We start from the raw sequence: 72,089 nt of genomic DNA, 5'->3' as shown, positions 1-72,089 counted from the left end.
TGAATAGGCTAAAAGATCTCTTTAGCAATTTGAGCTTAGCACATGTATCTAAATAAAGAGCCCATGGCGTAATCTCTCAGCACTTTGTGGCAATTGCCTAAACGGCCTCATACCCGTCAGGTGTCCTTCATATTGTTACGGGGAGTATTTAAACAACAGTAACCGGCTAGCACTTGGTTAGTGAGGGCTGCACAGGGCACAAAGGTTTTAGGAGGTCTTTCAGTCCGACAGGAGAGAGTCTGACCCATCCCCACTACAACGTCTTTTTTTTGTATTCGCCACTGTTCGTGACAATATTTTGCGCGTGTACAGATAATAAAGGTGCCCAGCTCTTCTTTTGTAGTGAACTCTGCTGGCTGGTCGCGGACTCAGGACCCCAGATTGCAGCAAACATACGACATCCCCCAAGTGCAAAAGATCGTCCAACGTTATTATCTGCGAGGTAGGCTACCACCACCCACAGCCCCCATGCCATTCTCCTGCAGTTCCGAGCAAGTAAGGAATAAAAACGGTACTTTCGTCAACCCCCTTCTAGATACCGTTACCGAGAAACACATAGACAAGAGGTCACGTGCAGACTCAGAGCAAGCCAGCTGTCCATCTACTGAAGTAAAAAAAAACAAGGATCTCCATCTAATGCTGCGAAGGTGTTTATACAGCGACGCTAGAAACAATAGCAAGAACGAGTACCCAATGCGACGTAGGTTGAAATAACCCATGTGGTAATGTTCAAATGTACTGTACCTCACTATGAGCCTAGGACATTTTGACAGCGTGCCACTTGGCTTGCGCCCCTAGTTCGTTCACCTACATAAACTGAAGCAGAACGAATATAAATTCGCCACGCCTCATATCTACGCTGCCATTAAGGAGTCCTCACTGTGCGTGTCCTTCCTATAGCACTGTCGCAACACAAATCATTTGGTAGGCGGGTTCTTCTTCTACGCACGAAATTGTGGTTACGTCACTCCCCCCTCCGTATGCTACAGTCAAGCTGCCGTCGCCGCGGCAGCTTGCGCATCAGTAATGTTGACCGCGTAATGTATGCGCGGAACGCTATGTGCTTCGCATTGCATCATGATCAATTATTTTATTCAGATGCTGTTTTTGGCTGGTTCTTTCTTGAAACCTATGCTGTTCTGTATGTTGTTATGCATAATTTCAAAGAATTATGCGCAGTTCGCTTCATTTTGCTGAGTGGTGGTAGTCTCTTCCCTATGGTGTTATGAAATATTATATTTGGGTGTGTGAGTCATAGATGATAGTTTGCTGTCGACGTTTCCCCACGAAGGAATCCCGGGATCCAAGCGATAGACAGAACCGCTGTAAAAATGTTGGCAGTCACTTTATCATACTCCAAAGACGAGGAAGGCAAAAGCCAGTGCGCTCACGAGACATTCATTGCATTACTCGACATTTGCAATGCGCTGTTACTTTCTATTAGATGTTTTCTCCCACCAATGGTAGGGATTCGAGTGTCTTTATTAATTCCACCTTAATGAGCACTGCCTTATATAACAATGTCATAATTAACTCCGCCCTAATTATATCGAAAGGTCGTGGGTCTGACTCCCAAAAGAAGATCCTCCGTTAGAGTGCTCTAATTAACTATATCCTTATTAACGGTGCCTTCATTGAATTCGCCTTATTAACACCAAAGGTGCTGGGCTTGACACACGACCTTCACGTTGCCAATTCGATCTTCACGGGTCAACATATGACCGGCTCACCCATATCTTCAAGCAGGGTCGTGTGTTCGAGCGCCTTGAATTTTGGTGTTAAATCACCGGACAACCAATTTACCGACCGAAGCTCTATCTAAGGTTTTGACCTTAAAATATAGTCTTGCTGACGTTTTAGTGGCACAAGCATCAAGCGACAATGCTGTTTCTAGCGCAGCATTTCCGGTTCATCTGAGATCACCGGGGACGTAGTTGAAAACAAATAGGAAAATAAATTGAGAAAGAATGCACAAGATTCATGGGTTTCATTATGGATATGATATCAAAGCATAAGTTTAGTTACAATTAAGCTGTGTTATTGAAGTGTGAGGAATAATACGAATTACAAATCACTGATTATCGCGCCCAAAAACACAGAATCGTAGACCTTGGAGACCCATCACGTGAGCACGACTTTGGCTAAATACCTGGAAACCCGGAAGTAGAAAGCAGAAGTAAGGACGTCACTAATGATTTACCACACAAGAAAGCAGCATGATATTGCCGCGTCACTATTTGGGGTAACTGCACCCTTATGACGACGAAGACGACGACCGTGTCACTCGAGAGTACGCGCACGATAAAAAAAGAAAAAAGTGTTATTTTGTGCTCACCTCCATCCTGCACGTCCTTCTCGAGTACAACGCAGTACTGCTACTTGCCGCAATAAAACGTCTGTGCTTTGTGACCTGCCACACTGGTGGAGGTGCTGGGTAGTATCGCGTCATGATCGGTACTCCTTCTAGCAGCCCTGCATCCAGCCCCACAAGACACCCACACGTCGAGACGCCCGTACACAACACGAGCCACCACCACCACAGTTTGAGCCAAGAATTGTGTCTCTAACAAGGATCAAATCTGTCATCGGCCGCCCCAACTCCAGAAATGGCAGTTTGAAGCAGCCCAAAACAGGTTACAGCCCAAACCTTCGGGTTGCCGACCCTTTCACGGCGACGTGCACGAATATGCGGAAGTGTGGCTTGAGCAGTATGAACAGGAAGCTACACCTACTCACTGGCGCTCCGACTAGAATCTTCTCAACCTCTATTTCGCCTTTGAAGTCAGTGCAAGGACCTGGTTTCAAAAGCTCTCAGGAAGTTAGATGACGTGGAACGAGTTTTCCCGTCGGTTACTCGATACATGCGGGAACACAAATCGACATGAAAACGCACAACACCTGCTTGACTCACGTATCAATCAGCCACTTGAAGGTGTCACCATTTGTCGAATATATAGCGCGTTTGTTTCGCGGCGCAGATCCCAACACGTCCGAGGCAAAGAAGCTGAGACATCTCATGCGGGCTGTCAAAGAACACTTGTTCACTGGCCTTGTGCACTATCGGCCGACAACCGTGGACAAGATCATTAAGGAGACCCCGGAAGTCTAGCGGGCGCTACAGCAACGGTACCACCAGTATGATCGCTTGGTCGCTGGGGCACTGAATAGAGCCGCAGCACTCGCCACGGCCGATGAGACCTGCTTACGCCAGCTGATCCGACAGATTGCGCACAAGGAAATTGCAAACGGGTATGCTAAGCACGCACCATAAGAACATGCCCCGCCGCCGCAGGAGTTCACGGTGGCCTCTGTTGCCGAAGTGGTGCGCCAGGAACTCCAATAGGCATTTGTCTCTACCGAGCCATGTCTCGAGATGTCATACTAGGCAAACGGCTACCGCAACACAAACGCGGTTCGTCGTCCATCACTTTTTGAGGTGCCATACCTGCCGAACGTATACACCTATTCAGACGCTGTTTGTCGTCCATTGTCTTTCATACCAGCACCACAGTACCGCCAACGGCCTCCCGTCGCAGCCTGGGACTAATGCGAACCTGTAAGGCGACCCCAGATACATAACACCGATATCTGGCGCGCTGCAGATCGGCGACCACTGTGTTGTAGTTGTGAAGAGCGAGGATACATTTATTATTTTAGCCCCCATCGCCCAGCTGGCTACGAGGGAAATCCACATTCCGGTACACGCCGCTTGGTTGATGAAAGCCATGCCTCTTTCGACGGAAGACGGCAAGTAGGCCCTTCTAAATACGGCCGAACAGCCAAACTTTTCCTGACGTTGCCAGAGTTCAGTATGCCAGTCCATGGCGGAGAAACTGAAAGCAGCGACCTCAAGGAGGAAGGTTGCAAGTCCTCAATTTGCCGAAAATCCCCCAATGTAGCGAAAAAGGACGACGCCGACCAAAATGTGACTGCCAAACTTGCTGTATTGATCGACGGGCAAATAGGAATGGCTTTAGTCGACACCGACGCGGAATTTTCTGTGATAAGCAAGCCAATTGCGGACAATGTCAATAAAGTAAGAATGGAATGGACGGGACCTTACATTCGAAATGCTGGATGCCAGATCATGACACCTACAGGCAAATGCACTGCAACACTCACGATGGGGAACGTAGCTTTTGACACCAGATTCGTGATTCTACCGTTGTGCTACAAATCACTCATATTAGGAATGGACTTCTTATGGGCATACGGTGCCGTTATCAACATACGCGATGGCGTGGCAACATTTTCTCTGATAAAGGCACGACCCATGGCACAGAACCCCAACGCCAAGCCTTACGTGTTATCGACGAGGACGTATACATACCGCCGCTATCATGCATACTTGTTTCCATCACTTGTGACGCACAATGTAAAGAAGACGCAGTAGGGAAACACATAAGTGCCCTTCTATGCCGCCAATGTTTTGTTATATATTGTGGCATTTTCCGCTTAGTAGACGGAAGTGCGAAGGTGCTCTCGAAAAATTTCAGAAACGAATGAAGGCACATCAGTAACGGCACCGTTGTCGCATACCTAGATGAAAACGACTGCGATAAAGACTGCTTTGCCAAGCTTGAAGAAGCCAAGGCTAGTAAAACACCATGTGCACCTTCTGTTGACGTTGGTCAGGACTTTACGCCAACAGAATACCACTGTATTATATTGCTGGTCAAAACGTTTAAGGACTGCGTCTCCTCTACGTCGGGAGTAGGTCAAACGCCGCTGACAAAGCACCACATTATCTAGGAGGAGGCAGCGAGACCCATTCAGTAGAACCCCATTCGGCTGGCTCATAAAGAACGTGAAAAAATACAGCAGCTCGTCGAGAAGATGCTACAGGATGATGTAATCCACCCATCAAGAGCCGGTGGGCATCAGCTATAGTGCTTTTAAAAAATAAAGATGGTATGTTGGGGTTCTGTATTGATAATCGGAAGTTTAAGTTACAAAAGAAGATGCTTATCCATTGCCTTGGATCGATGACTCTTTGGACAGGCTACAGCATGCTCGTTACTTCTCCTTCATGGACCTTAAAGTCATCATCATCATCATCATCATCATCATCATCATCATCATCACCTGGTTACGCCCACTGTAGGGCAAAGGCCTCTCCCATACTTCTCCAACTACCCCGGTCATGTACTAATTGTGGCCATGTTGTCCCTGCAAACTTCTTAATCTCATCCGCCCAACCAACTTTCTGCTGCCACCTGCTACGCTTCCCTTCCCTTGTAATCCAGTCCGTAACCCTTAATGACCATCGGTTATCTTACCTCCTCATTACATGTCCTGCCCATGCTCATTTATTTTTATTGATTGCAACTAAGATGTCATTAACTCGCGTTTGTTCCCTCACCCAATCTGCTCTTTTCTAATCCCTCAACGTTACAACTATCATTCTTCTTTCCATAGCTAGTTGCGTCGTCCTCAATTTAAAGTGGATACTGCCTAATAGAGGTGAATGAGCGCGATCCAGAGAAGGCTGTTTCTGTGATGCCTGATGGGCTTTAGGAATTTAAGGTTCTGCCTTTCACCTTATGCTCTGCCCCAGTCATGCTTCAAAGGCTCATGGACACTGTCCTATCTAATCTAAAGTGGACGACTTGCCTGGTGTACCTCAAGGACGTGACTGTATTTTCTGCGACTTTTCAAGAGGATCTAAAACAGCTGTTCTCAGTTCTTCAAGCCTTACAGTCTGCAGTACTTACAGTGAAACCAAAAGTCCCTTTGTGTTAGAAAACCTACATTTCCTATGTCATGTTGTTAGTCAAGACGGTGTTAGGCCTGACCCGGATAAAATTGTAGCCGCCGCAAAGTTCCCACGCCCTACGGATAAGAAGTCATTCAGACGTATCTGGGTGTCTGAGCCTATTACCGGCGATTTATCGCGGATTTTGCGCACCTCGCCTCTTCACTCACCCGCCTCACAAGACAACATGTTGAGTTTGCATGGGAGAGGAGCAAGAAGCGGAGTTCAAAGATTTACAGCAGCGTCTGCAAACTCTGCATGTGCTCGCTTATTTTGACGAGGATGCATCAACAGCGATTCACACAGATGCAAGCGACGTGGGCCTGAGCGATGTCCTTGTTCAGTACCAAGACGGTGCCGAGACAGTAGTTGCCTATGTGAGCGAAACCTTGTCACGTGATGAGTCCAAGTAGTCAACCCCAGAGAAAGTATGTCTGGCTGCTATATGGGCAGTCGCGAAGTTTGGCCCCTACTTAAACGGGCTCGTAAGTCGTAAGCGACCACTAAAGACCACGCTCGTAAGTCATAAGCGACCACCATTCCCTTTGTTGGTTGAACAATATGAAAGATTCGTCTTCATCTGGACGTCTGGTACGCTGGAGCTTACGGCTTCAAAAATGCGACATGACAATAGTCTACAAATCGGCAAGGCAGCACTTAAATGCCGACTGCCTTTTGAGGTCACCGATTTAGGATGAATACGCAGGCTTTTTTAGGAGTTGTTGATGTGGCCGCAATCTCTCGACAACAGGAAGACGACCGGGAGCTCATCTGACTCTTAGAGTTCTTGAAAGTGCGAGGTACGGATGTTTCGAGATTATTTTCAAGGTATCTACCTTCATTCTATTTGCATAATGGAATTCTCTACAGGAAAAACTTCTCTTCAACAGGGCAGAGCTATCTGATAGAAGTTCCCGTCACGGAATCTTGCCAGCCTGCCATGACGACGCCACTTCCAGTCACACCGCTTACAGGCGAACATTGGCACGAGTGTGATGTGTGTGGTGCGCGACATTGTGCGGTTGTCGGGACGGACAGAAGCAGACGACAAGGAGTGCCCGCGCCGAGGCGAATTCCGTGCTGGAAGGAGAAAACGACAACGCCGAAGAGCGTCCGGCACGTGAACGCGCAGCGCAAGAAAAGGAACTCAAAGTAGAAAAGCCAACCAATTGGAAAAGACCACGGAGCGTCAGGCAGCCAATCGGAAAATAACTAATCGGCCAGAGCGGAAGAAAAGGCGAGGCGCGCTGGCAGAAGGGGGAGACGCCGGGAGAGTTACAGGAAGCGACGCCAGGAGCCGGTCAACCACCGGACCGGGAGTTGAAGACGGGCCGTCGGGTTCTGGACCCGAGCCACCAGGACTTCACCCGACCGAGGCCTCCTGCCAGCCCGTTCCTGTGCGTCGCTAGTCTACCCGAGCGTGCCGCCAGTTGCTCAAGGCCGGTGAGCTTCTGAGCCCGTGGGATGGACGAGAGCAGTCGGGCTACGGGCCCGAGTTCTACGCCCAGCTGCCCGGCCAGAACGCTCCTGCCATCTACTCGTGCCGCCTAGCCGCCTGCCTCTATGTTCAACCCAGAGCAAGGGCGCTCCTGTTGCCCGGCCAACCATCCTATACCCCGACCTTTGGTGAGACCGGCGCAACTTCTTTCGACAGCTTGTCGCCGCGTCTCCGCGTCGAGACTGTTACGTGTCGCTGCCGTCGTGGCAAGCCCGGACACGCGCACTATTTAACGTCATACTAGCCCCAAGTGTGTTTCTTATTGCCGTGATGTCGATTTGAGTGTTTATATTACGCTTTCTATTCCCTTCTATTTATTTTAAGCCTCTTTCGAGTTCCATTTAAAGTTTGTGTGTGTTTTGGAAACCAACGGCTTTGTCCTCAATTAGGTTCTAGGAGGGGCCGCCTAAGAGAACCGTTAAAGCCTTTGAGTACACGAACCTTGCATCACAATGAGTCAAAGAAAAATACCACTTGCCAAGGCTCGCAGCAGAGGTAAAACTATACGTTAGGAACAGCCGTGAGTACCAGCGACACAAAGTACCACTGATTAAACCCGATGGGATATTGCAACCCTTTGCAGTACCGCATAGGCCATTGCTCAAATTTGAATGCACCTACTTAGCTACTTTCCCAACATCTGATAGCGGCAACAGATGAGTCATAGTCGCGACGGACTATTTCACTCCGATACGCGGAAACCAAGGCGATTCCGAGTTGCACTGCAGTTGAAGCGGCAAGATTCTTTATCGAGAACATTGTCCTGAAAAGCAGTGCTCCGGCGGTCGTCATAGCCGACAAAAGAACAGCATTCACAGCTGAACTTTCGCACCCTGTGCTCACGTTCAGTGGCACAGTGCATAGGACGACGACAGCCTACCCCCTACAAATAAATGGGCTTACACAATGCCTAAAAACGACTATCGCAGACATGCTTTGCATGTACGTCTGTGTGGAGCAAAATTATTGGGACTAAATACTGCCGTACGTCACATTCACATAAAATACAGCACGCCAGGAAACAACCAAAATGAGGCAGTTTGGGTTTATCTGTGGTCGAGAAGTCACTAGATATTTAATGCTATGCTGCCTCATGCTTACAATGATTCATACGCAGACGCCGCAGAAAACACTGAGCGCGCCGAGGAAGCACGACAGCTCGCGCGCGTCAGAATAACTCAACAGCAAGAATCTGACTCCCGACGATACAATCTCCGCCACCAATTTGTCGCTTATACACCCGCGGAAAAGATACGGGTTTGGTGTCCGGTACGACGCCGAGGCCTTTCTGAAGAACTTCTACGCCGATACTTCGGACCACACAAGGTTCTGCGCCGTGTTAGCATCCTGAATTACGAGGTTTTGTGCGACAGTTCCTGCTGCTCCAAACGGCGAAACAGGTGCATGAGGTAGTGCACGTGAAGCCGTATCTTTCTGAAAGATGTGGATATCGACAAGCTATTTATCGTGTCCAATGACTACCGTTTGATGAGTATCGCAACAATGCTTGCTCTGGAGGGAGGGTGATGCCGCGTCACTATCTGTGTCAATTACACCGAGATGACGAGAAAGATGACGACCGAGCCGTTCGAGAGTATGAGCACGATAAAGAAAACGACTTTCTTTCATGCTGCCCGGCATTCTCGAGTAAACCCGGTACTGCTACTTGGAACAATAAAGTACCTGTGCTTTGTCACCTGCGACAATATTTAACCGGCTAATTAATGGAAAAAATTGTCTAGTATAGACTGAACATCTGCCTAGCAGAGCGAATGTAACGTCACTTCTTCTCTCGCTTCTCCCCTCCCGGTGCTCACCTGTTTGCCAGCTTGCTTTCAACAGCTGATGCCAGCACTCGATAGCGCGCCTAAGGTGCGCTTCGTGTGCTGCTCGCTAGGGGCTTCGCGCCGCCAGGTATCGCGTACTGCGCTTCCTCCTCGCCCGCCCTCGCTCCTCGCCCGCATATCGTGCCAGGGGAAAGACGTTCGCTCGCTTAACCTAAAGGGCACCAACGCCGATGCGCGAATGCCACTAAGAGACCCCTAAGTCAAAGATTACGGTCGCCTACCATTTGTGGCTAGCACAAGGAAAACTCATAAGCATCTGGAATCAGCGTCATATTAGCCAACAAAAAGCCCGCTCTGGAAGACAAGTTTCAATGTCCTAAATTCCTAGATACTAACCACGGTTCAGTAGAAGGAGGCAGGTCATCGTATTATTAAGAACAGCAAGCTTGTGGAGTTAGGAAAATCGCTTGTCACAGCTAAAAAGCTCGTTCAAGGCGTACCTGTCGTGTATAACAATAAGGACCAGAAGAAACATATTTCGAGTTAAGGAGTTCACCGGCTCGACTCTAAATCTCTTACACACCCAATAAGGATAGAGTCATCTATAAGGCACCCTAATATTCCTAACATGGCGTTCGCCAAGGATTTCTTTATTGCGAAACCTGCAATGCTTCGGTTCTATAGCTACCCAGCAGTGCGTTTCGCATCCAAGAATGGAGCAATGCCAGAACTTAGAAGTACAACTTTTTTTGTAAGCCTCTGCGTTTCTGTCCCGTACGTGAGTACTGGTAAGATACAGCTGCTGTACAGTTTTCCGTTGAGGGATAATGGCAACCTGCTGTTCATGATCGGAGAATGCCTGCCAAACGCACCCCAGCGCATTCTTATTATTCTGAGTGTTTCAGTCTCATGATCGGGTTCCGCGGTCAGTACCTGCCCTAAGTAGAGGTATTCACTTACCACTTCCAGTGTCTCGCTATCTATCGTAAACTGATGTTCTCCTTCGAGAATGGTATACATTACTTTAGTTTTCTGCAGAATAATTTTTGAATCTACCCTTCTGCTTTGCCTCGCCAGGTCAGTGAGCATGCATTGTAATTGGTTCCCTGAGTTACTAAGCAAATCAATATCATCAGGGATCGCAAGTTACTAAGGTATTATCCGTTAACTCTTATCCCCAATTCTTCCCAATCCAGGCCTCGCAATACATCCTGTAAACACGCTGTGAATAGCATACGAGAGATCGTATCTCCCTGCCTGACGCCGTTCTTTATGGGATTTTGTTGCTTTCTTTATGGAGGAATACGGTGGCTGTGGAGCTGCTATCGATATCTTTCAGTATTTGTACACACGGCTCGTCTACACCCCGATTCCATAATGCCTCCATGACTGCTGAGGTATCGACTGAATCAAACGCTTCCTTTTAATCAATGAAAGCTATATATAAGTGTTAGGTACATTCCGCACATTTCTCTAACACCTGATTAATAGTGTGAAGATGATCTATTGTTGAGTAGCCTTTACGAAATCCTACTACTACTATTATTACTATGGTTTCCATAGTACAGCACAAATCCACAACGAGAGGTTGCAGAAAAACCAGGCAGAACATGTCGCACCACCAACAAGCTTATTCAGATAGTTGCCACGGGTTAAATATGACGATGATTTACATACTATGGCACACACCTTTATTAGGGGAATGCCCAAGACGCAGATAGTACATCTTGATAAGAATAATGTCCATATTAGGGTTCACAGGTTAATGTAGACTCGGTAAAAGACTGCGTCCACGTGATGATTATGGCAATGATATTCCTAGAATGGTACATACCCACAACGAAGGAGTGGTCAAGTGCCAGTCGGTACATATCGCAATCACGGCATCTAGCTCGTTGCTATGATAGCAACATGTTGACAACGGTTATCATTTTAATTCTGTGCCACGTACTCACAATGAAGGACCTGCCAAGAATAACGTCCGCGGTTTGGCGATTACGAGGATGGTACTCATTCCCAGAGCAGGATGTTGGCCAAGGAACGTGCGGTATATGTCCTGCCAGTGGTATCCAGCGCTATCAGGGGCTGCTGATGATGATGATATTTTCGATGTTAGGGCCCATACTAACGAGGAGGTTCAGCAAAGAAGCGGCCGGTATATTTCGAGTAATATTGGAGAAGTAATGCAATCGATGTCAATGGAAGGCTTCGTCACATTTTGGAGCACGTTACATGAGAGCAGGTGCATGCGCTTGTTTCTTTTGAACCAAAGAAGCAGGAGTGAAGAAGTGCGCCAATTTTTAGCATTTCAATAACTGCTTCATGAAAGCTTCGCATCCCATACTCTAAGTCAAGCTTTAGATTACACCCTCCAAACAACCAGTACATATTCGCGATATGAGCAAAAGGCTCATATATGCGTTCCTCAAAAGCGGCGTTAACCATGACAGCAATTTTTAAGAGGCCCGCTTTGGCTGCCTACGAAAGGCTTGTAGCTTAAAAACAGCAGAAATGCACCACCGTTCTACATGGCTCCAGAAACATTGCACAGCATGTGCCGACTCCCACTCCCTTTTACCCGCAAGCTTCACAGCCTTGCCATCGCCGTCCCCGCTTTAGTCTTCCCTCCACCGCCCCCCTCGCAACATTCATAGTCACTGCCACGGCCACCGTCACATATATTATTCCCACTCTCCGTTTTAGAAGCGAAGCCTTTTCTTGCAAACCTCGCCGAGTATCGCGACCATGGGTGCTGCGGCCTCGCGGTTCTCTTGCCGAATAGGTCAATCTATCACATAGGAGTACGCGCGCCGGTGGGTTCCTTGAACGATTATGACGCTGGCCGGCGCGTATCCATGATGGCGCTGGCCATGCGGCTGACAGGAAGAAAACGAACCCGAAAGGCTGTCTTCGCGCATCTACGTCACAGTCCAAGTCTTTAAGTCAGTAAGTGCTTCATGCGGATAGAATGGAGTAAAATTGCTGTACGTAAGTAGGCGCATGCTTGCTCTAGAACCCTGATTCGTTGAATGCGTCCTTCGTACTTGTCAGCAATTCGGCTCTACAAAAAGCTCTATATATATGTGTGCGCCCGTGCTCGTGCATGTGTGTTTGTGTCTACGCGTGTGTATGTGTGTGCGGGCGCGCCCATACTCGTGCTTAGACTTTTTATCCATTGGCACAAAGCTACTTACTCTATGAGCAGATTCCAAGTTGTTGGATCTATTGGATATTTCTTTTTTTTAAATGCCGCAGTGCATAGAGCAAAGGCGATAATGAAATGTGAGCGGGTTAGGACATGCCATGTCCTCCTCCTTATAGAATTTGTTGAAGGATCAAATTCAAAAATAATACTTGCATTGCCACTGCCAAATATGCTGCAAACGAATTCTTGAACGCTACGCACTGTCTAGACAAGTAAAATATGGATTTTTGCATTAAAGAATATACTCGTATATCCCAACAATTGTGCCCGAAATATCATATATGAATGCTTCCACTTTTTTGTCTATTTGAACAGTAAAGAAAACATCACACGAACTTAAGAACTATGACAGTTCGAAACCAGCAAAGCAGTGCATGCCGCTAATATGAATAACGTAAAGGTCATGAAATGTACAAGTTGAAGGCACATATTTTCATGAAACTTTGTCATTCAAGAACCTTGTTTACATTTTTGTAGATATGCAACGGCAAGAAAAAGATGCCAATGATGCTGTTCTTTTTACTAACGCATTGTGCCGTAGCATCTGTCACCGGTTGTGCGTTTTGAGTAATTGCACTGAAATGATAGTCGCCACAGAGAGCGCATGCGTATAAAAAGCCGGAGTTTTGTGAAATATACGAGGGTGAGTGAAATGAAAGAGAGCCAGTATGAATATATGACAAATCGGAAACTTAATTTAAAAGTAGTCACAATGACACTAAGAAACTTGTACCACTAACTAAGCAGTCACGTGATTCGCGTCTCAAAGCTTTTTGGGTTGTTGCTTTAAAAGTCTGTAACTGACTCTTTCACGTTGTCGTCTAAATGAATCTGGTTCCCTTGAGCTGTTTTTTTTTCACTTGCAGAAGTCATAAGTGACATGGCTGGGCTGTATGGCAAATTTTGCAGCGTTTCCCACTAGAAATGTGCCAGTTTTATGTTAACTATATCAGCCACGTGGGGACAGGCATTGTCGTGGAGCAAGATGACCTCATTCGTCAATTTTCCACGTCATTTGAGCTTGGCCGCGAAACGTAGCTGATCTGGCGTTTCACAATACCGGAAACGATTGATTGCCTCTCCAGGTTTAGGAAATTTGCTCAGTAATGGCCCCTGATGATCGAAAAAAAGTCAACATCTTTCCGGTGGAAATGACGGCCTTTGCTTACTTTGGTGGTGGTGAATTAGAATGTTTCCGCTGTAAGCTTTGCCATCACGTTTCACACTCGTAGTAGTGGCACCATGATTCGTCCCCAGTCTTAATTTCAGGCAAAAAGTCGTCACCCTCATTGCAGTACCGGGTAAGATGAGTCAAGGAAGCGCTGAACTCTCCGTCTTCTGGCGGTGGTTTCTAATCGGGGGCATCCATTGCGCACACAAGAGCCGATAACCGAGATGTTCATTAATTATAGTACGACCCGAACCGTGACTGATGTTCGCACTCTCTGCCAGTTCATCGATGCTTATCTTCCGTTCTTGTGTAATTAGCTCAATAACCTTTGCAATTGTGCAAAGGGGGATTACACGGTTGCTTTGGCTTGTCTTGGAGTGTATTTGCAACTTTCATGTCCTTCTTTGAACTGTTTGCTCTAACGCTTCACAGTGGCCAATGAAATACAATGTTGAAGGTACATGGTAGCCATACGGTGATCAATGTCTTTTTGGGAAACACCTTCAGCTGTCAAAAACCTCGCAACACCTCGCTGCTCAACTTCGGCAGCGTCTGTTGGAAATTGTGCTCGCGCGTCGCAACAAAACAAAAGAAGGGAGGGAAGGGCTCACGACCGGGGAGAATACGGAGGTGAGGCTTGTCACCTTGAGTACGCCATGTTAGGACGGCTTAACGCTCGGCGACAATAAACCTTACTGAAGCGTCTTTTCCCACATCGTATTTGGTGCCAAAAGCCCGGGAAGCCAGCCAGCGCCTTGCAACTTGTGGCTTCGTCTGAAAAAGACCTCTGTAGCCAGACCGTCATAGAGCGCCTCAAGAACAAGTGGACTTCTCACCGAGCGCAGAGCGGGAGGATAATTCCCGAGGTGAACGAGATAATACAATCCACGCAGTTCGACATTCCTGCCCTTTGTGTCCTGGACAGCCGGTTAAAGGCGACGAAGTTGGAGTTATCCGCACTCTACGCCGAGTTGGAAACATTGATGACCGACGAGCAAGCTACAGCAGATTATGATGCCGTCATGGAATATGAAGACGCTGCTAACAGCGCTTTGGCCTTGTTCAAGCACAATATCGACATGCTCAAGGTTTCCTCCTCGCCTCCGACAACTCAGCCACCGACCGTATCTGACGGGAATCAAGCGTCTGCTTCCTCGACGAACAGGACACGTTCACAGCGTGAATTTGGCGCTAGCTTACCGAAGTTAGAACATGTACGTTTCGACGGAACGGTCGCCTGATGGCAGATGTTCTGGGATATGTTTCTTCATTCTGTTCATGAGAACCCGCGGCTGTCCGACCCGGACCTATTCCATTGCCTTGTTTCGCTACTCAACGGAGCTGCTGCTCAAGCGGTCGCCGGAATCGAAGCGACGAAATCAAGCTACAGCGACGCACATGGAATATTGAAGCAGCGCGTAAACCGCAAGTTGATCGAGCAGAAGCTCTTGGAAAACCTATGAGTGCTCAGATCGGTGACATCTTCGAACAACGTTACAGCCTTGCAGAAGATGCTCGACGACATTGAACTCAACCAATGAGGACTCGCAAACATTGGGGTGAGCGCTTCATCTTACCCTTCGATGCTAGGTGAAATATTTCTGAAAGCTATATCTCAAGATATGGTAGTAGAGTACTACGAGCGCGAGAACATTGTGTCCACTATGCCATCGGTTGGCTCAGGCAACAGTGAGCACTTACCGGAACAGGAGTTAGAGCGTTTGCTTGAAATTCTCCAGCTAGAGGTCGAATGTAGAGAGGTGCGCTCAGACTAGAACACGAAGGCTGAACGAAATACGTCGTAAACACAGTCCAAACTTCAATATGTCGTCGACTCCTGCTGCAAAATTTCTTCACGACAAGAGAAGTATTAAGAGAACCATGTTTCTTTTGTTCAGCCAAAGACCACAGAACCGAACGATGCACCAGTGACGTTAGCCTGGAAGACAAACGCAGCATGTTCAGGAAAGATGGTCGATGCTTCGAGTGCATGACGAGGGGATACCTTGTGCGTGACATCCAGTGTACCGCATGCAAGCGCCGTCTGCTTCCACAATGTGCAACGCTGGCGCTAACGAATGATCGCCTTCTTCAGCACCACAAAAGACGCCGCATGTTGTCATGAACGTTGAAACGAAACGGTACACAGCCTCGACTCGCTACGGAGATTCTCCTACAGACGCTCCGTGCCTGGCTGACGACTCCAACCCACTGCTGTTGCGTCCACGGTGTTTTGGACAATAGCACTCAGAGTACGTTTCTGCGCGAAGATGTGTGTAAAAGCTCAATTTATCTCCCATACGAGATATAGATCTGGTGATTAGCACGTTTGGACGAGCTCGGTCACAGCATGTTCAGCGGGCTAAGGTAGTCAGCATAACACTTCGGAGCCAGCACGAGGATGTATCAATACAGATAGATGCAATCGTCGTGCCTTTCATCTGCGAAGACATGATTGAAGTTCCTCCAGATAACCAGTTGTTCCGTGCCATCATCGCGGACGACAAACCACTAGCAGACACAGTGGTTTTCCCTGGCATAACAGGTGAACACGGAGTGAGTTTTTTTATTGGTTCGGACCAGATGTGGAAGCTCGTGCCGAATTCAATTGAGCTCAAATGGGATCCCGAAAACCAATCTCTGGTAGCGATCGACACGAACATCGGATGCACTATTCAAGAGCCCTTGGCGTTCACAAGGAAAGTTAGTCTGCAAACGAGCAGTCAGATATGGGTTTTATGCGTAGACGCATGCGAGAATGAAGAGCTTTCCTTCCCGTTGCAATGATTTTTGGAAATGGAAGGGATTGGTATGGTCGATACGCCACCATCCAAAGGGGATGTTTGGACGAAGTTTAATGAAACCATCGAATTTCAAGATGGTCGCTATGAGGTATCCCTCCCATGGAACTCAACTGGACCTGATATGACAGACAATCGCAATGTTGCACTTTCGCCAGTGTATTCATTGGTTCGAAGGCTTTCGTTTCGCTAGGTCGAGGCGGCGGCATTCTCTTATGATGGCGTGGACATTAGAAACACTGTTAAAAACTAGGAGATTAAATGAGTCATCCACAATGCCATTGAGGATATGTCCTACTTTGTAGGACTCTGCCATGGACGTGTCGATTTTGTGAAAAAGCGCCAGGATGTCTTGAATATATGAGAGGTATGACTCGGTAGAAGTTTGGACGCGAGTAGCGAGCTCTTTTTGCCCGGCGAGCTGTCGACTAGAGGGATGGCTAAAAAGCTCGGATAGCTTCCGCTTGAATAACTACTAGCTAGTAAGTTCCCCTTCATGTGTTTGGAAGCAAACGCGCGGTGTTCCGCCAAAATAGAAAATGACATTGGCTAGTATTATGGTCGGGTCCCACCTGTTCCCCTTGCTGACGCGTTCGTACGTGCTGAGCCATTGTTCTACGTCCATACCATGGAGACCGGAGAATGTGCCGGGGTTACGTGGATGTGGAAGGGTAACGCACTTGGTCTGGGTAGCTGATGGTGCCGGTGCACGCGTAGACGACGGGACGGGCCCAGGAGGCATTCTCACAAGCCGTATTTTACATCCGCTGCAGAGCTCCATTGCGAAGATGGGTACCCCACGCCTCCACCAAATATTGCGCGTATAAAATAATGTGCTACATATTTACGAAGAGCGAGCGCTCGCGGAGATGGAAGAGAGCGCAGCCAGGCTCTGTTCGCGTTTCGTCGTCTTAACGACCGTCATCGTTTTCTTATTCAGCTCATTGAAACAATAGTAACGCGACAGCGTTAAGGAGCTCGTGTCGCAGAAAAAGTGGTGCCGTCGGCGTCGGCGGCATTGGCCGTGAGCGAGAAATGGCAGAAGGCAATTCATAAATAAAAACAACTTGCAAGATGGGCTGGGTGAGAATCGAACCAGGGTCTACGGAGTGTGAGATAGAGACGCTACCACTCAGCCGTGAGTTCGATGGTTCAAATCGCAACAAAAGCGCCTCTGGTGAATGCGGTGTTGCCTTAGAAAGGTGCCGTAGGAAGTTATACTGAGGTGTATATAGGTAATTATGAGCATGTAATTTACAGAAGTCGCAGTTAAACAAGTAGCGAAGTACGTTTCCGTTACATTTCTTCTGCACCTGGCGCACACGCAGAGTCATTCTGCGGCAAATACAGAAGAACCCCTCCTCGCAATCCACGGTGCTGCCCTGACAGGTGGCGCGTCACTCGCCCGCTTCTCCCCTTCTCGTTTGAGCGCATTGAGGCCCTGCGGGGATCAGTACGAGGATGCCCAATACCATTGCATTTAATAAGTTTTCTCGCTCTCTCCTCTCCCCACTTCCAGCGTGCGTGGCTCAAACCCTCGTGTTTAGGCGACGCGGCTCCTCTTTCCGCTCACAGCGCGATTCCTAGGTGCAGCGTCCGATGCGGGACGCCTCTGACATGATCGCTGCGCCATAGCGCGTCTGGTGGGAAAGCGTCCCCTGCGATGTGTGCCGTGCTGCTGGCGAGAAGTCATGCATCTGCGTGGTGCTCGCAAGCGAGATAGAGGACGATCCCATCGAGGTGTCAGCCCCATTATCGCGTCTGCCTTGATTGAGCGTTGCGGCCCGGCTGTCCGTGCCGATCACGACGTTTCGCTCGCGGAAATCGTTTCTCTCTCCGAGACACCGAGTTCTTTGGTTCGTTCTACTTGCTCAGGCACACGTTTCGTCTTTGTGTGATTCAGGAGCATGCCGAGTGAATGAATGGGCTTTGCGAACTGGGTGCGATAACGCTATCGCGCTCCACTCTTGAAGGCGAAGCTTAAGCGTCGTCCAATTTTTCACTTGGTTATTCTCGCGCTGAATGGCCCATCTCTTTTAAAAAGGCTATGCCTGATTGCTGGGACATCCTGTATACCACAGGATATGGATGTGTGATCATACATATTGTGCAGAAAATTGTTTCAGTGCTGGAACGTTCTATACAAGTTTAGACTTTTTATTCCCATATTTCACACAACCTACAGGGGCGCAGAACCGTGAGATAAATGACTGCTCTGAATGCATTTAGAGAGTAGGATATATTTGACAGAATATTTATGTTCATTCGCTGCGATTACAGAAAATATAAAAAACATTCAAATTTATCGCACGTGTTGAAGTCAACATGAACGCAGCCTTTAATGAAGGGGTAATACATACGCACAAGTAAGGGCAATATGTGAAATCGTGTTTGCTTTCATTCTATGTAGCATGTAACCTGATAAAGTAATTATCTTGCTTCATCAGAAAGGTAAAAGCCTTAGTTCATACGATGTTCCCTCGTTGAATGCATATTTGTGGATTGCACTGCGCACAAGCAGTTGCAAAATAGAAATATAGAAACACTGAAGCAATTGGGCACAGTGTGACGCGCCTATTGCGTGACACCACGCGGACGACGCCGATCTATGACATTTCTTGAAAGAAGGATACTAATGACAGGTTTATGCAAAGAGTGAAAGCCAGATATACCGGTGCATTTAGAGAATACGGTACCACCTGTGCCACACTATAGCACATAGCAATACTAGAGGATTCAAGAAGAATGGACCATGGGTACATACCGAACGGTTAAATAAAGTATCAATTCATTCAAGTACGGTCAATGAAAGTCCATCTTGTTTCGTTTATGAGTGTATGGGCAGTCACATCGTATTATACTTACAGGTTTGAATTCGATATTTGCTTAAGAACCTACTTGTGGCATTGTCCTTAACGAGTACTTTGTTTCATTGCTGTGATTAAGGCAGATTGAAATTTTAGGAATACTCGAGGGGCACGTGCGCCGTTGCTGTTGCTGTCAGCTTTTTCATGCTGTTCTGCTATTCATAATGCATGCCCAGCTCACACGTGGAGAATCAGCAGGACATCAGAGACGCCGAATGCGTTTCATTCCGCCGCAGCCAGGGCAGCGTCCTGGCTTTCAATGCTCGCATGGACGTTGCGGGCATACAGATGAACGTTTTAACGCGACAGCGTTAAGGAGCTCGTGTCGCAGAAAAGCCGGTGTCGTCGGTGTCGACGTCCGCTGCGTTGGCCGTGAGCGAAAAGTCCCGGCAGGCAATTTATAAATAAAAACAACTTGCAACATGGGCTGCGTGAGAATCGAACCAGGGTCTCCGGAGTGCGAGGCAGAGACGCTACCACTCAGCCACGAGTTTTTTTTTTTCTTTATTCACAATATGACATACATACATAAAAACACATTGGCCTACTTGGACCAACGTGACAAGCTAAAATTTCTTGAAATTCACTAATTCATCAAGAATACCCAACCAGTCAGGCGGATCTGCCTGTACACGATATATCTCAGGTATGAAAATAATGCTTTCAACAAAATTTTCTCGTGCTGAGCGCGCATTCACATCGGCGTGCGTTACCGCCATCCGTGTCTTCCAAAGACCATGGAGGCCCAGGAGCATTATCATGTCGTACGGAAAGCCCTCATGGCTGTCTACCGGCAGGAAACGTATACCCTGTGCTGTTATCGGCAGTTCCTTTTTAAGAGTTCTTTGCAAGATGTCCCAATAAAAAATTGCATCCCAGCACTCAATGAAAGCGTGCTCAATGGTCTCCGCTTGTTACATAGCGCACAGTTTGCCGTCCATGGTACAAATATTCCTTTGTCGGCCACTCAGCCACGAGTTCGATGCTTCAAAGCGGTACAAAAGCGCCTCTAGTGAATGCGGTGTTGTCTTAGAAACGTGCCGTAGAAAGTTATACTGCGGTGTATATCGGTAATTATGAGCATGTAACTTACAGAAGTTGCAGTTACACGACTAGCGAAGTACGTTTCCGCTACATTTCTTCTGCGCTTTCTGCACACGCAGAGCCATCTTGCGACAAACACAGAAGACCCCTCCTTTCGATGTACGGCGCTGCCCCGACAGGTGGCGCGCCACGCGCGTATTGGGGCTGTGCGGGGACCGGTGCTAGGCGCGTCGAGGTCCCAACTCCCTCTCCCCTGAGGATGCTTCGCCGTGCTCTCTCACGGGTTGCAGAATCCAGCGTCCTTCCTTTTTATATTCCTTCCTTCCTACCTATATATCTATCTGCCCGTGCCGATCACGACGCTTGGCTGGCGTAGATCGTTTCCCCCTCCGAGACACCGAGTTCTTTGGTTCGTTCCGCTTGCTCAGGCGCACGTTTGGTTGCCGCGCCGAACGCTGCGTTGCTCGACGCTCACCGCGTGATTGGTAGGTGCAAAGTCCGATGCTGGGCGCCTCGTAACTGATCGCTGCGCCGTAGCGCGTTGTCTTCCAGCCCTTAGCGGGTCGATGGGAACGCTGTCGCGCTTCACTCTTGAAGGCGAAGCTTAAGCGTCCTCCAAGTTTTTGGTTAAATTATGTACATGCAGTACTACATTGAAAGTAAAGCTGAACTCATGTATTCTTTTTTTCGTGCACAGCCTAACGCCTGAGGTTTTCTGTCGGTGCCATGTGCATCATCTCAATAACATCGACGCTGCAGGCATCGATGTCATGTGCCTCAACTCGCCAATATTACTAGACGCTTTCAGAGCAACATTGCTTCACTTTTAGGCGAAGATAATTTTGCAGCGTTTGTAAACATGCACTATTTACGATAACTTATCATTCGTTTCAAAATTCCTCGTTTGAGCGCTTTTTTATAAGACTTCAAGCAAGCTTCATATTTCACATGGTTGAAAAATTTGAAATATTTATTGCTTCATTTAATATTCGAGGGTTCCTAAATTTTACCCTTACGGTTCCATTAGATTAAGAAATAACGCTATTTCTATTTTGATTATGGTTTCGGATTATGGTTTAAGATTTTGATTGATGGTTTCTATAAATTTCCTTCTATTTCAGGAAGACCTGGTGCCGAGAAATTAAAATCACGTCCTATTTTTACACTACTCACAATATTTGCAGATTTTATGTGCCTCGTTCTAAAAGATGCTTCAGGTAAGTGTGAAACTGGCATATATTTTCCGCATATCACCATCAATCATGTATGCTTGTAGCTAACGGTAAACTGAAAAATAATTCGTTTTGTTTTCTAGCACTGCGGGAAGTCGGGGAATATTTTTCGATCATTTTAATTCTATATTAAAATTCGGCATTCACCCCACGTCAGCTGTACTGCCATCGGACCTTTTCGGCTTCACTGTCTCTAGATGTGCCGCGGTACCTGCGATTATCTTCCAAAGCGCTTGTTGTTGAACGATGCGCCCCCCTTTGTTGCCCAGTTATCTGTGCTCGGTAATCCACTGCCTAGCGAACACGGTCATATTCTCGTGACACTCTATCAGTGGTCCCTATCAGTGACACTCTCGCGAATATATTGTCTCCTGCAAGACTCAGACTAGCCCAACTCATTTTGGTTTGCACAGTACACCCATGGATGGTAATTCCGTTGAATGGTGCTTTCGCTTTGCTGGGAATAAAATCGAGGACGCCAGGTGTACACAGTTCTTTCGGTGCCTGTTAAGTCTTTACTGTCCATCGCGAGTCTGTGAAAAGGAGGCGACCGCGCCGTCCGTCGATGCAGAAAGATGTCGACATCTGGTGGCTGTTACAAACTTCACGATTACAAATTTCCCAACACACAATATAAGCTTTTGCTAACTGAATTTTTGTGAGCAGTTACTCAAATGCACCGGAAAGCTGATTGATCTGATAAAGGCGTTGTATATTCGGCGAGGGTGCAGTTTTGCTGCTTGTACGGGTGGCTACACTTCAGAGGAAGCTTTAGCTCGGGCGGTCCTATCTAAATAGTTGTAAAAGGAGAAATCGTTTTTCTCGGCAACCACTGCACAATATTTCACGAGATTTGTTGCATTTAAAGGAAAAACTTAAAGTATAGTAACTGTTGGTTTCAAGTTAGGTTGCGAATTTTTTATTAAAAATTGGCAAAAATCGAAAATTAAAAAAAAAAGACGCAACTATCCAGTTTACAACTCTGTAACTCAACAACGAAAAATGATAATACGATTCTGTGAATTGTATCAAATAGTACATCTAAAACTGACGAAATTGATATGCTACACATGAATATGAAAAACATTTAGTAATAGGGAAATACAACGTAAGATGTAAAATCATATCGAATTTGTCCGCTTTGGATGATCGAATGGATGCCGTTCGCAGAACCGCGATATCTCTTCTTGATTCAGAGCTATGAATTTTTAAACCTTGTGCTTCCATTTTTTTTCGAACTTCTGAATTTTTGAAAATTCCATTATTAAAATTCACGCCCTAAATCAAAATTCCGCTTCCAACAGTCACTAGAATATAACTTTTTCTCTCAAATGCAAATTTCAGTAAAATCGGTTCAGGCCGGAGCTAAATCGGCCGGAGCTAAAGCTTCCTCTGAAGGTGATCCACGCGAGCCGCTGCTCTTGGAGCCTTTCATTCGCCGCCGTATCGCCAACAGCCCTCACCGCGGGTGCCTCGTCAGTCGTATTCCTCAGCTCACGGTACGAACGCTTTCACTGTATGTCACTTGTCGCATGTAAGTACCGAAACCGTTGTCATTTCAATCAGGTCATGCTGCAGACCCTCACGCGTAAGCGTTAGCTTGCCACGATCATCTTGGATAAAAGCTGTAGCTACAAAGCATCGAAATCAGTTGAAATGTATTACGGCGAAAATTGGTTACATTTATTTGCAACCAAACCATTCACATTATTTCTATAGCCTACTGGGCGAAATATGCACAACAAGGTGAGAAATCAGAAAAAAGACGCACTAGAGGAAGGGACCTAGGGCGCTGCTCCCCTTTTCTCTGATGTCTCTCCTTTTTTCGTGCGCGTTGCGGTGTACATTTCGCCCAATACGCAACAGAATTCAGTATGAACAAGATAGCCTGCAAAAAAAAGTATTTGTTGAACATATTCACTTGACGCTCCTGAATATCTCCACCGCACAGCCTGTTCAAGCACTCAGTAGCAAATGAACCATCGCGGATTTCTACGCGCTTGCAAAATTTTGCGTATGAGTATTGCTGGCTTAAAGCATGGCGTAAACTAAGACGAAGACGTGCATGTGGACTTAGGACAAGCTAATAACCCTGTTGGCCACTGTCTGCGCTGCTGTGGAAAATACATCGTATTTAGTTCCTTTGTGTCTCACCGCACGGAACATTTTCGTCGAGGTGCCCTCGCTACTGAGCTCCACAGCGGTGCTGCATGAGCCCACGTCAGTGTCGGCCACGACTATTGAGACAGCCCCAGTCGTGGAGCTTTCCCACGCTCACCACCATGATCTGCTTTCCGCCTTGGACGGCACTGACGTCTCAGAGTGGGTCAACTTTTTGTGAACTCGTCAGCACTAACAACAGATGGGATCCAGCGATCATGCTCGCTAACGTTCTTGGCTGCACCTCACACCATGGACGTGGTACCCAACTCACTAAGACCAATAACCAAGCTGGTACATTTTCAAATCAAAATCAGGATACGTTGATAACTCTTCGGCGATCCTTTCGGGCGCACGGTCGGCGCAAAAAGACGCCCATGCGACGCGTCCTCAGAGCCCCACGGGCCCTTTCGTCCCACACATGCAAGACGTCTTGGCTCTATGCCGCAAACCTGCTGTCAAGACGTCTGAAATGGACAATCTAGCCCAGATAAGGAAAACGTCGCAGATTGCACCGTCGACATTCTGGTATTCGGCAACGTTTCTAGAAGAGCCGACGTATCACGCCAAACATGGTGCGCTTCCCAAATACCGCAGTGACGTAGACTTGTGAGGACCATCCCCGCCGGCCAGTCCCATTGACAGCGTAACTCGCGGCTTTCGCCCCGAGCTCGAGGCCTTCCATTTGCCATCCTCCTCCGCGACACCCACGCAACCATCCCCAGCCATGATTTCTGCAATGCAGGCCGCTGTCCGACAAGAATTTCAAAACATGGGTCTCAACTCCGTGTGCTTGTCGAGCCACGTTCTCAGTCTGCAGCACTTCTCTCGCAGCGCTCCTCGTCCCCGACAATCCTTTCCCGCAACCCGCCTGAATGGTGCACCTCTGACGAAAAACCCATCTTCTGCCGCTGCAGCTTCATTGGGCACAACGCTCGTCGCTGCCGCAACCGATGACCATTTCGGTCTCGGACCTCCATGCTCCGTGCCTAATTACCTAACGCTACCACTACTGCTCCCTATGCTTCATGCCAGGATGGTACTGCCGCTGACGCCCTTGTTAGCCAAATGACTGTGAAGCGTTTGAATCATCAACTTCTTTCCTCATAAATCCGCACTGCAATAAACTTTTCCTCATTAATATTAAAAAACCAGAGGTTAGAACGCCTATCATATATTGGTTGCCTGCATGCCTCAGTGTGAAACTGATGCTCCAACATAGGCAAACTGCGTATCTTATATGATTCTCCTTTTTGCTTCTTGGTCCTAAGGTCCTTGTCTTAGCTTTACGAAGAAAATTGCTGTTAAACATTCTACACACTACCAAAACGATGAATTTGTAATAGCATCGAAATAGTCAGTAATGTAATAAAAATTACGACATTGCTAGTTTGGCTCAAAGTATTCGCTCAACAGTCTTACAAAAAATTATGCATATGTCTACTTTCCGCAATCAATTGCTGGAAGAATCTAACATTCAACTTAAATTATAAGCATAGCTGCGAGTCTGCCTAGTCGGAACAGATTTATCCAAAAATTTTTGTGCGCGAACAAACAAGGACGAAGAAGAGCAGCAACACAAGAACCTTGTGCTGCAGCTCTTCTTCATCCTTGTTTGTTTGTGCACAAAAGTGTTAAGTTAAATAATAAATTAGGTTTTTTGATGGCATTCTACATAATAATTGCACAAGGCTGCGTAAGAAGAACAGTTAGTAAATATTGATTACAACCATGGTAAATTTCTGCAAGTCAGGTAAATACAGATAATCCTGACAGAATTATAAAATGTCGTTCATGAAAAAATGGTCGATTGTTTAAATAAGTCTGTTCATAGGCATTTTTTGTGCTACAGTGAGGCTCAGTATATATCATGCCTGGTGCATGCGTAAGATAAAACGAACCTTTTAAACTGGACATAACTTGCATGCGGGCCGCCAATAAGACCAAGCGAACTCTCAGTGCCGCAAAATTATCTAATGGTGGAAAACAACGTTATGTGTTTTTTTTCGTGGAAACTATGTGTGTTTAAGTGTTTTTTGCGTGCACTTGTGTTCTTTCATTATATCTTGTTTCTTAGGTGTTGCAGGTACCCAACATTGCTATATGTGGTCGAAAGGTGAAGGCAATAGGCAACCACCGAAATATTGCGAGTACATCTACCTAACTCAATGTTCCGTAACAAAGCACGTAGCATACGATACAGAAACTTGCTGTCAGGCTAACAAAATAAAAACCTAAACGAAGAACTGCTTTACTGTTTTTCACGCACTCAGACATGCCTGCATACACTGAGTATATTTACGTATCAGCTGATAAGAGGAGGTTTGTAATCTTTACAACGAAGGCGATGCAGACGCTTCAATGTTTACATCGGTCGCAGTGGAGATATGCTCTGCGCAAGTACGTCGTGATCATTCTTCAATTCTAATTTCTTTATCTACATTTTCTTCGCTTCAGATATATCAGAACAACCACAGTAGCTATATATGTGTACGATCTTGTTACATTGAAACGACATCTCCACACGGACAAGATAAGTATTTATCTTAAGCGTAACCGAGTGCAACTTATTTCGTCCTAACACATGTATGCTGGGCAGTGTATAAGAACAAGATTTAGGCCATAGAGAGAGTGATGACAGAGAGTAAACAAGTTAGTGACAGAAAATACTTAGTCCAAATTAGACGAGGTGTAAGACTGATGTCTGAACAAAGAAAAAGTATTCATTTAAGCAATATCGAATTTACTACGTTTAAGTTATTGAAAACACACACATACAATAAATTTCTGGCATATGGCCTGAAGATCGCAGCAGAATTGATACTTTTGATTATGAGTTCTCCAATCTGGCAGCGGAATACTAATAAGTTCCCTAGAAGGACATTTCTATGCAACTAAAGTGCCGAACAGGCTGCAAGCAACGTAGACGACATATTTAACAAATGTGCGGATCTTACAAGCTATTGCCTTTCAGTTACGCTAATCTTTCAGTGGGCTGTGCGAATAGCACTGTTCTTGCTTAGCGACAGTTTGCAAGTGAAAGAAATATATCGCAGGAACTTTGGCATGTAAGTCTGAATTCAGCGGCTCGTTGAAAAAATAACTTGTGGTTCTGGAACAGGCGGACAGTGAGGAGGCGACCCAAAAGTCACGACGATGGAACAGCGGTGATGGAACAACAACGAGGGCGACATAACGATGGCTGTTCACAATGGTGCAATGGCCACGATGACGTGACCTTGCTAAAGCTGTTCGCGACTCTAAGGCTTATGCACTTACTTCCTCTGGTTTGTAAGAAATTCCACGCATGCTGGCCCTCCTCTGGCTGACATCCTCAAGAAATAGTCTTTTGCTGCGGGGCTTTCAACAAGGTACTGCTTTCTCCTACCTATCCACGCGAATCATCGCTGCTTGTGTTCTCGTCCGTTTCCACGCCTCCACTCCCACAGACGTTCCCACTGACGTCAGTGGCTCCAAATTTGGTGCAATATTACCCTAGCGCCAATGTTGTCCCGACTACGTTATTTCCTACGCCTGTCGCCTCTTTACATTTTAGCGCGATTAGTAGATCAGGAAGCATGAGTGCCTTGCACTCGTTTGGTTGTTTGGCACCTTCCGGCCGTACTTATGTGGTGGACCATTCACACTTTTTCCCGAACAAGGTTCCCACTCACCACCTTGGTAGTCGGGCCCTACACCTTCAGGAATACATATATACAGCAGTCCACTTGTCAGATTGTGTACATCAGCAGGCTGGCTGCCTGCCGGTGTGCATCACGATTTAGTGATTATCGTAACAGCTCCGAGTTCTCTCGCTATCCCCCGTGAAGTACGTTGTTGGCGAGCAACGGTGCAAATCATCGTTACGGCAGCGTAATCAACCCTTCTATCATAACTGCCTTGCCCATCCCTTCGCTTATTCTTGCTTCTGAATGGCAAGTTCCATGCATTCAGTCGGGCCGCGGCTGCTGCTGCCATTCGGTCTCAGCTACAGCCACCTGCACTCCAGCAACCGTAGGACGTAGGTACGACCCAACCCAGCGTTAGAAAACGAAATTTCGGGGTTGCACATGCAAAAATCACGTTATGATTACGAAGCGCGCTCTAATGGCGTACTCCTCACTCACTTGGACAAATTCACGGTAGAAGGGCGTTTCTTGATATCGCCCCTATCGAAATACAGTCACTATGGCAGGATTCGATGCAATGCTATTAGATTTAGCAGTGAAACACCAAAGCCATCGCACCACAATTTCGGGTGACCTTGGCATGTTTCAGACGCATGACTTGATCCGGCGAAGTTTTCTCCAGCCCGGGTTCAACCGCGACGTCCATCACTATCTCGCTGTACAGGACTTGCGTCCACAGAAGCGTAGACGCAAGTCCAAGACGCTTTGGCTGCTTGGTAATACATAGTTACACTGGAAGCACAAGTTTTGGAAGTTAGCGCTTGTCCTGTCTAGTCTTTGTCGATCGGCCTTTCCGCGCTATGCTTCCAGTGTAACTTGCGTCTACGTCGGGAAGAAACGTGTTAGCCTTCGCGCTCTTTTTCTGCCGCTGGTAGATATAACGACTCAGCCTATATTACACGTTGGTGTCGATCTTTTTAGAGCATTGCGGGTATCAAATGTCGCAAGCGTATCGATGTTGCCATGGACTATACAACCATCTATGTCGATGCAGGAGCCCTAGCAATCAGTTTCGCTACAGACATCGCTGACCTCTTGCCTGGCGACGTTATCTTACACCAGAGCACACCTCAACATCAATCGCAGAAGTTACTTTCTAGCGAAAGTAATCGAAGTCTTAAATCCATCATGTGGAACTCAATACAAGCTTACTAATTCCTACTACCTTAAACCTAACGCATTTACCATCACTTGAACTGAACAATAGCATACGTCCTCGAGAGATATGTTTCCTCCCATAAACCTCACTGCTACACTGTTCTACTATTTTGCACGTTTGCTCTAGACTTTTTGCACAATGCAGGAAACACAGCAACAGCATTGTATGCATACTACCATCTTGTTTGAGTAGGATTTCACCGCCCTTCCAAACTGTAACATAGAAGCGGCAGCGTAGCTGCCGCTGCTATGTTACAGTGTTATGCTATCATCCCAAGGAACGAACGCAGCTCACTTAGATTTTCGGGACTAGGGGCATTCATGATAGCATCTACATTCTTCTCAGTTGGGTGAAGGCCGGTACGATCAATACGATGCCCAAGATAAGCAACAGTTGGCTGGCTAAACTTACACTTATCGTATCTGAGCTTCACGCAGTGTTCTTTGAACCGTTCTAACACAATTTGCAATCGAGCTCCGCAGTCTTCAACCCTTTCCGCGACTAGAACGTCATCCAAGTAAGCCTGAACGCCAGGTAACCCAGACAGTATGGTATCAAGTTATCAAGTTTTCTTTGGAAAATTGCGGGAGCTGAGGAAATGCCGAACGGAAGCCTGTTGTAACAAAACAGGCCTTTGTGGGTGTTAATAACGCAAAGCTTCCGAGAGTCCTCGTCCAAAAGCACCTGGTTATAAGGATACCGCAATTCAAGCGTACTGAACAACTGGCCTCCTCCTAATGACGCAAAGATATCTTGAATTACCGGAAGTGGGTACTTCTCCGTGGCGCAAGCAGGATTTATAATAGCTCTAAATCAGCGCAAATTCGGACCGAGCCATTTTTCTTCAGAACGGGTACAATGGGTGTCGCCCAATTCGAATGCTTGACTGGCGATATTATACCCAGCGACACTAACCGGTCAAGTTCTTGCGATACCTTGTAACGTAGCGCATATGGAATAGGTCTCACCTTACAGAATTTCGGAAAAGCGTCGCCCTTCAGCAGGAGGATGGCTGGTGGTCCATCGATCAACCCCAAAGTTTCCGAGAAAACGTCCTGGTATGTGTTGCGAATGGCATGGATCCTGTGACAGTCCACTTGATTCGCCGTGGCCTCGCCTTCACCCGTCACTTGTAGTACCGGAACGCCCGCTTGTTCCAGGAGCATTAGCAGGTCTCAGCCGCACAAGCTTGGTCCGGGGTAGCCTAGCACTACAAGGGCACAGTTAACAGAAAGATCGCGGTATTTCACACAAAGTTGAAGCTCACCCATCACCGGCAATCTTCCATTGTAGCAGGATAGCTTAACATGTGAAGGTTTCAAGCTAGGCCAGCAATTACGATGCTTATCAAAAAGCTGTCGCGATATTACGCACACCGGAGAACCGGTATTTACTTCCATGGATAAATCCACGCCTCCCCAACTAAACGTTCGTCTAATTGGTGGCTCAAGAGCATTCTTTCGTACTGACGCCAACGTCCAGATTTGCGCACTATCGCTGTTGCCCTCTTCTGAAACGGCGTCTTCCACCGCCAAGGCTTTCGCGTGATGGACTCGCCGATTGCTGGGAACACCGTTACCATTGCGGCTGCGACATATTTTTCCCAAGTGACCCCTCTCCCCAAAAGTGAAAGAGACACGACAGCTGTTGCTGTCGTGTCTAAAACTGCCACACCTTCCGCACTCTAGTCGCCGTGCGCTTTCCGTGCTTGATCTCGATGGTAGCTTGCGATGTGCTTCCACTTTAAGCAGAGGCGGTACGTCTACGGACATTGTCCTGGCAGTTTCAGCGGCTATTGCTATCGACTCCGCTTCCTCCAGCGTTAATTCCTTCTTTGACAGAAGTTGCTTTTGCACAGTCCTTGAACGCACGCCACAGGCAATTCTGTCTCAAAGTAGCCTGTTCAGCGAGTCACCAAAATTGCAATTGTCTGCTATGCGCCGAATTGCAACACAAAAAAATGAATGGATTCATTCTCATGCTGACAGCGGTTGGAAAACTGGAAACTTTCAGCAATTTCGTTGCGCTTTGGGTCATAGTGGTCATTTAACACCCTGACTACTTCATCATAGCTTAGGGCATGGGCTTTGCAGGTGCTATCCTTCCCATCAGTATTTGGACCGTCGACGTGCTAAGTGCAGCCACTAGAAGTGCTCTCTTCTTAGTAGAATCCAAAATGGCATTAGCTTCAAAATGCGCTTCCACTTTTATGAGGTAAGGCTTCCACTTATCTGCGACGTCGTCGAAGTTCGGAAGCATGTAGGAGGCCGTCATGGTCAGCGGTATGGCTGTCTCCGGCTACTTAGCGTTGGGTTCTACCTTGACTGCGTGGGTGCCTTCCTGGCTCGTCGCCACTGTAACATAGTAGCGGCAGCGTAGCTGCCGTCATGTAAGAAGGGAGACAGAAAAAGAACTCTGCGCCTGCGCATTGACAGCGCGCACATGACGCGGTGGTTTGATACCACATCTTACAACACAGACTGGAGCGAACGACTGGATTTTATTAACGATCTATTATTTTAAATTACCATGACAGAGAATTATATAGACTGCACTAGATTCATTATATAGGCAATTTCAGAAGTGTCCTCAGTTTGTAGATACACATAACGTAATTTGATTTCTCACCGCTAAAATGTGGATTTCTTCAATGCTGCCCGCAATTATAGGCGGTTCACTTCTCCATGTTTACATCAATCATATAGAAATCCGTGAAAGGCCTGAAACCGTATTATACGCATATAACACATGGTCTCTTTTTTTCCACCCCGCAACACTGAATGATGAAAGACCCATGTCCCAAATGTGCCTCACGGTGCTGCCTATAGTAAACGAGCGTTTGATTTTCTCGGGATGCGAACAGTGGGGCGTGGGCAAGCTAGACCGAGTGGTCAGCATCGTTGATGGCATGGCATGCATACTGGGTGCTAGAGAGATTAACAAAGCGAAGTAAAGCATCAAAAAGTAATGCTGGATCCCGACCCAACGACATAGTAAACAGAGAATAGCCAGGAGTTTCTTGGTAGGAAGTACTGTACGCGAGGCTGTCGTACAGAGTACAAAGCCTGCCGCACGGTGTCTTATGAATGCTGGTTTGGCGAAACATTCTTTAAATTCATGGCGGTGATGGTCCGGTTCACTTACTGAGTGAGGTCATTGGTGTCACGATGGTAGCAGGCAAGGAGCTTGTGCTTGGTAGATTAACATAAAGAGAAATCGGCGATTGCATGGGCGGGAAAGGTACGACCACAGACCGGCCGTAGGGTGCAGTCCGCTAGGTGGACTACCTGTCTCCTGAACGGATCTCGGCAGGGGACATCACAGTCAGCTTGTGGCATGCTTCCTGGGACGGCGTCTTGTCTACGCATTCGATATCAACGTCGGCTGGCCAGCACCTATACCACACACACGCACGCGCACGCGCACGCACACACACACACACACACACACACACACACACACACACACACACACACACACACACACACACACACGCACACGCACACGCACACGCACACACACACGCACACGCACACGCACACACACACATATATATATATATATATATATATATATATATATATATATATATATATATATATATATATATATATATATATATATATATATATATGAAATGTGCATTCACGAAAGTCCCGAAACATCCCAGCCTGACTGTGTTGCGTTTTGATTGCCTTCGGAAGGGGGCGTTTTTCCCCGTTACACCTCACCATAACAATATGATGTATATCCTAACGAAAATGTCTCGTATTTACAAAACGCAAATGCGGGAGATTTGTGGCTCTCTGTGAAGTGGCACTGCTTTATTACGAATGATAGGTTATGCTCTATTGATTTTAGTTTATAATCCGCACGAAAACATGATGTGAACCATGCACGCGTGTCACGTGTTGACGGGATGATGATTCGGCCGCAGGGACGCAGTGGATAATAGGCTATACCTAGAACTAGGCACTGACAGGTACATTGAGGAGGAATACGGAATTCATACTTAAAAGAATAACAACCTTGATCCCTTATCGTGACATCTTTGACCTTCTTGAGCGCCCTTTGGGTCAGACATCTGTCGTCACTCATCGTATGCGTATTGGTGACGCCAACCCCATCCGGCGACGTTGATATTGTGGATCCCATGGTGATCGTCACTTCAACGCGAGGTCACAACAATGCTCGCGAAAGACGTCATTGAATATTCCTGCAGTGTTTGGGCGTCACCGTTCCTGCTAGTAAAGAAGGACGGTAGCTCGCGCTTCTGCGCAGACTACCATCACTTCAACAAAATCAAACAGAGGGACGTCTACCCTCTGCCGAGAATCGATGATGCCCAGGATTGTATCCATGGGTCTACCTACTTCTCCTCCATCGACCTACGGTCAGGATATTGGAAGATATGCGTAGATGACCTGGGCCGCGAAAAGACTGCGTTCCTTACAGCAGATGGAGTTTTTCAATTTAGGGTGATGCCATATGGCTTTTGTAAAGCCACATCAATGTTTGAAAGGACGATGGACTCTCTACTTCGTCGCTAGAAATGGTCTACATGCCTTTGTTATCTACATGACGTCATCGTCTTTCTTTTCTCCGATGTTTAAAAGCCACCTTAGACGCCTGTCGGCAGTTCTTGATGTTTGCTGGCGAGGAGGCCTACAGCCAACCGCATAGAAATACAGTTTGGGCCGTCATGAAATCACTGAGCTAGGCCACTTTGTCAGTGCTCATGGCGTAAAGCTTGACCCCGGCAAAATGCCTCTCGCGAAAAATTTTCCAGTACCACGTTCGGTCAAAGACGCCCGGCGCTTTGTCGGCGTATGTACTTATTTTCGACACTTCGTGAAGGAGTTCGTCGACTTTTGCCCTTCCTTAACACCACTCCCGAAGAACGACATATTGACACAATGATGTGGGGCTCCCGCACCGAGGGACGACGCGCGCATAGGCCGACGCCAAGAAAGACGATGAAGCGCGTTAGCTGCACGTTGTTCTTCTGGTCCGCCATTAAATAGAAGCGTTTATTTTGTAAGACTCCGTCTACAACCTACTTTACATTTTTCTGGTGGAGGGGCTGGGTACATGTTACCACTCCCAGATCGAACACCGCCTTCAAGCCCAGTACGCAGTCCGGTCGAGCTGACTCCAGTTCACGTAAGGATAAGCCATCGACTTGAAGGACTGGCACCTGAGCACGAGCCTCTGCCCAATCCAGTCAGAAGGATGAATACATCTACGATGAATACAACTGGACGGTTTCCCAAAGCAACGAGATACATTCTTCTCACTGCTGTACTGAAATTCAGTTCTATGTTCGCTGCGTAGTGCGCTGATAGATAAAACAGGCTAATTGCGACAGAGGTTTGGGGCACTCAGCGAGCCAAGTCTACATGTTCGGTCAACTGCTTCCGTACGGATCGAGCAATTCTCCAGAAAAGTATATACAGAAGAAAACGAAACTTATACGAATAGGCATCGACGTATTAAATGGTGTTGATTAACTTCGTTGATTTTAAGGACTCAGAGAAACTTCACCGACGAGCAAAGATATTGCTAGTAAAATCTTGGGACAATGCTGTAACAGAACTCTACAGCACTATGCAGCCATATATGCTAACTGTACCGCCACTACGTACCTTAAAGCAAGCTTTCTTTCTTTTTTACTGTATGGATGGTTAGTTTGTGTGCAAGAAATGGGGTGATGGACTTGGGCTCCTTGGCGGTTTACGCTTTCGTTGCTGGGCTCATGGGGGATCGTGTTTTGTTTGACAGCCATCACAGAAGGCAAGTGACGTCGAACGTGAAGTATAACATGCGCCTTAATCCTTGGTCAATCCACTCTCCTTGATACATCGGACCGCGATGTCCGTTCTCTCGGTTTACGAAGGATCCATTGCGAAAGGCGCTGGCACCCTGTTGGTTCGGTATGCATGCGTGGGTCTTAGATGCTGGACGACTGAAAGTTGTGTCAGCGACGGGTCGTGAGGCCAGAATAGTTTCGTTGCATTTCCTCAGGCAGGGTTTGTCGGCGCGATGATATGTCTGGAGTCAGTGTGGATTCCGTCCTCTAGCGCTCGCCAGACTTTAGGAAGGCGGGTCCTGGTTGGAAGGTGTAGTGCCGGTACAAAGTGAACACGCTGGGCGAACCTCGCATGCCGTTATTTTTGCGCAGAACGAAAGAAGGATGACTACTACAGTGGTGGCGTGTGGTGGCAAATACTCTGCCTAAAAAAAAAAAACAGTCTGCGCCAACATTTCCTCTGGTGGCACGCGCGCGTGTCAATTTCGCGCGTCGCATACAGTTGCCTTGCTCAATGCGTACGTTATTTTACTGAATCGCTACTGAATCGAAGTTTCGGAGATTGTGCACGCCCTTCATGAACTAAACGGACGCTCGGCCCGTGGCCCAGACGAACTAACAAACAAACTACTGAGAAATCTAGATGACAAAGCCATACAAATCATTACGAGCAAAATAAACGAGGTACGAGCTGAAGGCCGGGTGCCGGACGAATGGCGAACTGCCAATGTAGTCCTCATCACGAAACTCGGAAAACCGCTTCATGCAGAGAACCTGAGACCCATCTCCCTTACGTCGTGCCTCGGGAAGGTCGCAGAACATGCCATCCACAATAGAATTGGAGAGCGCATTGAAGAAAACGGCCTATTCCGCCACAATCTCATAGGCTTCAGAAAATCACTGTCCACACAAGACGCCATGCTACTCATCAGGAACGCCGTCATAGACAACAAATCCAGGGATGTAAAAGGCATCCTGGCGCTCGACCTAACCAAGGCCTTCGACACGGTCAGGCACGAGCACATCCTCAACGAAATCTCCACTTTAGATCTCGGAGTAAATTTCCACAATTTCGTAAGATCGTTTTTGGATAACCTCACGGCCACCATAAACGTCGCACAAATCAGAAGCAGAAAGCACGTGCTAGGTAACATCGGTACTCCGCAAGGATGAGTGCTTTCGCCGCTTTTTTTTTTCAACATCGCAATGCATGATCTCGCAAACAAACTCTCGAAAGTCCCGGGGGTAGGGCATGCGATTTACGCCGACATCACTATTTGGTCCACGAGTGGCCCGCTAGGCACTCTGGAGCAGATCCTACAGCAAGCGCTGGACACCACGGAAGCTTTTCTTGCAAACACGGGACTGAAGCTCTTCCCCAGCAAATCGGAGCTCCTTCTGTGCAAACAAGGCCCCAGGCTGAGACAGCCCCTTAGCTCCCTCCCCGTTAACCTGCACACCAGGGACGGAGGAAACATCCCCAGCTGTAACACAATCAAGGTCCCGGGCATGGTCATTGGGGCTTACAGCAATGACAATGCGGAGGCACTAAAACGCATCACAAAGAGCACCCTCAAGTTCACCAGGGTCATATCACGGGTCGCCAGCAAAAGGGACGGACAGAAAGAGGACAACCTCATGAAAGCATTTCACGCCTTCCTCATCAGCCACGTAACCTATGCCGCCCCCTTGCTACACTGGAAGAAGACGAAGCTGAATAAAATTGATACACTAATCAGAACGGGATTGAAAAAGGTCCTAAGCCTCGCTAGAAACACTAGCATGGAACGACTCCTCTAATTGGGGTTAAACAGCACGGCAACCGAACTCTTTGAGGCACAGCGAAACTCCCAAATTAGTCGGCTCTCACTCACAAGGGTGGGCATCGAGATCTTACTAGAAGCTGGCATACAGCCCCTCTTCCTGCCACCAGAGAAGTCTGTGGTGGACACCCATGGCTCACTCGTCAACGCAGCCACGGTAGTTACCAACTTCACTCACGAAGCAGAAGAAATGGCCATCGCGGTGGCTCTTCGATGCTGCAAAGGAGCGTCAGTCATTCACTCAACTCAAGAACAGCTATTAGAACCATCTCGTCGGCCCTCGTCTCTAGGAAAGCAGCTACGGTTATCAACACCATCTTCTTCCAAGAAATGGGAGGAGACAACCTCACGTCCCGACACATCACATGGTTCCCGGCCCATATGGGCAACATTTCCGGACCTCCTGACTGTAATACGAACGAGCGGGCACACCAACTGGCGCGAAAGCTCACATTCCGCGTCTGTGGTCCGCCCTCTCGCTTCAATCCAGCCTGGAGGGACCTAGACAACAAAGACCCGCTCGTATCATACCACGAAATCACTTCTAATCATAGGTTATCACGAAGAATTTTTCCTCCTCCTCACCCAAAGCTCAAAAAAAGCACAGGCCATCACTCACACACAGTTGCAGACTAGGACATACATCACACCAACAACACTAAGCAGTATCAATCCTGACCTTCCTACTGAATGCCCACACTGCGGCCACGAATACAATAACTTCGAACACATGCTCTGGCTGTGCCCTGCCAACGCGAGCACGGACTTTCCCGACCAGTCTTCCTGGGACTCAGCGCTCAGAAGCACAGAGCTCATCGCTCAGCTCAAGGCTGTCAAGAGGGCCCGGGCCTTCGCCGAAGGACTCTGTCTACCGGCCCCGACCCTGGGTGGAGCCGCCGGATTGATTTCCCCTCAGGACCTTAATAAAGTTCTAACTCACTCACTTCTCAACACGAGTATAAAATAACTTCAACTTGTATGCTGTTTTTGTGAGAGCCAGCCATTGCGGCTAGTATGTATAGTAGCAACCACGCGATTCGGGTGAGCTGGTTTGTCGTCATTGAATGTAACTTGAAGAGCGCGACTATTTATACTAAGAGACAGCACTGCAGACTCTTTGAAAACAGCCGCTGCAGCACTGGAACAACATGTTCGCGAAAGGAAAATCTACGTCTGCGCTTGTTTGTATCCGTCGTGCCTATCACGTCTGTTTTGTTCTTGCCTTTTTTTTTCTTTTTCTGCATCCTTCAAAGCCGCTCGCAAATTTCCGTCGCTGATACTTCATCTGGCTCTGCACAACGCAACGGCGCAGAGGCGTCCGCCAAAGCGTCGCTTGAGCTCGGCGGACGGGGAAAACCGCGTTGCCATGAGCGCCGATCCCTGCAGACAAAACACATGCGACTGATTAGACCAAATAGCTTCCTATACAAAAATTGCTAGAGGGAACCTTGGTGCTGCGATCATTGATCTGCTGGGCGAATGATTGTTAGTACGTCGATTTGTCTAACATTCTGGCTGGTGTATACCCTCAGGCACTCTCGTGGCGTTATTTAGTACTTCCTAAATTTCCGGCAACGACGCTCTTCTAATTCAACGAAAGCAATAAGGTTCTGGCCACATTCATAGTGACTGCGAAGTGTGGCGTTCGTAACGCCAGATATTTTGTTGGAAGTTGTTCCTTCGAGAAGCCACAAAGTCGTTTGCAGCCAGCAGGACAAAGTTTAGGCTAACGCACGTACAGCCCAAGCTTGTGGTAATGAAGTATAAAACGGACGCGATTATACTTTCGTTATATCAGATATTCATCGTACACATATTCATTACACGCTGATATCGGCGGCAAATACTTTACAGTTATTCCCTGATGTCGGATAATTATTTATACCAGTGTTGGTTACGTCGAGGTTGAACTGTACTACCCGTCACTTCCATGCGGGCTTAACCACCGCTTCCCACGGCCAATGGCACCAGAAGTTCCCCGTAGCAAATTTTGTGGGGAATCTTGAATCGTAGCACACGCTCTGGACGCATGTCCATTCCACTCGTGTAATTTCGCAATTAATTAACCATATAAAAAATCTGGGGCAATATACACAATCCTTCGCCATACTTTGACCCCACGAAACCCCACGTATAATTTTTATACGCTGTTCCTAAAGAGAAAACGCTTATTTAAGGCTAGGACAAACTTAACGAAAATCTTAAAGAACGAACATTCCATGCATAGCAATTTGTATGTTACACTTGAAGCGGTTTTTAAACTGTTACCATTATTATTATTATTATGGCACTGACAGCACGGCGAGCTCGGTGCGCTGGATCAAAGGTGATTTTGGCTGGATCAAGGTATGCCCCCACGCTTTCTCTTCCGCTTCCCCACTTTCCGCGTCTGCCCACAAACACGCGTCGCCACGCGCTTGCGCGGCGCCGGAGAGAACGCGATGCCACGGCGGCGGCGGAGCACTCGCCAGCGCCGTGGTCGGTGTCACTCTGCGGGCAGGCACGAGCGGCGCCAGTCAGTGGGGCAAGGGGTCGTCCCACGCTTCAAGGTTGTCGGCGCTCGCGCGCAAACGCAGCTTCGCGCAGAAAAAAAAAAGAAGGCCCAGCGCTTTGTGCCGAAAACGCTGCAAAACATGTATGCACCAAGGAGGTGGCACGTGCTAATGGCTCACACGTGAGGTCTTCGCAATGGCCATTGTGTCAATAAAGTCCCTTAGGACTTTCAGACGGACTCCAACCAAATAACTGAATTTTATTAGCCCGACGTTTCGGAGCCCATTCGGCTCCTTCATCAGGAGCCATTCGAGCCCATTCGGCTCCTGGCTCAGAAACGTCGGGCTAATAAAATTCAGTTATTTTGTTGGAGTCAGCCTGAAAGTCCTAATCAATTTCCCACCCAGACAGGAAATTCTGTCGAAATGTTTAGCTATAAAGTCCCTGTATACGCTTTCGTTTAATTTCTTTTTTCGAAGCTAAGTATACACAATCTTTTGAAGTGCCACCGACGCGCTCAATATTCGTCGGCGCTGGATTCACCCGGAAGCCGTTTCCGTCCGCCATGTTGTTCGATACGTTGTCCGACGCTGTTGACAACGAAGTGCACGGCCAGGATAGGAGTATGTTTCGGATGCAGATCGCCGAAATGATGCCACCAGATTGGACACGAACTGCGCACCTCCCTGACAACCGCTGCAAAAATCTGTCCGCAGTCACAGCAGTAAAATTCTGCGCTTCTCCCGCTCTAACTTTATATTTTTCTATATTTTTTTTCTTGCGCCGTGTTATACCAGATAGATTATCTTAATGGTAACAAGTTCTTACAAATCACCTGCGACACTTAAGATAATTCTACATATTTACTCGGAAGAGATGAATACATGGCTTACACTGGAAATGAATGCGCATAATTGTAAAACAGAATTTAACCAATTATTTTTTCGACTAATTACTTTAACACGCATATTGCCCGCCGCGGTTACTTGGTGGCTATAGTGTTGTGCTGCTAAGCACGGGGTCGCGGAATCGACTACCGGCCACGGCGGACGCATTTCGATGGGGGCGAAATGCGAAACCACCCGTCTACTTACATTTACATGGTCCAGATTATTCCGCAGACCCCCACTACGGCGTGCCTTATAATCAGATCGTGGTTTTAGCACGTAAAACCCCATAGTTTATTTCATCTTCAGCCAGGGTGTTGCAGTACACGAATTAAAGCCAGTGATTTTGCAAGGCGGAACAAGTTTAAATTAGTTTCGAAGCTACTGTCAGTTTTGACGTAAGCGCTGTCAAAGTTGTAAAAATGCAGTGTTGTTCTTCTTACTTTCTTTTTACAAGACGCCTTTTTATATATTCCGGCTCGAAATTACTGCTACACCAACGCATTTCATAGCAAAATTTTGAAGAATGTGCATCTGAAAACTGGTGTCATCTTCAGGGAGACACAAGGGCAAAGGAAGCACAAGGAAGTTAACCAGAAAATATCTACGGTTGTCTACCTTGTACGAAGCGAGGAGGAAAGGAATGCGATAGATGCGAAAAAAACGATACAAAACAGAAAAAATACATGCACACAATACAGGACAGTCGCTCTCAAAATTGGTTGCAAATGGATATGGCTTTAAAGATCAGCGGCTACAATTCGTCAATTGCAATATGTTGCGAGGTGTAAATAGTTTAAAAGTATAAAAAAATGTGAAACAATCAAACGTTCACTTTTATTTTTACAAATGTCTGCCTCTAAGGATAATTTCGCTCAAAAAGGTAGAATTGCGCCCCACGTCACGGGCTATTTTTAAAAATCACATAGACAACCCGAATATGTGTACTGCGCCGCTCTGCGCATGTTAGAAAGAAAATGGCAGATGAAATTGGCTGTGAGGAGGCTGGAGGGGTTAGCGGCCGAGCGCCGTTGAGACGCTGCCATTTGATCGAACGTAATCTAGTGGCAAGCCTCCACCAAGCAAAATTTTGAAGTCGCGTGTACTGTCATACGGGAAGGTTATGCGCAGAAGTGTACGCACGGTAGGCGGCAGCCATTCTGGACAGTGACCACAGGCCAGTCGGCTCAGCGTCTGGCCGAGCTCGAAATCTCGACAGGCAACGCAAGGCTTATCGTGGCCGATAACACGGCGACGGCAAAGCAGGGGCGGGCGTTTGGACACGGCGCAAGTCCGTCGCGATGGCTTACGAGTCTTGCCACAATGGACAGCTGAGCAGTGAGTGATCTCTGAACAAATTGTAAAGTGAGGCGAGAGCGTGTGGATTCTAGAGGACGGACAAACTTAGAGATTAGCCGTAGCCGGCAGAAATCGATAAATTTAACGGTGACTCCCGTTATGACACTAGATCATTATTTGCCGAGTTGTTGCCACACTACGTTTTTTTTTCTTGAAGGGGAGGGGCAATCAAGTGAGCATATCATTTCATCACAAATCGTCTCGTGGCGTCATTTGCAGCGCATAGTATAACATTACTTCTAATGCGGCCGTCGCGAGATCTGTGTGTACGCCCAATGGTCGGCTTGGAAGCGAACTCGAAGTCAGGTGCGGAGCGAGCAGACGAATGCACGCGTGGTCACCCCTTGCGCTGCTTTCTCTGTCGCTGAGCTGCTTACACCAGCTTCTCGGGAAATGTCCTCCCAGCAAATCTTCCCCAAGTAAGGCGAACGCTGTGAAACAGCGGCGTAGATGGCAAGGTCAGTCGGTCAAATGCCTCGCGTTCACTCGATTAGCGAGGCAGTCGTACCACACTTCGCTCGTTAGAAACGTGTCGAACGAGACAGATTGTCCGCGCCAGCCAATCTATCACTAAATGCAAACGCGTATACAGCTGCACTCAAATTTCACATTATAGGAAGTGTCATAATCATCAGTAATTTTATTTTGTGTTTTTGCAGTGCTCACTGGCATATTACGACTACAACTTGTGAACTTATTGTCAAAACAAATCACGATTTCTGCACCTTTGTGGTTACACTGTGCGACGGTCTACGCTTTGGTCGGTGAATTCCGTTTAGGTCGCTTTCTCGACCCTGAGGGGGAGAGATATAAACCAACACGCATTTCAACGTGTTAGGCTTCATTAAGTAAAACTTCTGGTGGGTAAGCGAGGTAACCCTTGAGGCGACGGCATCGTTCAGCGATTTTTCTTTTTTCATGATGCCGACGTAAGTGGTTGCCAGTGGCGCGCACGTAAACATTAGCGTTCACACATGGTCGCGCTGATTGACCATCGTGTCAGGCTGAGCCCCATAGAGTTTCTCACTACATTACCTAGAGGGAAATCTGGCGCTGCTGCGCTGTGGTATGCATGGGAATGCCGGTATATTGTGGATTCGGATTGGCATCGTTCTCGTAGAGACAGGACACCTTGAAGACGCGCTTGGAAAGTACCGTTCCGTCTGTCACAATGATTCATTTTCTACTAGAACAGCACGTGAAAAGCTGTTCTAGCTTTATTATTACGCGAAAACATGTTTTGTTTAACTATGAGGACTTGTTATTGTGTGTGCGACTACATGCTACGTAAAAAGTATCAGCGGGCCGCTAAAGTTGGAGGACAGACGACAAGGTTCGCGCTTGCTTTGAAACAGTTGGTCGTCTGTTCTTGATTTTCTTCGCTTGGTCATGCATCGTGGGTGAGTAAAGATGTAATATGAGTAAATGGAAACGTTTTATGAAGATTTTACTTTGAAAACGCGTTATTTGCGTAGCCATGTCCACGTTTTAGACGAAGCCTCTTACAACACCAGCCAACACGAGCCTCGCAGGCACATATACCGTCATTCCCATGACGGCACGGTGCCCCCTTAAGAAACTCCCATAGACGGTGGCGCCAGATTACCCTCTAGGTGTTATAGTGAGAAACTCTATGCTGAGCCCGACCCGATTTTGCAGGATGCGTTGCGAGTAAACGCATACGGGTCGGTCAGCCGTTCAGCGGAAAGCAAGTAAAAGACGCACTGTTATATCGTCTCGACACAGTCTGCAGGTTTAGATTTCGGCCCGACGAGAACAAGCTACAGTGCAAAAGGGTATAGGGTTGGGATATTTTAGCTCGACTTCCGATTCATCCCGCTGGCAACTTGTCTGTCTGAAAAGAAGGCCTTGGCGTTTGGGCTAATAGGCGGCGTTGTTGGCCATGATTTTTCTTCCGGCGTACGCGATCTGCCAGGCTGAACGAGGCATAATATGGCGCGTTCACACTGAGACATTCGGCGTCTGGAGCGGCGCGGAAACCAGTTCGGCGGCGGCGAGGCCCGCCTTCCGCGCCGATCTCTCCCGGACGGATTTTCGCGGCCGCTGCCGCCGAATTCTCTGACCGCGAACCAATCGCAGCGCGTCCCAGCAATTCGAAAGATGGCGGCCAAGCTCGACGCGCTCGTTATAGCGCAGTCTTCGAACGCGTCGCGACATCGGAAATGCTAATCGAATTGGTGCGTAAACGCCCCGTCCTTTTCGACAAGTACCACGCGAAGCACAAGGACTGAGCGATATGACAAGGCGACGTGACCAAGCTACGCGCGCTCTTGCTAAGCAGGTCGAACGCACCAACGCCGGTGGCGTCGTCTCTTCGGCGAATGCTTCAGCGCGCGACGCATCGTTAGATAGGTGCCGATCTATAACCGCACTGCGAATGAGACGCGGCTAGCAATGCTTCTGTGACCGCAGTACTTGCGTAGCTTCCGTAGCGTTGCGAGATGTGCATGAAAGGCTGTAGGCTTCGAGAACTTCTCCTGAACCAACACTGCCCATGATACGAAAAAGGGCTTTGAAATCAAATATGTCACGATGACGTACTCGCTCAAAATTCAAAACGGCGAAATCAAGCCTTGATCCACTATACTAACGAACCCTCTTCCGCCGAAAAAATAAAAATATTTAATTAGGGTGTATTTTAGCATTTTACATTTAGTGACTGTCGCTCGTTAGTGTACTGCTAATAGGGCAAGAAAAACCTGCTAGCAGGCGCCGCATATGTGTAGGTACCACGGAGTTAAAAGAAATGCCTAAAAGAATGCAGAGGCTTTTGGCCACGTGCTGCTGTTTGAGAGAGACGCTTCAGCACGGAAAGGAAAAAGAAAGGAATATAACGATGCGCGTCCGAGAACAAAATAAAATTGGCTGAAGGCTTAGATTGGTTAAGCCGGGAATATTGCGAAAGCAATACCCTTGGCTGCGCCTTGGTTCGGCTGATGGTGTGGACATGGTTGCCCTTTGTTAAACTTATGGCTATACATCATCCGACATTCCGCAAGGCAGCGTGCCGACCACTGCGAGGAGCCGAGCTGTAGCCCCATTCATCCTCCTAGCGTGACGTCACACCAGCGAGCGCCCTCTCTCGGTAGCGCCGCAGCAGCGGCACTCAAGGCTTGGCCTCCACCATCGATGCCGCGAGCTGGGGCCCCGTCTCTCGGTATGGCGTGACGTCACACGGTCACGTGACGCCCAGCTGTGTAAGGAGGCGCCACGACCACCGATGGGCCGAAAGTGCGAGCTGTATTGCTTTCGCAATAGAAAGCGGAGGGAAAACGCCAGACAGTAGCACGCTCAGTCCATCTCAAACCGGATGCCCGCACCCCGAGGGATGTGCCTAGCTGCTTCTGGTCGCGCATTAGGTGCGCGGGTGCGGGACCACCAATGCGGCGCGGAAAAAGACGAAATACAATTCAAGCAACCATAGGCTTTCGAAACGCATAACATCAGGCGGTGGGGTGGGAGGAAATGATGACCGTCATTCACGAATCAAGCGCACAGGCCACTCGGGCACGTGCGGTGGGCCTCGACGCACGCATACGCAAGTTGTCTATATACTACAAGCATGTACGGCGCCCCACGTAACTTGAGCCAAAGTTTAGAAATACGCAAATGCCGCGTAGCTGGACTGAACCAAGGCGATGTCGTTTGCCTTCGTTTGGAGATAGATTATTTCCAGAATTCTGACTAATTACGTAATTAGTCTTACTTGATGAATCAACTTCTCAAGTATTATAATTAGATGACAAGTGTCAATGAGCAAAATTCTACAGCAGCATGAAAATCTCCCAGTTCAGCTTTTTGTTGCTCAATACGCGCTACTCAAGTGTTTTTCGAAACACGAAAGAAGCCTGCAAATAGAGCAAAAAAATTTCCGCGCGATTGGCCGGTCGAGGCACTTCGCGTGTATTTGCGGGCTTCTCTCAAGCGTCATTCAACGATACCTGTCGGAAAGCTTCATGGAGTACTGACATGGCATTTTCAGCTTGTAGTTTGTTTGCGTTAAATGAAAGCTGAAACCATATAAAAAAAAAATACAACTGGCGAGTGTCACAGCACCATAAAAAGATTACTATAATGCTTGTTCTTACCAAACAGTCTTCATTCCTGTACCCTCAGGTAGGTCTTTATGACGTCACGATACACAGGTTCCTGCGATCACTGTCGCGTTCACAAGTGAGCGAGCGCGCCCAGAATCAACGAATGCAGCACTTTTACAAGTATGTTTTATGAGAAGCGTCAACATGCATAGCCATTGCAACGTAACGTCTGCAAATATGGCGTCACGAAGCCAATGGCAGGACCATCCCTTTCGAGACCAACTTTAGTATCACACTCAAACACGTTTTCCTCACTTTTATATCTCCTATGTGTCGTGTGATCCCTCTACATGCTATAGAAGCGTGCGATAGTGTGTCTACTACTTCAATACGTGAGTACTCCTTTAAAGGCATACGAAAAGGTAACGCTACATTAGTATGGAATTATAATATCCTAGAGAAACACCATCTGCGTTCATTTTGCGGAAGCAGGCTGATTATCAGGAGACAAAATGAAGGCGAAACTTCGACATCTCGGAATTTCGCGCCGAAAGCCCAGCGCCGGTACCTCAGCATGACGCCACGCATTTTACTCGTACTTGGGCCGTTGTGGCTCAATCAACGTTCTCGAAACTTGCTAAGTTCAGGCTTGGGCTCGTTGAGAATACAACGCAGCCCACCCTTATCGATAAAAAATTTAACTAGGCAAGAAGAGACAGCGCCACAATCTACGATGTCACGACAAGATGGTGGGGGAAATTGAAGGCGGTGTCGCCACCTCTCGTTAGATTCTGTTTTTTCTTCTGGCTTACCGGACTGCTGCTTATGACGGTTACCTGCCGGGATAGCCTATAGTGGGCAAGGCATTATGCTGCTGAGCAGGAGGTATCGGGTTCGATGCCTGACTGCGGAGGCAGTCAGGGATCGTGTACTCGTGTAAGGGATCGTAATACTCGTGTACTTGGATTTAATTTAGTTATCTACAAGTTATCTACAATCGTCTTGCGTCGAGACCCTAAGAGGAAGGTTTAGCTCGGGGCGAACAATTCAATACGTGGAAAGTGCAAAGGCACTTTTGTGAGACAACCGCAATGTCGACTTGAATGAAACATTTTGCATTGGGAAATTAAATTATAGCGACTTTAGGAAGCAGCATATCATCGATTCACACCCTAGAGAGTCATTTCTTAAGTCCGAGAACTAGTAAACTTTCTAAACAAAATTGAAAGACGAACTTTACCAATCCGTAACACTGCACCGAAAACAGATGCGGAATTTCTGTAAACTACACCTGTTAGAGCATGTAAAACGGATAATTTTTACATGTGAATTTATACCCTACATGAAACTGTTGCAATGTTTGCAATCGTTTCGGAAGGCTTTCACTCACACATCGCTCGCACATTTCAGAGTGGTGTATAGTACATCAATGCTGTCCGCTTTGCATGCATTCAGAGTGCAGAATAGCATTATCACTTTTTTTCATTATTATTGCTGAGTGACACAGGTGTAAACTTGGTACTTACGCCGTTTTCTTTTTTTTTTTCTGATTAAGCGATTTTCGACAATTAGGAAACTGGCCGCGTAAATAGAACATCCGCTTAGTACAGTCACTACATCTTAAGATCTTTTAAAGGCAACAGACCTCGACCAACTCGGTGCTGTGTTTGCCGAGAAAAACAAATTTCTCAGCTTCCACATATTTACACAGGAGCTCTGGAACTAAAGGTTTCTTTTTTAACTAACGTATGCGCAGTGGTTTAGCTCAGTGCGTCCTCTTGATATTGAGTCTGCCAGAACTCCTGCGATAAGCTACGCTTCCGGAAATAGATGCCAAATAGCGGTGAGCCAACCTCATGTGCATGCGGGGCGATGCGCCAGAAGAAAGAGCAGTCCGTAGCTGCTTTTGGTTTGCGCGCGCCGCGGGGGCTTGCTTATGTCGCCGGGGCATCACGGTGACGTCACCAGGCTTACTAAACACGCGTCTTGCCTCGCTCAACACGATGCCCGTGTTGGGGGGAAAACCGCCACCTGTGTGCGCATTATGTACGAGGTCGAACGCAAACGGGAAGTGTTCGACGTTCGGTGACAGAGTCCGTTGAAGACGACGATACCACAATGAGTAATCGGCTAGCATTCTTGTTTTTTTTTCCTTTGCTTCTGCTGACTTCACTAGCGCCTTGCTAGTAAAGCAAGAGCAATAGAAAGTTTGACCACGTAAAACTACGCATCGCTCTGAATGAAATTCCAGAGAAATCTCAGTTCGCAACGTGTGCATGGGTAACGATTCAGTTCTCCTTGATGCCACCGTGAATTACAAAGTCGACTAGACGTAAAAGCATTCCAACGAGACACCGGACCTTGCGTTCAGCAAAGATCTAAAGGAAATTTGCCGAGGCAACTGCGGATGTCATCACGATGACGAAGCGAGTTCCTACTTGGTGACGCGATCACCGAACATTTTCAGCATTACCGTCGAGGAAAAGCATAAATTTTGCACAGCATTCTTGCCACCTAAATCGCTTACTCCTGCTCCAAGGCTCTGTTAAAGCAGGACTGACATTATTTCGAATGCCTCATTTGTTTCCTTTAAATAAAGGTCCTCGACCTCGAAAGCCTTAAAACATGTATAATTTACAGTGGCAAGCCTTCGAGCACCGTGAATAAACTGCTGTAATAATCCTTATATGAACAACTATCATTTTTGTTTCGGAGAAGGCGTATGTGTCATGACGCGGAAGGTGGTCACGTGGGAGCAGAAGATCACGACGCTTGGAGACTCACTTAGGCTCTCTCGGTCGTCTGCTGTGACCGTTGTCTGCATCACTTGTGCGAGTAACAGCACTACTGCTATGCTGCTGCTCATAGCACACCACCTTGTGAACCGGGGTGAACGCCTAAACGTCACGATGTTCTGATCCCACTTAACTACTTTCTGCTTCATGACGCGTATATGTGCGACTGCTGGGCGACGATGCCAAAACTGGTCTGCAGAAAAGCTATTGTAGGAACTTATCTACGGATGTTCGTTTAAAGCAAGAACAGAAAATGTATTGTCAGCAGCATTTGTTAAACGTGAAAAAAATTAAATAAAGGGGTTTTTCGAGCCATAACCTCGATTTGATTAGGAGGCACGCCGTAGTGGGGGGCTCCGGAATAATTCGGACCACCTGAGGGTCTTTAACAAGCACCTATATCTAACTACACGGTTCTTTTCGTATTTCACCCCCATCGCGATATGCGGCCGCCGTGGCCGCCGGGTTTCGAGAACGCAAGAATTTAAGCCGGCGCCTGGATTCGTAGCAGCCACAACGTTCACCTGCATAAACAATGGTGGTAAAACCTAAAACCTCCGAGTCATGTCGCAGTTAACACGGAACAGTACTATATGCACTTCGAGAAAAAATTACTACAGCCTCACGAAAGTACTCGAGGACAGGTTTTGCATCAACATCCTTATGATGAAAAGCCATGCAAGATCTCCAGATACTATGAGGCCCAGAAAATAAAACATTAGTACGTACACCGTCGCCATTTTACACTGCTGGAAACCTTATTACATGGGCCTACAATGGCAAGTTTTTCTTGAAAGTCGGCTAGGCTGCGTGAATGAAGAAGCTCTCTATAATAGCCACGTATGTTTGCAGCCAGACAGACATCAAACAATGAATTCAGGAAAGTGCATTGCAAAATCGCATTTGTGATACAGTCCACAGAAAGGGATCCGGGTAATCCAGCAAGAACAACAAGCAAGTGACCAACTGTTTCACGAAGAAGTGAGTCAAACTAAGCCCACGGTCAAGGTTGCGCTTTTATGAAGGATGCTAAAAAAGCATACTGGTGTACTGAAGAAAATAAAAATAAATGCCCACCTGTAAATAAAACTGGATAAAGGACCAACATTGAATAGCACAGTTGTCAATACGCTCGGGACGCGAAAGCAGGATGAATAATTTCACAGTCACTCTGTAGCGGTCGGTGCCACCAAGATAGCGGTAAAGAAAGAAATTCGTGGACATCACGTGGAAATGTTAAAACTTGCGCGTCGGCGCTGGCGCTGATACTAACCAATGGAACTGGGTGCAACACACTTTCTAGAGATCTGATGAGCACTTAAACTAGCGCCACCACGAAACTTGCTTCTTATGGCTCGCTGACGCAATGACTGGTCAGACGCAAGTACTCCCTAGACCTAACACTGAAGTTTTAACTATGTCAGACAGCGCTAAATCGAACAACGTGCTGGACGAAGAAAAATCCTTCGGCAGCAGAAACGAGCATTCGAAAGCTGACGGTACCAGGCCTCGGGATTCAAAGCATTCTCTGGAGCTCAGTTCAAGACTGTCGACAAAGAATGGGGCGCAAACCAGCGGCAGCAAGGGTCAACCCGACACTCCGGCCAGCCTCCAGCATCCACAGGACAGCTGCGAAGTTCTCGAAGAACTTGAAATACGACGCCACAGGCTGGCGTGTTCTAGCGTGACAATTGTGTCGCAGAGAAGTCCTTCCCCAAAGCCACCGTGTTGGGGAGACTCGCCCAAGGAACGTCATCTAGCCACCGATTTGTGGGTGCGAACGAAGCGTGTTTCGCCAGATGAAAAGCACACGTCAGCTAGGACAACTACTAGGATGGGTGAAGAGGGCGATGGCGAAAAGCACACGTCAACTAGGACAACTACAAGGATGGGTGAAGAGGGCGATGGCCGGACTTCACCGAGAAGTGTCTCCGGGCGAGCTGGTCCGTGCAGGTTGCCATACGGGCCGTCGAAAGGCACGTCACAAATGTTCGAGAACCATTCGCAGGAGACGCCAGACAGCGAGGAACTGCCGATGTCGACATCCAGTCAGCATGTGTCACTAGACGACGTATGTAAATCGGTGCATCGAACGACATGGGCTCCGACTTCGGAAGAGTCCGTGGTGCACCAGGACGTGAAAGCATCTGAGACACAAGAGCCGGAAGAGCCGATGACGCCCTACTTAAGCGGACATCATATGGAAGAAGGCCGGCGTTCGTCGAGCTCGCATACATCGTCAACGATCCCGAATTTCCCTGAGCCAACAACAGCCGGCCTGGAAGGAGAGCGGCAAGAGCGGCAGCCAAACGCTAGACCCAATCCAGGTCACCAATGGCAGGGAGATGATTTCGGAGTGGCTGCTGCAGAGGTTCTAGCGCGAGTGGTACTTTTTGTTTATATCATTGGAGGTTTGACCGTCATTCATTATGATCAATACGGATATCTCAATTGCTACTGCGTTGTCGTAATTCTCCTAATTATATGTGATCGTTTCATTTTCTTTTGCATTTGACGTGACTGCTCACCGTAAACATCACATCGCATTGCATGTGTTCTGTTTTATGTCGATTCTTTGCTTTTTGCAACGCTCATTGTCCTGACGACGACCAATTAAAGCCGCCGAAGGTTTTCAGTCGATGTGCATTAAAAGCTTTTTTTTTTGCTTCAGACAGCGGGACGGGTGACGTGATCGGTTGCCGCCGCGAATGAAATGCCAGTTTCACTGTGACTACACGTAGAACTAGCTGCGCAGGGTAACGAAATGCGCACAGCTGCGCAGCGTTCGCAGAAGGTAACGCTACCCCCGTAACGGCTCATTCTCACTTCGGCTTTTCGTTCGAGCTAGCAAGATTACTTTAGGCGAAAACGCCGAGGCTGGGCCGATCGCCCCGAGGCCAGCTTCAGTAGTGCAGAAAAGCGCCATCCCTGACCAATCAGAACCTGCACATGCGTATTGCATGCAGCGCAAACTTTCGTAAATGTCGAACCACGGGACGTTCTACAGGCGCAGCCATCTCGCGACATGGTAAATGGCAACGATGCGGTATCTATGGCCAGCGATAACGCTCGTCTGCCCCTCAGACACTGACCGCATAATCGGGAAACAATATTTAGGTCAATGACACCAATTTTTCGTACACAATACCTGCGTTTCATGTTAAGGTGCACAAGTCACAGCGCAACGCAGACAAAATTGGCGCTTGCCGTATTTGTACAAATATAGCGAGTTTTTTTTCACCAGGAATTTCTTCCCGCTAAACGCATCTCGCACTTTATGTTCGGGTTTTTGAAACCATTGCCTTTTTTTTTCTTTTAACTTCTGCTACTCACCCTGTCATCCATGCCCACGGCAGGTCGTGTCGAGCGTGAGCCGCAAGGCGGAAGGAAGTTGCCACTGCGCATTTTTCGGCGTCCTCCTGATTTATAACGGATCTATCTGGTGGCGCGGTGTTAATCGAAACCTTGATGAAAGCGATAGGCGCTTTTGTGCAGACCCGCCCGAGCACTGAAAAAGGCAACAGCTATCATGGTTTCAGTGTATTTTGCGGCGGCAGTTTTCGGTAGTGATGAATAAATCCCTGCGTGCATGCACATTTATGCGCCATTTACTTCTTATTTGCGCAATGGCAGCGCTATTGCAGCATTTGCTGCTTTTTCTTTTTTTCTCAAAGAATGAAAATCCTCTCTCTGGCGTTGTATTCGCGGTCTTGTTATTTATCCAAACACATTTGTAGGCTGAATAGACAGCGTGTATTTGATTTTAAAGAGGAAATTTCTTTCTCTACTATCCCAGGTTTCGCTTGGCAGCCTGGTGCATTAAAAGATTCAGGTTGATGTGACCTCGCTTCGGATTGGCCGATATATTTGTATACATGTATACACAAGTGGTTATATGATCGTTCCCGGGAAATGCCTTATCTAACCCTTATCGTAAGAAGCCAACAAACACTGACACCAAGGCCAACATAGGGGAAATTACTTGTGTCCAATAAATGGAATAAAAAAACTATAAATTAATGTGAATGAAAGTGGAACTTGCCGCAGGTGGGGGGCGATCCCAGAACTTTCGCAGCGGCAAGTTGTTTTTTCATCCACTTTCATTTCCATTAATTTATCGTTTCTTTATTCCATATATTGGGCACAAGCCATTCCCCCTATGTTGTCCTTGATGTCATTGTTTGTGGGCTACTTATGACTAACGAAAATCGGGCCCCTCGGTCAAACCCCTTTCTTCTTTATCTAACCCTTGTAGGCAGAATAAATATGCCCACCTTTGCGCTGCAACAAAAAATATCTTGTCAAATGCAACCGGTGTATTGAAAGTCAGATAAATGGCGTCCTTAAAGCACAACGATTTAATACTGATATGTCGAATCATATTTACCGGATTCTTTGATTTACATTCTTTCCTTGATTTAGCCACTCAGTATGTGACACTGGGTGAGGATTGGCCCGTTCTGGGCCAATCCTCCACGATTGTGGCGGCGCAATGTGTCACAAGGGGTACACAATGTCTAAATGTTGCCTGACGCTTATCCTGCTTGTCTCTGCCGTTACCTGCCACCACTATTCTCCCCTCATCAAGCAGCATACAGCGCCTACCCCTCTCTGTGACATCGCTGCCTGTACATTTCACAGTGCGCATACACATGAAATGCTGCTTGCATTTTGGGGTAGCTCTGGAGCTTGTAGCGCATAGGCATGAAGTAGAACAAGAGTAAACGTGTTACGTTTGTTATGGATGAACATTACCATTTTATGCGATTACACGCTGAAAATGATGGCAATAAACACACTAAGCATCGGGTTTAGTTGTAATGCATTTAACTGAACGCTTTACTAACAGTTCGTCTCGCCTAGGTTCTAACACGTGCGTTGTGTGAGCATGTATTTTTTATATCAAAGTTAGCTATCATAGCATCCTAGCATTCTTAAGGGTGATGAAGTGAGTTCGGAATGGTCAATGTGCGCTGCTTTCGCGTGATGTCATTTTCGCATGTGAGTTTCGATGGCCAATACGATGTAGCAATAAAAGAACATCTCCCGAAGCCTTTCTTTTTTCGTGAGAGCGAATTAATTTAGGGCACAATCCAGCAACGTCTCTCTTCCTTTGAAGTAGGAGGCCAGAGCGTACGGAAAAAAGCCTGTCAGGCACGGCATGTGCATGGTTCAGAGGTGTTTTTGGAGCGGACAGCAAAGCAGAAGCCCCGCACTCCTCGACTACGCTCAAATCAATGTTTAGACCATTTCGGTTGTAATTGGTCCCGAATAACACAAATTGCCATCTGTCTTGCTTGTCGTTCCTTGCATAAAGCCTCTGTGCTGGCTACATTCCTCTGAAGAATGCTATTCGACACCGATAGCACGCATGACGTTCTTGAACTGGAACTACCGGGCTCGCAGCAGTCACGAAAAGAAAGGCGCGCAACTTGGAAGATGAATGTTGGGTCTCTTTAATGTGGCAGAAGATTCTGCACTAGTTCCGTTGCGGTATGAGCTACTGCAGTAGAGCGCCGTGCCAGTTTAGAAACTTGAAGTGCTGCGCGTGCCATAGAGTTGCACCTTTAATTCAAAAACGACAAAGTTGTCAGTTGATTTAGCATACGCTCAAGAGCAGGAAGGCGAAAGCCTGTGTGCTCGCAAGACACTCATTAAATTACTTGACATGGTCATGTGAATACGTTGTTATTTCCTGTTACTTGTCTTCTCGCACGAAAGGTCGTGGGGTTGATTGCCCTAATTCCCTGTGCCTTAATTAACCGTACCACAGTTACGTTCGCCCTAATTAACACAAACGATCTGGGTTCAATTCCCACCAAAGGCCGTGGATACGAGTGCCTCAATTAACTCTATCCTAATGGACTGTGCCTTGACTCACTTTGCCGTAATTAACACCGAAAATCGTCGGTTCGATTCCCACCAAAGGTAAAAATTTCGACCCCCAATTTTGGTGCTACTGAATTGTGGTGCCACAATTAAAGCCGCATGTTCATTTTTTTTGGCCCATGAGACATCTAAGGCTTTCACCTTACTAAAAAATAATTTCGCCGACGATGACGATACCTCCTATCGCAAATCTTGAAGTCATCTGTTTGGGTGTTTTGAATTCGCGTTCTGTTGGGGTAAATACCTTGATTCTGAACGGCAGGGTGCTCTCGGCGGCGGTGCTGAGCCTCGGCTTGGGCAGCTCGTTTAGCATAAGTGGCCGACGAAGCCTTTCCGCAGGTCGGTCCACTCATTGTTCAGAAAGAAAACGTGGTTACGGGAACGTGTGGCTCGCGTGGAGCTCATTCTCTTGCGGCGGTGGCTGCGCGAGCGAAGTAGCACATGCGCAGTGGGTGCGAAGTCCACGCCAGCGCAATTTTTTTTCCGCGCTCGCCGCATGCCCGGTCGCCGCCGGCCCTTCGCATTCCTCTACAGCCTTTCGTCATACCCTTCTCCACTTCCGCCTCAAGGTTCCACTACACCCTCCTCTCTGCTTTCATCCTCGCACCTCTTCGCTCTAGCTTATTTTGTCATCCCCCACTACCCTCTGCTTTCGCTCCCATCTCTCGCTGTGCGAAGTTCGCTTGTTTACACCGATACGCCAAGGAATGACGCTGAGGCACGCCGACACTCAGGAACGGGTGCCTAAGACCTGCCCTCTAAAAAGTGCAAGCCTAGTTCCCTGCTCTAGCAATTATCGCACGCTTGGCTCATTCTGTGTCGTAGCGTCTCCTCTGGTGACTCGACACAGACTGCGGCAGGGCATGTCTTAGCGACTACTGTTGTCGCCATATGATTTCGCGGGCGCTCATTGAGTTCGTGTCGCTCCTCGCGATTCAGCATATGTTTCTCATTTAGGGCTCATGCACTTCACGTCGTGCAACACGGGCTGATGAACTGTCAATGAGTTGATAAGGATGATGAGGAGTGATGAGGGGTAATATGGGTCTCATCACGGTTCCAAATGGTTCGACGTGGATGCATAAAGTGCTAAAGAGTAATAAGGACTTATAATGGTCGAAGCAATTCTGGTAAGGTGAATAATGCACCTCTGAGGTTTGAGGTGCATTACGTCTCAATTCTACGTCTCCAGAAAGATGAAGTAACTTGACTACACGTACACATTCGCTAGCAATGTCAAACCAGACATGTGGGCTAGGAAAGAGCAGCAAAGAATGATTCCTGCAACGTCCAGCGTGTAAAGGGGAGTATCTACTTACCTGCACAATGAAGCGGAAATAATAGTAAAGCGAAAACATGTTTGCCGCTCTTCCCTGGCCACTGCAGGAACACGATGATTTCCAGGCTTTTATATGTGTGGTAGAAGCCGTTGTCGTCGACGATGATGCCCTCTCGTGAATCCCAAGGAAGGCACTCGAGGGTTGCATTTTGATACGAAGCGCTGTCGTTGACAAGATCCACCATGACCACCGGGATGACTCGCCATCCTCTGTTTGCACAAAGAGCGACCTGTCCTTCAAGTAGCTGACTATTTATCGAAAAACAAGGCCACCGAGGCCGACATCACCCAAGGCGTCCAGGATGGCTCGATGAGGTAAATATTACAGATTGCAGTAAGTTGATATCACGCTGAATATTTATTTATTTATTTATTTGTTTCTTCATTTATTTCTAAGACTGCTTTTCCCAACGATACAGGTTCTTGCACATTGATAAAGCAACCGGAAAAGACATCACAGCAATCTTGCAAAAAATACACGAAGCTTTCACATGAATATCCCACTTTTTCATCGAAACCAGACAGTTCTTAGGCGTGTAAAAACAAACTAACGAAAATTCAAGGTATCCTACAATTGCATAAAAACAATGACTGGTGTCACTTTTCATGCAACCCGTGAAATGTTTCAAAGACGTTTTTTTTTTATACGACGCATATGCTAAGCTCATTACAATTGGTTAATATTCGTAGTAAAAAACGAAGTATATACAGAAACTATTCTCACTCTCAAATTGAAATATTCAGAAGAGATATCATTGACAAGTGGTATATCCAATGCAGAATCAAACACAGTCTGATGTCTGGCTGTTTCTGCTATATTAAACAATTTTAAATGGATACTTGGTGCGAGATATTCTATTTATTTCTCCATATACTGTCAAGCCAGGTCACGTACAATTGTGCGTAACGAATGTAGGGCCATAAAGAAAGAAAACTCTTCTTGCCCAACTTATAACTCTACAAAAGTCATGAAGATTTACTTTGGTAAACGGGTCGCAATTATTATTGACGTACTTTATAATTGGTACAATAAAACATTCGCACCCAACAAGTTTGTTGTTGAGCAGCGCATCGCGAAGAGTCTTGTTTAATTGCGAGTTTTGGGATTGTATTGTCAGAAAATGCAATAAAACGTTTAACCCACTACATTCTACTAATTTTAATGGCTGTGAAGAGACCTAGATACCTAAACTCATGAGCACGATGTATCACATTTACATTTGCGTTATAAGTATGCAAAAGAGAGCTCTTTTAATAATTAAATTCATTACAGGACATATTTTATTACTTACAGACATCTGCGGGTTCTCGCGCCATTCCATCGCTCTACTTATTACTCAATCTAATTTATAGTGATCAAGAATTTAATTTATCACAGAAAATAACATAAAGCTTCCTGCATGTATTCTGTATTTTACACCATGCGCATGTAGAATATCATATAGAAAACGAAAACAAGAACAACCCTAATACTGAGTCTTGAGGCACACTGGAATCCACAGGCGGCGTGTTCGAGATTCATTGAAAATGATATATTGTTTTTGGAACGTTAGATAAGCTTGGATAAAAAACGATGTTCGTTTTCCAAAGGCTCCCACAGTTGAGGGACCAGTTTTGAATAAACGATCTTGTCGAATGTACTTGGAACCAGTTATTAATGGCTAAGGCAAAATCAGGAGCTATTTCAACAAGATGTGATGCTCTATAGTAAAAATTGCTTGCTCTCCCGCAATCGACCGTAAGTGTAAGCGTGAAATGGATCCCGGCAGAGCAGATTGGTTAGAGATGATACTAGCCACAATAGTGATACTAGCCACCACATCGCACCAAACTACGCCATATTATACTGTGCACTGGTCCCTATGAATGCCATAGTTTCATGTCACAGACAGAACCTCATTGCAACTATCGTCTAGGTCAAACAGCCATTCACAGGGTACCGGCATTACCAGCGCTGCCGGACGCGCTGTGGACCTCACGGACAGCTGGCGTTGACAAGAGCGCAGGCAGTTCCGTCCCAGCGCCAAAAACTGACCATCAAGTGTATAGTGCCCTGCATCTGGCTTTTCAACGTGGCTATTGGAAATCGCAAATAAATATTTAGCGTGCTAGAAGTTACAACTTGAAATATTGTGAACGAACATTCGGAAGAATACGGAAGCATTATTTTTTTTGCAACTTGGTTGGAAAGTAGCTAGCGCATTTAATGCTGTCTCGACTGGTTGCCCGGATGACCTCATTTGAACAGTGCGTTGAACACCGTTTCAACAGGAACTGACACTCGGACAGAGTTCGTCGTACGGCGTATCTATTTTGTCCAAAATGGCCACACCGCCATCAGAACCAAATTCTCAGCTTGAGGTTTAGTGTCTGTCGAGCTCGGACTCTAAATACACACCGCAGCTCAGCGAAATCGCTAGTGCGCTTGTAGTACGCCTGCTCACAACGCTCGTGCCAATTGAAAAAAGGCTGAGCGTCTTTCGCGGCTCCGCTATACCAAATACGGTTCATCATGCGTCCGCTTCGCTTCGCCGTTCGTGTTCGCAGCGAACCACATGCACCGTCTCCGGCGAGCATCTTAACACTGCGTGCTCGAGCTGCGCGCCTGACGTCGATTGCGGCAATGCATAAAGATGGTGGCGGTGGCCCCACATGCGGGAATGGGCGTCGAGCATGCGTGCTATAGGCTATCCCAATAAAAGCTTTGAAATCATGTGGCAGCAGACGTCGCCTCGCCCAGCTGCTACGAGAAGTACAGAGTTAAGCTCCTTTGATGGCACATCTAAGCAGTACACTTGTTTCTTCCGCTGAGAATGCGAAATCAAAAACAAAGATGTTTCTGCCTGTGATGCTGACCCGCCTATATATCGCAGTTACAGGGACGAACGTTTTTAATTCGAAGGCGTTCGATGGCTCATTGGCCGAACAATTGACCATCCGGCACCATAATTCAAGCGCATGTGCCAGTATTTCTTTATCAATAATAATAAAAAAAACAGAGCTTGATCAGCTTGTCGCAGTTGAACGGATATCCTTCTAAATAATCAGTGTGGCCACAAAAGTGGCTGTGTGTCGTTTTCTAGAGCTTGTTCTTTGCCGAGCAATGTATACGTGTCTTATGACGTTTTGAAGAATACACGTACGCCTGCGAGCGCTCGAAATAAATCTGTGGTGGCAAGTTAGCGCTGTGTTTTTTGTTTAATTATGGGGTTTTACGTGCCAAAACCACTTTCTGATTATGAGGCACGCCGTAGTGGAGGACTCCGGAAATTTCGACCACCTGGGGTTCTTTAACGTGCACCTAAATCTAAGTTAGCGCGGTGTTTTGTCTATGTTGCCTTTCCGTGTTCGTCAACTTCTGCGTGGGCTACAAGAAAGAAGAAAGAGAGAGAGAGAAATAAGAAAGGGAGAGCACGGAGGTTGACCAGATGGGTAGATCCGGTGTGCTACCCTACGCTGGGGAGAGAGAGGAGGGGGACGTAAAATAGAAGGCCCCATATATACAAGCCCATGTACCTACCCTCGTCGAAAATGATAAAGAATTCATTCAGTGAACTTGCCATATGTGCCATAATGGTCTTCGTATACTTGCCACGACCGTTTTAACATGCATTTAACTACGCAGAACCAGTAGCGATGGCTAGACGACCTTTTGAAGAAGGGAAGTAAATAGAAAAAGAAGATGCGGTAGTAATAGCGCATTCAAATGAAAATGTCGAAGTAACCTAGTAAATGGATCGTGAACTTGCATGCTTTCGCCTTCATCCCGTGTAACTTACGCTAAAGTGACTGTTTCCTTGCGTTGGTCACTTGCACATGCTAAAAACTCCCCGCAGCTCCTTAAATCGCAAGTGCCAATCAAAGCAAGTGTACGCTCCGCCTATGCGGATACAAATAATGCAAGAAAGCACCCGAAAAAAATGATGCCTGGAAATGCGATAGTAGCGCTGAGAACACCGACGCTTCGGTGGTGATCCCGAAGGCCTATAAAATAAATTGCGACAAAAACAGAGAAGGTAGCGGAAGAAGGTGCTGCTTCACACGTTCCAGCTAGATAAATGCGAATGAAGGATGAAACAAAAAGTAGGTACATAATCCTTTCGTTTGGTGAACGTTGTCTAGATTTCCTAGCGTGTCTATCGTAACCTAGCTCCATCCTGACTTGTGAAAGATAAGAGGTGTTGCAGGGTTTGTCAAGATCCACTAGTATAAATGCACCTAGCATTGTACTGTCTTTGCGCAGCTTGGGGCACGAACATAAACGAAGGTAGTCAAACTGTCGTTTATATAATTCTTGGTGTCGCTAGGTCCAGACAAAAAGGAAAGGAGGAAAGCGTTTCGTCAATGTCGCAATAGATATATGTGCCAGTGTCGATATCAGATGCTAAATAGTTTACCAGGTTTAAAAAAATATTTTTTGTGAGAGAAATATCTCTCGACAGGCGCAGAAGGGATGCGCTGAACTATTTTCCCAGGTGGCAGTACTGTTTTTGGGGCCGCCGCAGTTGCGGTGATCCTTCTGTAGTCATTTAGGCGTGGCAGTGAGGCAAGAACGGTTTCATACGACATCGCAGTGAGCATATCAATATGTCGGACGACGCTCCAACAGACAATCTGCTTGACCAAGAACTTAGCACCGAAAATGAACATTCGAAGGACTACAGCGGTGAGGCATCACATTCCGAGGCTTCGCTCGAACAAGCTTCAAGCCAGCAGGCAGAGCACGTGGAAGCATTGGACAGTAGCCGTGTTCCATCCAGGCCGGAATTGCACCCAGAAACTGAGAGGCTGTCAAGCGACGAGGACTCCGCTTCTCGGCGAAATACTTGTGACAAACAGGTGCATCGGGACAAGACCTGTGAACTGACCGAAACCGCTTCGCGTGAGACTTCAACCCTGCAAGCTTCAGGCAAGGCGGAACAAGGATCGAAGTACTTGAGGCTGAGAAGAAAACGTGTACCCATGAAAGACCAGGATGAAGGTTTTTCTTCGTCTGCAGATTTCAACAGCGGTGTCAAATGTGAGCTACTAACGTCTGCTTCCCGTGCCTCAGGACGCGCCGCCTTGTGCCAGCCGCGATACAAAGGCCTTGAAAACAAGAGCAAAGCGCTCGAGTCCTTTCCGCCTGACGCAATGCACAGCCTGGCCACGCCGCAAGCGAGTTCCGATCGGTTAACGATACCCGGTGACCCATGTTTGTCTGTCTTAGAGAAGACACGGCTACACCCTTCCGATTCGCCTGCTGTGAACCCTCCTATGGCAGCTTCTCGGTCACATCCCTCTGCAACATCGACGCAGCTGGTAGAGGGTGCGACAGACTACTTGGAAGGAGCGCTGCCACTCGGAGAACCCCACCTTGATGCAAGTGTGGATCAGGACAATGAACGGTTAGGATACGAAATGTTACAATGGGCAGAGGAAGTATCGCGAATCGTAACTTGCGTCTATTTTCTTGGTGCTGTAGTTTGTGCTCTGCTCGAGGACAATAACTTGCAAGCCTCTTTCTGCGCCATCCTTGTGCTTTTCGTTTTGTACTACCCTTTCATTTTCTCGTAAGTGTGACCCGTTCTGTCAGAAACATAGGACTGATGGCACTGCATCGTGTTTCATTCTTCTTTTAATCGAGCTTCTCAAACAATCTTCCTAATCATCTCTGTCCAATAAATGCGCTTGATTTTTTGGACGATGCTATGCGCACTACGGAGTGCTCCCCTGCTGGAAATGGCAGAGTGCGCGACACACAAGTCTTGCGCGGCGAAGCTGCCACATTCCATGTAAAGCTGGTCATTCCAGCCGTACAATAGCTTGAGAATCGAAACGGGAACTGGCTGGGAATTCCGAGTTTGGTTTAGACCTTTAAAATTCGCGCACCCAATCCAGGAGCTTCATCATTATTTGATTCTAACCGAAGTCTCCCCAACTTGTCTTTAGCCTAACCTATCTTTGCACCAAGCATGATTTCCATGTTAACACACGCTAAAAAACAATAAATTTCATGAACGCGAGGATTGCCACGGTGGCACAACATCGTCGTGCACCCTTCATTTCCGCCAGGGGCGCACTCCGTAGGGCACACAGCATCATTCTTTTTTTTTATCGTATAAGTGTTTTGCTGTTTGTACTCAATGCGCCGAGGCCCATGGCACCGTTGGGGCTGTGTGGCCTGTTTAGCTAGTATGATTTTGGGGGTGCGCAGCTCTTTGCCATAGAAGGCGAGCTTCATTGGAGCAAAAGCTGGCGCTGGACGTAGGCACGTAACGGTACGGTCCGAACCATTCTGCTAGCACGATGGTGCATAGTCAATGGACAAATTGGGTAATTTGTAGCGAACTTTTTCGCGTGTCACAGATCTCGGGGGCGTGCGGATGTTAGGAGAGATGGAGTCGGGAGACGCAGAGCAGCACAACAGATTTTAATTAACCAAAACTCAAAGTAAAACTTATGCAAACCAAAATACAATGAAGTACTACAACTTATGCTACCGACTTAATATTCACGAAACACGACCCAATTGCCGGTGACGTCAGTCCTTAGCGCCTTCTACGCGAAAGTCCGGCAACCCCAGCCTATGGCTACACACTAACAGCATGGATCGTTCTTAGACTTTTGACGCCGTACGTATCCTCCGAGCCCGGTGCGTGGCACATCTTCGTCATGGTGCTCTCGCCGACGCCGTAAATGTTGCTGCCCTGTTGTCGGCCAGTCGACTCGTCCGTCTCTGATGCCAGTGTCCCGAACTCCGTCGGTGACGGAACACTCCGGCTTCCCTGGCTAAGCCTAACTGCGGGTGCCACCGCTACTACTTCGAGTGCCGACGAGACGCCCCGTGGACTATCGTACGTGCTGGTCTGCCTTTGAAGGGGGCACAGCCTCTCACGGCAGTGCCCGGAACTGCCGTGAGAAGCTGCATCAGGGCTAAGGAACCTCGCTCGAAGGTCGACGGCCACATCCTGGATCGCCAGTGTCACGGGCTTGACCGAACCTCCATGGCTCCCGTCGCCAGTGCGATGCTGACGCTCCAACCTTCTTGGCCCAGAGCCACATCGATAATGCCAGCTCAGCGCCGCTTCTTTCTTAATCGCAGCTCGGAACACGCGCCTCGAGGGCTCGTGCCGTTAGGACAGATCTGTACACATTGTCCTCTTCATTTCTTTTGCGCCGTATGCCTGTTACATATGACACGAGGATAACAAACCGAGAATTTTTTCCTCAGACCTGTGGGCCCGCGCGATACAGAAGTGATAGCTAGAGCATATATTGGAATACTGCATCAAAAGTAGTTTGGTTTTCCTTAACGCGCACTTCCCTAATATTCCTGACTGACAGACATTCAAAAGGCCTATCGAGTAGCAACCAGAAAGAAGTTCACGCAGCATAGCCCACGACAAAGGAGCATATGATTTTTGGTAAGGATTCTTTGAGAAAAAAAAAAAATATCAAAACTTTTTTTTTCAGTTTTTAGTGGCATACTCCTGCGCAGCTATTCAGATGCTGAAAACTTGAAGAAACGCATTTGGGGCTTCATAATTCATACTGCTTCTAAAAAGTTACAATTATCGTTGCTGAATGTAATTTGCCTGGGAAATAACATTTACTTCATGGAGCGGTATCCTCAGATCGTCGCAGCCATCGCCACAATAATCATCGAGACCGTCGCATCATACTGGCTTTTTGCCAGTTCGCGACTCACTGGCATCGTCCACGTGCGGCTCATATGAGACAGCACAATTCGTTACATCATTCTACTGTTATCAGGCCTTTAAAGCAAAGTGTGCCTTCTTATCTTGTCGTTTATTGCAAGTTCAGGCCCGCATATGCTAACGACTTGCACAACGCTGCAGTGCCCATTCACAGAACACTAATTTCCGCTGAACGCACCACCAGCTGAGAAAAGCGCTGTAATAACTCCGCTGCTGAGCCAATGTAGTGTTTGCTGCCAAGTTGACTGCGTGCTGCTGGCATCTGTGGGGCTCGCCGGTAGTGAACGGCATCAGTTGCAGTTTTTTGGCAATGCCTGAACGAGTGAAATGTTAGGGGAACGAACCAAGAGCGAAGCTCACCTTATAGCTGTCTAATTCTGTGACAGCACGGACATTGCTTCACTATGCGTTCTTTCTATTTCTTCGCTGACCAGATGCGCTCTTTCTTATGTTTTGTGAATTTCGATTTAAAGAATCGGCGCCTATCGCTTAGCTGGGACTGGTAAGCATCCAGTCGTACAGTGTGTCAGTGGCAAAACGGTTTTTGGTAAAGGATCCTTGAGCGTAATGGAATTTTATTAACGTATGACATATTTTCTCGCCATCGTCGTCGTTTAGTAACTATCGTGTTGCACTGCTATTAAAGCCAGCCAACGGGGCCGCATTTTAGTGGGGGCTAAATGAAAAAAAAAAGTTGCCTGTGAACCGTGCATGGGGTGCATGTAAAAAATCGGGGGGGGGGGGGGGGTGAACATATTCCGAAGATCTTCACTACGGCGTGCCTCATAATCATGTCGTAGCTTTGTAGCGTAGACCCCAGAAATAATTGAAATGTTAAACCAGATGTTTCAGTAGTTTTATAATGCTAGTTATCGCTACTTATGAGCTTTGAAATAACATTGCCTTCTTGTAAACCACGTGGTATTTTCTTTGCAAATGCAAATAAAAAAAAAAAGATTGCGATAGTCACACAATGACAATCGTAATGTCTTGCGCACCTTTCCTTTGTTTACCGCTGTGAGCTCGCTACTTCTACGTCACGAACTGCATGCGCTTTATCAGCGCGAAGTAGCATGGCGCGACGACAAATGTGCGAGCGGGTAATTTTCAAGAAAGGAAACCAAAGCAAGTGAGACGACGATTATTATTGTGGCACAAGATAAACTCCAAAGGGTGCCAGATTTTGATAGAGTGTGCTGTCATTGTTATCTTATTTTCCCTTGAAGAGCAAAAGTCTGCTGCGTTGAACTATAAGCCACGCCCAGTGCTGAGTGTGTTACTACACAAGCTGTGAGAAGAATTTTAGAGTTGTTGTTCTGCACATGAATGATTAAGAAGCAGACACGCTGGATAACGAATAGAGCACATCGCTCTAGGGATTTCTTGAAGCAGAAATTTCTGCCACTGTGTGCCATTAGTAAAGAGGCCGGTGTAAAAGAACACGTTTCGCAGTGGTATTGTGCTGAAAGAGGAGCACTATGCCGAAAAGCGCGAAAAAAAAGAAAGTTCCGCACAAAGACAAGCGACACACCGCAAGCGGCAATTCCAATCTTGGCGGTGACGAGGCATCCCGTCCCAAGCTCCGGCTTGCAATTGCTAGAAGCCAGCTTGCGCAGGACGCGGCACAACAACCCAGCTGTAGTTGCGCTCCCCCGAAGCCTGCCCCCCTCCTCAAGGATCTGAAGTTGACATTCGATGGACTTGCGACTCGTCTGCGCCCTCGCCTCAAGGAAGTGTACACGAAGGTGGCCTTCGTGTGGAAGAGAACCCCTTCGCCACAGCCACCGACCTGGGGAGCGTCTCCAGTGGAACACGAGGCCGTTACAGATTTTTGGATGAGAACAAAAAGTGTTTCGCTGTCAGAGCGGGATAAAGGGTGACCGACCAGCGACCCCCCGACCGACACCGAAATGGGTGAGCACGAGATGACCTCCGGCATTTCCAGACGACCTGCCATGAACAGTACCATGTACACCGCATTTGAAAACAGAAGACACGTGTTCGAGCGCCTTCCACCGGAAGTCTTAGAAGAGGAAAGAATACCGAAAACTGCACCTCTCGCAAGTTCCGAAGACCTTTCTTCAACGCCTACTTTTTCGCAAGGAAGAACAAACGTGACCACTTCGCAAGGAACCGGAGATGCCCCGGCATCGCACGTAGTATCGGCATCTGCAGCACCGCTGGCGCTATTAGAGACATCTGACTTACAAGATGAGCAGGCTAGTGGACCAAGACTGTGGCCAAGGCAAAAGAAATAACAATGGTAATGACTGCAGCATCACTAACTTGCCAAACGCGTGGCATCTCGTTTGACGTGAGCACCGGTCTGTAGCTTCCACACGTCTAAGCTCTAAAAGTTCACATTTGTCACCGTACCAAAATTCAATTCGAAAGATTCCTTTCTTCATTGCGTTGTTTTATATTATGCCTCATTTATATTTTATTTCTGGGTTACCGCTTTGTCGTGGTATAACAGAGCAGAAATAAAAGCCGCCTTTTATTGCTCAGCTTTCTACCTATGACGTAGCGATGTTCGATTCTTCTTACGTTGCCCACGCCTTTATCTCTGTGTTTGTATTTGCCTTCTGGCTGTAGATGACCATATGTTGTAATATGCAGTACAGTGAACAGGTAACGCACTGGGCATAATATTTTGAAGGAACGTTTTAGAGACAGGAAACAAGAACAAGTGACCACGCAGGTCACACGGCAGCTTACCACGCAGGTCACACGGCACGGCAGCTTACCAGCGGACAACATGCCTAAATCGCCATTGCTGCTTGTGCAGGTTTTGCCGTGGTTTTTCGCCGTGGTGTCTACAGCGAACAACAGGACTGAACCAGGATTCTTCGATGTGCCGCAACGTGGCAATGACACTGCGGTCCGTCTACTTGTCAACGCCCACCCTTCAGGAGTGCCGTCATCGCTGGACAACCTAGAAAAGGCCCAGCCCGGCATCGATTTCTTCAGAGGGCACGGCAGCTTACCAGCGGACAACATGCCTAAATCGCCATTGCTGCTTGTGCAGGTCACTCAGCTGGGCAATTTGCCCGCTTTTCGTAGCGATGATAGGTTTCTGTTGGTCCTGCCGTGCCCTCAAAAGTGTTCTGCTATCTTGTCTGATTGCTGGTCGATGCTCATGTTATTGCTTGTGTCAGGTGACATAGAACAGAACCCTGGGCCCAAGGCTAATGAAATGTTGCAGGTCATTATCGATAGACTGGATGAAAGCGACCGCAAGATGGACCGTATAAGAGAGGAAATTGCTGCTGTTAATGCTAAAACTGATAAGTTACAAGGAATTTTGACAATGTTCGAGGAAATGAGCAACAGAATTAATAAATTGGAATCGGTTGTCCAACAGCAAGCATTGAAGTTAATTGACTACGAAAACAGAAGTAGGCGCAACAATCTCCTAGTATTTGGAATCAATGAAAGTGCTGATGAAACAGAAACCAAACTCAGAGAACAGGTCCTAGACGGTATTTTTGACAATACTTTGGGGGTCCCCGTCAGGACAGTAGAGAGAATTCACCGAATTGGAAAAGCGAAACCGGATAAACCAAGACCAATTATTATGAAGTTCCTTGATTCCAGGGAAAAGGACAGTGTTTTAAAGAACTGTTTTAAACTGAAGGGCACTCATGTTCGGGTCAGCCAAGACTATGCTAAGGAAACAGCGGAAATAAGAAGAAAGCTTTGGGAAAGTGCAGCATCGGATCGGTCAAGAGGCACGAAAGTCAAGCTTATCTACGATAAACTTAAAATAAAAGACAAAATGTACACTTGGGACCTCACTAACGATAAGCGCATACCATATGGATATAAAGAAAGTAGATTCGGTAAAGAAAAGCAAAAAAAGTTTGAAGTGGCAGGCTGCCCGTCTGACCCTGACGGTTCAACAAGTTCGATGGTGACGCCCGGCTCGTCACCTACGTCATAGCTACGTTTTCTTGTTTTAAATGCACGCAGCATAGTTAACAAAACAACTGACCTAGAATTTCTGCTGCTTTCCCAGAGCCCTTGCATGGTTTTGATAACGGAAACTTGGCTGCACTGTGGGATACAAGATGACGCAATTATTCCCCCTGGATACAAAATGTTTAGGAAAGACCGCGATTCACGTGGAGGAGGGGTGTGTATCATAATAAAGAATTCTGTCCACGCGGCTCTAATTGATAGTGACATCCCTGAAACAGTTTGGTGCAGAATTTCCTTTCAAAGTGTCGTTTATCTAGTCGGTGCAATATATCGGCCACCTTCGACTTCGCTTGACTTCCTAAACCGATTGAACACATTCTTGTGCAACAATGTACATAGGAACACGCGGTTAATTATGGCCGGAGACTTCAATTTACCGCACATTAACTGGCAAGACCTACTCTGCAGCGGCGCTGAAGCACCCAGCGCTGATAAACTACTGGATATAATGTTTTCTTTTAATCTAAATCAAATCGTTCAAGAGGACACAAGAATAACTTCTAGGTCGCGGTCATTGTTGGACCTAGTGTTCCTATCCAATAATATAGAACATCATTTGTTGACAATTGAGGAAGGTATTTCCGATCACAGAATGATTGTAGTGAATACGGCTACTACCAGTGTGCCCCGTATGAAATGCTCCCCTATCATTACGGTAAAGGACTACAAACGTGCTGATGACAATTCAATATTAGATTTTTTGGAATTCTCGTTTGGCCAATTTGAGCACCATGCAAAGGAAAAAACTGTAGATGAGCTTTGGAATGAATTTAAGGATATAGTAGAGCATTGTGTGGACCGATTTGTGCCAACTCGAAAAAAAAAGACTAAACAACGCCGACCTTGGATTAACCGCGGCATCATTCACATGAAAAGAAAATTAAAGCGACTGCGTAAAAAGAAAAAAGGTTCGGACGAAATACCGAGACTTCGCGCAGAGTTGAGGCATACTCTGACACTATCCAAAAAGCAATTCTTTGAACAAACACTGACAGGGTTCCCAAAAAGTTCCCCACAAAAATTCTGGAGATATCTTAGCAGTAGGAAGGATAAAATTGAAGAAATCGTAAAGGACAACATAAAGTTAACAAAGTCTGCGGACATTGCCGAACATTTTAATTACTTCTTTCAATCTGTGTTTACTAATAATACAAACATGAATACAGACGAGCATTTACCATATATAACACGTTACCCAATGGGAAATCTAGAAATCAAACAAGAAGGGGTGTTCCAATTGCTGCTGAGTTTAGATGGAAAAAAATCTAGTGGACCTGACAGAATTTGTCCTGAATTTCTGAAACGCTATGCTGAATGGATGTCATACTACTTAACGATAATTTTCGCGAAATCATTACATACGCATTCTCTACCCACAGACTGGCGCAGGGCCGTAGTTATACCAGTGCACAAAGGCGGTGATCACACAGTTGTAAATAATTACCGTCCTATTTCACTCACATGTATCAGTTGTAAAATTCTGGAGCACATCATCGCAAAACATACTTTACGATTTCTAGAAGTGAATAGTTTACTTTACTCAAACCAGCATGGCTTCCGTACTGGACTATCTACCATTACACAATTAATTGAAGTAGTTCATGATCTCGCTGCCGCCTTAGATGAGAAGCATCAGATTGACGTCATTTGTATAGATTTTGCAAAAGCCTTTGATAAGGTTCCTCATAATAAGCTGATCTTTAAACTGAGAGAAATAGGTATCGATGAAAGATTAGTGCTATGGATAAAAGAATATTTAAGTGATCGCAAACAGACTGTAAGTTTAGATGGCAGCCTGTCGAGTCCACTCCAAGCGCTTTCAGGTGTTCCTCAGGGGTCAGTCTTGGGCCCACTGTTATTTCTTATATATATAAACGATATCTCTTCTGTTATTGCAGAACCGGTAAAAATGAAGCTTTTTGCACATGATTGCCTAATCTATTCTACCGTAACCAATGTTCAGGATCAACTCAGAATTAGTCGTTGTTTAGAAAATTTCAGCCGATGGTGTAAATTATGGGGTATGAATATAAACTACAATAAATCAACATACACACATATGACTAAGAAAGTAAACGTTCTGCCTTTTAACTATTACATCGATGGTAATTTGTTAGTTCGTGCTAACCAGTTTAAGTATCTAGGTGTTACAGTTACGCATAATCTGACATGGCATACGCACATAGAAAATGTGTGCTCGAAGGCGAATCAGAGATTAGGTTTCTTAAGGCAAAAACTAGGTCAAGCTTCGCGAGATGTAAAGCTGATGGCTTATAAAACTTTTGTTAGACCTTTACTTGAATACGCCTCAGTCATCTGGAGCCCTCATCAGAAAGAAATGACTACAAAGTTAGAAAAAATTCAACGTCCTGCCGCGCGCTTCATATGCTCAAAGTACCGCCGTTTAGAATCCGTTACACTGATGTTGCAGTCTTGTGAACTGGAAACACTAGAAGTACGAAGGCTAAAAAATCGTCTGAAAGTGTTTTACAGAATACTACATGGACATTTAAAAATCAACAAAGATGAGTATGTGCATCTTCCAGGAAAACGAAGCAGTCGTGTTAACCATCAATATGTTTTACGTCCATACTTTGCTCACAGTGATCTGTTCCGCTTTTCTTTTTTCCCTGCCGTGATTGAACTCTGGAACGAAATACCAAGCTTTGTGGCAGAAGCCAGTGATGTTTGTGAATTTGAAAAATTGTTAAACATGTATTTTTGTGATTCCGCTGCCACTTGATGCACCTGTATATATGGTCTGCCTGTATTTAAACCCTCCCTGTAAGAACCCTCAGCAGAGGGTTGACAGTATGAATAAATAAATAAATAAATAAATAAATATAAACGTAATTTTTTTTTGTCGGAACCCGATCATACCCGGCGTTCAGCACTCAAGTAAAGCAGTCGTAAAATGGAGAAGTTAAGCAAGAAATTCGGCACAACCCATTTCACGATCAGGGTCGATGGTAATGTGATTAAAGTTGAATCAATGTAGCCACAAAGCATATTGCGGAACGTAATTTTATTTGCAATCTGAAGTGGTGGAAGTTGGCAAAGGATGTTAACTCTATTATTACGCGCATGAATCGCAAACAGCGAGTGCGCCTTCAAACGCGCCAAAGAAAGGTTCACTAAAGGTGGCCTCCCCACGCAGCCTGCTTTGTCACATTCGCATTGTTGGATTACAGTTCAGCAAATCGGACTTTGAGTTAGCTACGGGATGATTACAGAAGCGTATAATTCTGGCCTAAATCTCTTACTCATTGTCAGCTATAAGGGCGGGCGTACTCACTGCTCCCAGTCGGACACGTATGCCTGTGGAATGATTCCACAGCAAGTTCATAGGGGTTGGAGAGAAAGATAGAATCATTTCCTCCGTTCCCACGTGCAATCTTGATACAACAAATAAAGACAGAAAAGCTATCATCAAGCCTAGCAGCCATAGGGTCCAGTTGCTGTGCGTGCAGAACAGCGTACGACAGTTTCGATTGCACCCTGCTCTGGCGATGGATTTTTTGCTAATCGAATCTCGTGGGAAAACCTTAAACAGATACCCACACACCGAACACAATGTAAGCGAAGTATCGTGATATCGCTGGCCACATTAAAAAATGCTGTGTTCGACGGAGACCTCGGTAGACTCCGCGTTAATCAGGCGCAACGCGATCGAGAGAATTCCGGATCCTGCAGCGCCGATAGCATACTCACGTGTACTGTGCCACCATAAAGATGAATGGAACAGCGATGCCGGCATTGGAGATTCCAGCGTTGTTGCCGGTGCCAATTGTCGACAAACACAGGAACTTTTAGAACGCCACAGTTGTAAGATATCTGGATAAACTCTTATCCGTTTTGTATGATCAAGCAAGTTCCTACCCACAATGCTTACTTTTTTTGTTGATTTTGAATACCTTTTTTTAAGAAGCAGGTTTTTGAGGCGGAAAGAAATAACGATATCATAAAATTAAGAAATCTAAGAAAATAAATGAAAAATAAAATAAGAACCAGAAGTCCGCCACTGAGTGGAAGAAACACCTTCCCTTGAGTTCTAACCACTCAAACTTAGTGAAGCTCTCCTTTGCACTTGCCGCCATGGAGAACGCGCTCCTGTGGTTATGCCCTCATGGAGGGCCTTGGTGTGTGGGATGTCCTGACTACATCTCAGTCTCTGACGCCCTACCACACCCAAAAGGTCGCTATCCTGGAACGCACGGTCCAGAGAGGCGCCGCCGGCATGAGCTCCTATCCACCACATAGCTCGATCTTCAGCCATCCCAGCTCCTCGGATGGCTCGGATACAGTATCTACTTGGACGACAGGCCTCCACCTTCGATGAGGCACTTCTCCAGCACCTGTTCCTCCAAAGCCTCCAAGTTACCGTCCAAATGGTGCTAATAGGCGCATCGGACCGTAGCCGTTCTGCTCTGGCATCCTTTCCCGACAAACTCTGTGGGGTGTCATCTCCAAACCTCGTTGCTTCCCAAATGACCGTGACCGAAAAAGACAACTCCAGGCCTCATTCAACCATTTCGCGATCGTTTGCAAACCAACATACCACTGCCGATGCTTTGGTTCCACAGCACGATGGTTTTTCGACCCTTCACAAGGATATTCGACACCATTCGGATCTCCTCGCTGCTGCACCTAACGGTGTGTCCACCAACCCACGACCTCGCCGTACGTTTGCCCCTCGGTCAACGTAGCCGGCTCGCCTTTTCTCTCAATAGCAATGTCCTAAGCAACTCTCGTCCCTATGCAGGTACCATCCACGTTTTGGCGCTTCGGCACACCGGTGCAGACGACCTTGATTTTGGGCGGGAACCAATCTCCGAGAGCGCTAGCGGTGAGAGTGACCCCTGCGAAAATTTTCTAGTCGTTTTTTTTTTTCGTCCTGTACTCTGACAATGGACTTAAATGTCTTGTTGACACTGATCAACGAGAAATTGTTTACGGTGTTATGCTAAATGTGGAAGATGGTTGGATCTTAGCTGTTTGCTGTTCTCCCGACAGCACCAAGATCACATTGCGTATAAATGGGGAGTACATTTTGGCGAATTTTCGCGTGAAACAAACGTGTGTGAATTAATACCTGCCTTCGGGAGTTTTTTGAAAGTGCTCAAAAGTGCAGTATAATAGCATGGTTTCTAAGGGGAGAGTCACATGTGGGCAACGTTTTGAAACACGCGGAAGCTGAAATTTTTAATGCGGCTGCTTGAAAAAACTGCTTCGTCGGAAATTAGCTCGTGATTTCTCAAGGTCGCCCAAGCGTGCGGTCGTTTTGCTACTCGTGGACTTCAGAAAATGTCGCTCGGTTACAGATAAACTAAATTATTCTTTCGAATAATCGCATTTATGTTCCGTACGATTAATCTTTATGAGCCCGAAGGACCCTTCCTCACCCACGGTAGTGTACTGGCCGCGTACACAGCACCTTTCCAGCCATCAATTACGGACAATACAAATGCTCATGAGGTTACGCACCGCATTGTCACCAAAGCCCTGCCTGTTTTGTGACGATTCTAACCTCACCACCTCCAGATCGCACGCCAGGACTATAAACAAACGTTCGATCAGCGTTGTGTACG

Source organism: Dermacentor andersoni, chromosome 10 (genome assembly GCF_023375885.2).
Source record: "Dermacentor andersoni chromosome 10, qqDerAnde1_hic_scaffold, whole genome shotgun sequence".
NCBI lineage: Eukaryota > Metazoa > Arthropoda > Arachnida > Ixodida > Ixodidae > Dermacentor > Dermacentor andersoni.
Note: the sequence above shows the minus strand (reverse complement) of the source record.